This window comes from Apium graveolens, chromosome 2 (genome assembly GCF_009905375.1).
Source record: "Apium graveolens cultivar Ventura chromosome 2, ASM990537v1, whole genome shotgun sequence".
Taxonomy (NCBI): domain Eukaryota; kingdom Viridiplantae; phylum Streptophyta; class Magnoliopsida; order Apiales; family Apiaceae; genus Apium; species Apium graveolens.
This window is the reverse complement of record NC_133648.1, coordinates 189,729-260,964: the sequence shown is the minus strand read 5'-3', so window position 1 is coordinate 260,964 and position 71,236 is coordinate 189,729. Positions and strand designations below refer to the sequence as shown.

The window sequence follows — 71,236 nt, the reverse complement described above, 5'->3', positions numbered from 1 at the left end:
TCGTATCGACTTAATTGAGGTGTTGGTCGTTGTTGAATCGACGATGAGCCAGGTTCACCACCTGGCTCTCTTCTCTTGTGATCACTTGACATGCTTGCAACAATTATGGCTCCTTAATTAATCATCAATTTTGCTTAATTTCACTTTTATAACTAGTGCGCATGTAAGGTGTATACGCGACGGATCTCTATAGAACCGACGCAAAAAGTGCGACGCAGAAAGTCATTTATGGAGTAGTGTTTGCTAGTAAACAAGCTAGTATAGTGATTAATATTGTTGGGAGATTAAGAAGGAGATTAATTAAGAAATAATTGAAGAGATGAGAGAGATGGTGAAAGATGGAAATTAATCAAAATAATGGGGCTGCTAATTAAGGAGACATGATATGGGACCAATGCTAGTGCTTTGCTACTCCTTTTTCTTCCTCCATTGAAATTATTTTTGTACCTTTAATGGCACTATTTCTATTAAGGATGCTTTCATTAGTTTCTATACATTTATAATTAGGCTACCATCATGAATGCAATCATTATTAAGCATGTAGCAAAATCTAGCACTATGATTTAAAAGTTAATATTCCACAAGTATTTAGTAACTTATAAGTTACGAAATACATACATTTTATCGATGTTGAGATAAGTCAGATGCATTTTGTTACGTTTATTCCTAAAATACCGGAAGATAAAAAAAATAGATTACGCGTGAAACAAAAATATTTTTGGCCCAAAAATATACCATTGATTAGTTTTAGATGAACAATTTGTAAGCATTTTAACAAAAAAATGTGATTAGTGATGACTAATGACTAATACCAGTGTAAGTGTTAATTATTTTGAATTTAAGGTAATTTTTAGTGAAGAAGTGCAAATTTCAAAAGATATTCGAGCTCCTCTTAGTTTGGTTTGTTATAACAGGCTACTTCAGGAAAATGCTAAAATGCGTTAATAAATGGTTGGTGAAGTGATTGTGAGTAGTGATGACTAATGACCAAAGACCGTTCAAGTGTTAATTATTTTGAGTTTTTCCTCGTGAAGTAAATTTTAGTGAAGAAGTGCAAATTTTAAAAGATATTCGAGCTCCTCTATGCTTGGTTTGGTATGCTAAAACGCGTTAATAAAATGTTGGTACAGTAGTGATTAAGCTCTTATCCCCTCACCGGAGATAAAGATTTCAACTTGTGATGCGTGCTCTGTAATCGATTAACAAAAAGAAAAATGATAAAGCCCATGCCCAAGCAATTTGATATCCAGCTATTGCGATTAACATTCTGTTATGGGCCTTATGGCACCACTTTTGAATCTCAGAAGCTCATTCTTAGCTTTACTGGGCCAGCCTATATTTATCCGGGCTCAGCCCTCAAATTTTTAATTGGGCTGGGCCTTATAGATACAAAGAATGCAGAGACCATAAAAATTACACATAAACTATTGCATGTCCAGTGTCCACTAATAGATAACTTATGTGGACCATTAAGATTCGCTCCATTTCGAAACAAAATTGTTAGAATGAAACAAATTATCCTCTTGATCACATATTCGAATCCCGTATAAGGAGAATTTATGATTATGCCCCCTGAGCCAGAGCCCGTAGGGTTTACCAGTGCGCACTCGAAGGGTAGCGGCTGCGGGTTACCTACGATAAAGGAAAAAAAAATTATTAGCATGATTCAGATTATTATTTTATGCTCCCTCCGTCCCTAATTATCGTACAGTTTCAACTTTTGATTCTTAAATTCAATAAAATTTGATTAAATTTTTTATATACTCATGTTATATAATTCAAAATATTTAAAAAAGTTATATCATCGGAATCTAAATAAATTTTGTTCAAAAAGCAACTTTTAGTTTTTTATAATTACAAACGGGTAAATTTTATTCTTTGGTAAAAATTGCTTAATTTGACCACAGAAATATTGAAAGATAATACTCCTCTGTTTTTATTTATATGACGTTTGACTTTTGTGCACACATTTCTAAGTGTTTTGACCGCATAATTTGAATAATAATTTTCAAATTTTTTTTTGTAAATAAAAATATAAAACTAAAACTTTAATTTACAAAAAAAAATTTAAAAAAATATTATTTTATCTATGCTGTCAAAGAACTTAGAATTGTGTGCAAAAAATCACACGACATATAAGAAAACAGAGGGAGTAACTATTTAGGGACAGAGCGAGTATTAATATTCAATTATATGTACCAAATATGATGAAAGCACGTAGTTATGAACAAATTTCAGGTGACAGCAACATTGCATGTTAGCTTTAGCTGTTTGTGTGGATCTAATCTACAACCCCATATAATTGCTAGTATTGTTTAATCATCAACCATTTAAGCTGCATAGGGAAAATCATTGAAGCTGCACATGTTTTGGTATGCGATTGTATTTTCTCTGTTTGCGAGTTGGGGGACATAGCGTTTTTCTATGTCATGGGATTTTTGAGTTAGGGCTCTAAATGGGTTTTCGAGTGAGAAAATGTTTAAATATTACTATAGAATCTTGAAAGGGCATTTTAGTAATAACTTGAGTTTTTAGAATGACAGATTCCTTAACATTAAGTCTCGTTGATCTCTGAACATAATAGACAAATTCATTTCTAGTTTCGATTAATCTTGAAACAGAAGTCGATTAGGGTGTGGAAGAAGACTATTGTACGATTAGTTGTCGCATTTCCTTTTATAGAAATCAAATTGACCGATTTTTTGACCAATGATTAAACATTATTTTTATATTATTTCGAAAAACTAAAAATTATATATTAAAGTAGATTAAATCTACTTTCTAGTGATGTAATTTTTTTATTTTGTTCAATCATAAATTATTAATAAATTTCGATCAAACATAAGTCAATTTGACCGGCACAAATTCAAATGAGACAACTAAAATGTGATGGAGGGAGTAACATATTGAAGTGTAAGGGTGTCTGAAGAGTGCCGAGAGGAGTGGTCAACTTTTGGCACTCTATTGACACCCTCTTAATATGGCTAAAATCCAATTCATGTAAAAAACGGTAAATGTAAATCTTACATTTTAATTATATTTAATTTATTTGTTTATCTAGTGTTGATTTTATTAGAATCAGTACAAGGATCATTTAAGTATCTTGAGAGGGTGTTAGTTATTGTAATTGAAGGGTGTTAATTTTGACATGGATAAGATATAAGTTAAAAAATTAATATTTTAAATTAGTTGGTAATGATTGGCTCTGTTATTGAGACCGGCCGATTTTTCAAAAATCGCCGATAAATCACTCAAAAATCGGTAAAAAATATTTGTCCGATTTGACCGATTTCCGATAAATCGCAAATCGGTATCTCAACCGAATAAGTTCGATTTCCGAAATCTGTAACACTGATTGATCGACACTCCAAGGATGCCTTTGTTGAAGATGCTCCTAGTAGCTACCTACTGGTCTACGTTGAAAAAACAAGTTTTACAGCATGACTTGTACGATTTGGTTTTGAAAATAAATCGTTTTGGGTCCGTGCACCGTGTACGAAAGAAACGCACTCAAGGGACAGATGAATCCATGGGTTGTGTAGGCGTGACAAGGAGAGAAATTGCAATATAACATGTGTTGTTATTTACATTTGATAACAACGTCAAGCTATCAAACTTCGATTATGTAATTATGCATGTGTAAAAATATAGAAAAATAAATGTATGAATTGACATAGAGCATAAATTCGGTGCAGATCATGCCTGTAATGGGTTTCGACTTTGGAATACTCTTTACTCCATTATGGATCCCACCACCAATATTTTGTTAAGTTACGTACGTGAGATTTGGTGTCAATCGCAACATTTTGTTGAAAAATAGTTTTAAACAAATGTTTGATAAAATTCAAAAATTGATCTACTGAAAAGTACTTTTAATATAAAAATTGTTATTAGAGAAAGTAAGTTCTCATGTTTTTCAAAAAAACCGGTTTTCAGCTTTTGCGCAAATTACATGCTGATTTCACAATCAAATTACATCAAAAATATATACATATTAAAAATATTACCAACCAATCATCTGATTTTTTCAACAACATTTTTTTCATCAACACAACAAATTTTAATAGCAACCCTGAACAGAGTCTTAAGACTTGAACAATGATATAAAAAATAGAGGTAATTGTATTTTACACCCCCTAATTGTTTTTCAAAAATAAACGTGTATCACAAATTTGGAAAAAGTAAATTGCACCATGCATTTATTATGCACCCTTTTCATTATTTTATTGAATTGGATATGGATAAAATTGGAACTTGAACAAAATCTTAATCAAAATAAATATTTTTTTTAAATAATATTAAATTTTGAATGTTTCCTTATACCAACTATAAAATAATAAATTTTGAAATTTCAAATCATACCATTATTTTCAGTTTCAATTTTCATTTTTTAGTATTCATTTCAAAATTTTATAACTCTACTAAAATAAATTTAAGCGTGTAATAAAAAATAATTGTGAATTTTTGTAGCAGAATTATAAAACAGGGCTTACTGATTTTAAGGTTAACTTTAGAAAGTTATCTAAAGTTAAGTTAGTTTACAATACAAGATCGAGGTTATTTTTATAAATCAATTATTACAAGAACGTCATTGAACATTAATATAAAAAATTGTAGTCATTTTAGGTAAATTTTCTAAAGTTAGCTTTAGGGAAAAAAATCTTTATAAAATATTGGTATTATTACTATATAATGAAAATCGAAACTAAAATTATTATAGTATTATTTGAAAATTTTAAATTTACTATTTGGTATCAAAAACCATTTTTTTAATATTACTAGTTAAATCCCGTGCGATGCACGGGTTCCCGTTAATATATAATTATTTTTTATCCCATAAATATTTATATAAATATGTAATAATAATAAATTTTTAGAACAAATAATATGATAATATGTGGTCGTAGTTTAGAAGTATACTTATATTATATCTAGTAGTTTAACAATTTAGTAGTTAGCGAAAATATAACACTATTTATTTATTTTTTTAATAATAGGATAGACGTGGTTGTAGTTTAATAAGATAAGTAGACTAAGTGTGTAGTAATTTAATAATTTAGTAGTTTAGCGAATATATAATACTATTTATTTATTTTTGAAATAATCAAAATTAGGGGATAACCGTTGAACCAAATTATACCCCATTTGAATTATTATAGTATAGTATAAATTTGAAAAATATATAATTTGTTTTAAATATTTTTTTCAAATTTCCGATTTTGCCACTACTCAATTCAACGATTCGCTCACAAGTAGTGCATAATGAATTCTCAAATATAAGTTATGAGGTACAATTTACTTTTACCAATTTTTTGTTACACATTTGTTTTTGAACGAAAGTTGAGGGGTGTAAACTGCAATTAACCTCTAAAAGGTATGAATGAAAAAGTAAGTTTAATGGTATCCTAGTAGATGCATTAAAAATATTACTCATGTTTTAGTGATTTAAGATAATATTTTTGTACATCAACTCCGATTATATTACCGAACTTTAATGATTTTAAAAAGTTATGACTAGTAAATTTGGGATGACAAATATTGGTCTAATATCGTACTTCATGGGAATGCAAGTAAAGTAAATCAAAGATAGAAATTTTTATGTCCCATCAAAAGTATGTGGAGTATATTTTAAATAAGTTAAGAATAAAAAATAGAAATCAGTGAGCAAGTCATCAAAGCAAGTATAAAACGTAGAATTGATTTAACGAGAAAGTGGGTAAATCCGACATTATTTAAAAGTTTGGTCGGAAGTCTGAAATACTTAGATTTCACTCGTCATAACATTATGTATACTAGCTCATTACCCCGTGCAATGCACGGGTTAATTTATAATTTATGTTTTACTAAATTTTTTAACTATTTTATGTTCTTTTGAAAAATTTGTTATTGTAATTTTAATATTAAAATATTTTATTACAATCAATTTTTGCTAGTTTATAATTTATGTTTTACTGAATTTTTTAAGTATTTTGTGTTCTTCTAAATAATTTGTTATTGTAATTTTAATATTAAAATATTTTATTACAATCAATTTTAGTTATTATATTTTTATGAACATATCTAATGATTAAGTTTTGGTCCCCGGCTTAATTCTTTTACATCAATTATATATAGTTAGCCGTGCGATACATGGAATGATTTATATATTACTTTCATTCATTTTTTTGAATTTTTTTTCTTTTTTGCAAGAAATTCATCATTTATCTTGCTTTACTCATGAAATTTATATTTTCATAATTTTTAATTTTTTAAATTCTTATTTTATTTTCACTGTATAATTTTATTTTCAGATGGTGAATATTTTGAATTTCAATTTACTTTGTCTATTTTTTTATATTGGAAACTTTTAAAAGAAAATATATGGGTAAATTTTGGTGCGTCCAATTAAATGTGAATTCTTTTATATATTATAAGAAAACTAATTTTTGTGCTATGTTTGCTTCTTTTTAAATTTTTATTTAATGTTGTTTTGTGATTTATTGTATTTGTATCTTTTCTAGTTTTGCAACTCCAGTACATTTAGAATATTCACGTTAAATTATTTATTGTGCTATTGTTTGTTTTTTAATAATCAAGAAAGACTATATTAACACGAGGAATTTACAATATTGATCCTAACGACCATACCATACCATATTAGGATACCACCTAAACTCCCTTACAATAATTATATATTATATATAGGATATAATAGTTAAATTAGTTAATAGATACATGAAGATAAAAACAACGTTTGATATCTTTATTGTGGTGCGAGCAATCACATATCTAATCACAAACAATTATTTACGAAGATGAGAGAGACCATCATATCAAACATTTTTGGTTTTGAAGTTTAGGATTTTTAGTTTTAAGAGTTAAACAATTAAATCTTGCAAACATATATTTTGAACTTGAATCGGCTCATTTGAGTACCTTTAGAGCTTCTCCAACCATAAAGAACTCTTCACTAAAAATTAAGTTGGCATACAAAAAATAAAAAATATAGTTAATCTCTTCAAAAAATCACACCTCAACCATACCCACCCCGTCTGTAATTATAGTCAACCTCCTATGAATGACTATATTTGTCGGTCTAACTTGTAAGAAAATTATACATCAATTATTACCATATTAAAGTGATATATTTTATTTATAACAATCTAAAATATTAATAACATATTATTTTTAAATTATACCCAACCAATATAGTCAATATCATTGAAACAAAATGTCTAACAAGTTCAACAAATTTTACAGAATATCTTACATATCCAGTTTAGCCAACCATTGAAGATGCTCTAACCCTACTTTATTTATTGGTTATATCCTTAATTTAAGGCGACCAATTCAAAATTATCTATAAAAAAAACAAAGCATATCTCTTGGTATAAAGGTAACACAAGAAACAAAGGCGTGATAAGCTATGGTGATAATGGAGCAAGAATAATAATACTCTATACAAATATTAGCAAGATTTATGGCACCTTATCAAATCACAAAGTCAAAAAGGTGGACACCAAGAACAAACAACAATTGATAGGCCACCGTATCAAAACATGCAATCTTTTACTCTCTCCGTCCCTCCCAATTGTTATCGTTCCTGAGAGAGTGTCTGACACGCATTTTAAGATGAATAAAAAGTATAGTTATATAATTTCTTTTAAAAAAATTCTTTTTTAGAATAAAAGCTTAAACCTTCTATTTTCATTCAGAAAAAGAAATTTTTTATAAAAAATTATATAACTATATTTTATATTCATCTTAAAATGCGTGCCGAACACTATTTCAGAAATGATAACAATTGGTCGGGACTGAGGGAGTAAGTCATATTTCACGCACCGAATAACGATCCTACATTATTGACTTAAAATTTGGAGATACTTGGAATATTCTTAGTTCACATTTGCCTTCTAATTAACATCCCTCACGTCCAGTCACCGAGTGTACGTAGCATAAAAACGTAATTATTTCAAAGAGAAAAATGAATTTAAGGAGGAATTCATGTAAAATGTGAGTATCATGAGATCATCCTCGCGTACATGATTTTCTTATTTCAAATATATATTCTACGTTAACATAACGAATACACTTAAGCGGAACATGATAGAATAATAATATCATAATATTTAAAATTCCAAATTTTGATTATTACGATATAATTTTGACTCATTAGTTTCGTTTCAAATTCAGGTTCAATTCCTTACAAGGCTACAAATGTATAATATTTGAAAAAATTATTTATTTTATTCACTTATTTAATTTGATCCTGAGTTTAATTCTCCGTAACAATAAAATTGAATTCAACCTTTTTATTTTACTTTTTGAGTTTCATAACAAGTTCAATTTCTTATAACTATATTATTAAATAAATTTTGTTATATACTCCCCGTCCCGTTGGATAGTTTACGTAAACTGTTTGCACGTATTTCGAGACTTCAATAAAATATAGTTTTATAATGTTTTTTTTGAATAAAAGTTTAAATATGAAACTTTTTTTCAGAATATATTTTTTTTAAAAAATATTATGAAAGTATACTTTAAACGAGTATTGAAAAGCGTGCCGAAAATTAACGTAAACAATCCAGTGGGACTGAGGGAGTATATATTATCCAAATTTTAAATTTAATTTTCTAAGATTATTTATATTTTAATCTTGGATGGTGTTAAGTACGGGTTACTAGCTAGTATATAATTAAATTATGTATTAAAGAAGATACAAAATATTTTTCAAATTTTAAAATAGTAAAAATGAAATTTTAATATTGAACCAAATTTTAATCAATGTGATGGAGAAAAATAGAAAATGAGCAATTATTTCAAAATGCAGAAAATAATATTAAGTTATGTTTAAAGACAATGGTCTCCTTTTTTATTAATAAGCCTAAATGTCTTTCCGGCAAGTAAAATATTTCAAAATTTCTCAAAATAAGCGAAGATCGAAACTAGAAAAAACGATAGACTATTATTACTTGAGTTCATTAAATAGGGGGTTTTAGGTGAATAGTATAACGCATCTTAAGACAATTAAGAAAACACTAAAAAATGCCGGAATAGCTTTTAATTTATTTTTTAATTTATATTTCGTACTACCTCCCTCTCTCTATTCTTTACAGTTTTTTTCATATGCTTGACACGCATTTTAAGGCAACTATAAAGTATATTTCCGTAATTTATTTTTATTTTTTTTTTGTATAAAAGTTTGAACATTATATTTTTATTTAGAAAAAAAACAATAATTATATAACTACATTTAATAAGAGCATTAAAGTGCGTGCCAACAATAGCCCTTACATGTAGTCAGTGTTGTAAAAAGCGCAAATCGGACCTAAGCAGTGAGGTCAACTTCTAGCGCTTAAGCGGTTTTAAAAGCGGACGCTTAATCGGATTATAAATAAATAAATAAATATGTATATATTAAAAGTATTGAATATTTTTTTGAATAAAGAGATAACATTCACGTATTATAATAAATCAATAAAATAATCATTCACAAAGTCATAATCAACTTAAAAAATACAAGTAACATTTAAAAATATCAAATTATACCTTTTTAAAAAATAAGATTTATTTTTTTCTAATTATTTTTAATTCCCTTTTAATTGGTCAAAAACCGCTTAATCGGTCAAAATCCGCTTAATTCCGCTTAGACCCGCTTAAACCCGCTTAAATTTTATTAAACGCTTAAATATCCGATTTTGCACTAATCCAAGCGCTTTGACCTCCGATTCCGCTTAAGCCACCGCTTAAGCGTCCGCTTAATGCGCTTTTTACAACAGCATGTAATAAGTCAACTCAAGTAACTAAAATATAGTGAATTATTTGGACGCAGCAGATTAAAATAGAACAATAATGTGTTGTTATAATGCTATTTATTGAATTTTAATAAGGAGTGGTGATAATGATATACTGGATATAACCAGGGTTTCTAATAATGTGAACTACTTATCATCAGATAACTTATAACCCTGCTTGAGTGAAAAGAATGTGAATTTAATCTCATTAAGTGGAATTTAAGTCAAGATCAAATAGTCAGTTAATCTCAATCAGTGGGCTTTCAAAACGTTTTCTTTTGTCAAATCATAAAAACTTATATTAAAATCATTAAGAGCTTAACCCAAGCTCAAACTTCACTGAACCGAATTTTATTTTTTCATATTTAATTTAAGTTTAAACTAACGTTTAAAAAATAGCTACAAAATTGATCATAATTCATCCTAATATCGTTGTTCCGATTTTTTTGAAATTCTGATTATGTCATAATCACATATATTTCTCTTCTTTAAGGAAAGAGCGATGATTGGAGTTTTGTTAAATATAATATCATTGAATTATGAATTCGTCATGGACCATGAACATTTTCTAACAATAATTTTTTGATATATCTATTTTTATTGGTGCAACTTTTTTTAAATGCATAAGATTTACTGTTATTATTACCCTCGTCCCATTGAATTCACTATATTGGGAGTGCGGTGTGAAAATTAAGAAAAAAAATATAATTTAGTGAGAAAAAGTAAGAAAATTGGGTAAAATGATAAGATCGGTCAATTTTAAATGTATATAATGAGTGTAGTAGAAAAAAAAATAGTGAATATAATTGATTTATATATTATAAAACTTTACTATTTCTGAATCTCACAGAATTAAGAAGGACATACAAAAAAGGAGAGATAAATGAATGGGACATAGATGATAGAAAAGAACCAATCAAAATGTGCCACCTACTTCCTTAAAAAATCGTTGAATTATATAATAAATTAACAAAATAAAATGAGAGGTGCAAAATTAGATTAGTTCTTGAGTAGCATAAAAGCATATTTGAAGGTATATCCTATATTCCAAATAGGATGTTGGGACCCAGAGGATGTCCACTTTGCAACCTTCTATTGGATGGTGACTCATTTGACTGCTACACATACTCACATACATGGCTACATGCACTTGATTCTGATTGGACGGTGACCTCATCAATTACATAAGTCTCTCTTGACTTATCTCTATTTTTTTAAAAATCATAAGTTGTTAATAACTCAATACCATTGTTATAGAAATAGGTCCATTTTTAAAAATATCGTCGATAAATTAGTTAAAAACATTTGACCGATTCGATATATAATTTGATCTTTCAAGAATCGTCTATAAATCACAGATGAGTATCTCGACCAATTATTTCCGATTTCTGAAATCTGTAATTATGTCTAATACATATAACCATCATCACGTTTATTAGATAAATTGCAAGTTAATCTTGGGAAAATGATTCAAAAAATATCCCAAATTTTTCCTCAAATTTCGATGTTTCACCTGATTAAATAATAACATTTCAATAAAAATTATAAAATGTAATCTGCATGTATACGTTCATAAATTAAAATTCGTTTACATCTAGAAGATATTGAAAAAAAAAAGAATGGGCCATCGAGATTCTTAATCTTATTTAAAAGTACAACTTGTTACTTGCAATATCTCAAATAATGAAATTTGCAATATTTTTGTATCAAGATTAGCATATATGTCATAAAGATCTGCTGAAATTATATAATAAAGATTCCATTTTTGAGTGAGTGAGAGCTTATCACACAACTCTTTATACATGCATATAACCTATACATACATAGTAGCACTATTCTTGTAAGTTTTGTCTATATAATGCTAACTAGTGGTCAGCTTTAGATCTCAACTTCAACTCTCTCTCCACCACTTCTTGTGTTTCATTTCTCACTATTCTATACTTTTATACACACAGGTATGTATGTATACTTACACTAATTCACTCTCTATATTCAAGGGTCTTGCACAAATTTCATCACTTTGGACTCTTTAGTCCACTTTATTGTATCTATGTGTATGTAATGATCTCATTTCACTTTCTTATGGGTCCCTGATTCATGGGTCATGATCAAGTTTCAATCTTTTTTGTGGGTATTGCTTATATGTGTTTAAATTTGATGATTGATTAATGGGTCATGATCAAGTTTGACTCTTTTCTTGTGGGTATTGCATAAAGTTCAAATCTTTTTTGTTGGTTTTGCTTATATGTTTGTAAATATGATGATTTATATAAGCTTGATTGATGGGTCATGATCAAGTTTCAATCTTTTTTTGTGGGTATTGCTTATATGTTTCTAAATATGATGATTGATTAATGGGTCATGATCAAGTTTCAATCTTTTTTGTGGGTAATTACATATACATGTGTGTAAATATGATGATTTATATAAGTCTGATTGATGGGCCATGATCAAGATTCAATCTTTTTTGTGGGTATTGCATAAATTTGTGGAAATGTGATGATTGATTTATTTAAGTGATTTTAGTTTCAGGGTTAGTGAAGAATGGATAGTAAGAAATTGGAGAAGCTTGCTTCAATTGATGCTCAATTGAGGCTGTTAGTGCCTGGTAAAGTGTCTGAGGATGATAAGCTTGTTGAATATGATGCTCTTTTGCTGGATCGATTTCTTGATATTCTCCAGGATTTACATGGTGAAGATCTCAAGGAAACGGTACCGATTCTTTTTATTTATCTTCATTTACAATGTTTGTGTTGATTATTTGTGATTGATTGAAAAGTTGATAAATCAATATTGTTGATCATAGTGGTCACTGGTCTGCTGTATTGATCATTAGTCATTATGTTTAGATTATGTCAGTTTGATGAATTGAGTGAAACTATGTTGTGAAAAGAAATCGGATATATACCTAGCATCATAGTTTAGTGGATACCAGGTTGAGGGTTTGATTTCTTAGGAAGATGTGTGGGTGAACCAGGTTAAGGGCCATGTTGAAACACGGTTGGGTTTCATAATAAAGATTGGATTTTTTCGATTGTGTACTTTTATGAAGAATGGATCTGTTAGATTTTGGTGTCAAGATTGTATATTTGTTAAGATTTGATGGAATGCTTACTTTTCTGTACCCTAAAGTTGGTTCATTTCTTTTAGCTAATGTAACGGCTTTGGTGTTTGATCTGTAAAGGTTCAAGAGTGCTATGAGCTTTCTGCTGAGTACGAAGGACAACGTGATCCAAAAAAGTTGGAGGAGTTGGGACAGGTGTTAACAAGTTTGGATCCAGGGGATTCGATTGTGATTGCGAAAGCTTTCTCTCACATGCTTAATTTGGCTAACCTGGCTGAGGAGGTCCAGATTGCTTACCGTAGAAGGATCAAGTTGAAGAAGGGTGATTTTGCTGATGAAAACTCAGCGACAACTGAATCTGACATTGAGGAAACTCTTAAGAGACTTGTCGGGGAACTGAACAAGAGTCCTGAAGAAGTTTTTGATGCTCTTAAGAATCAAACAATTGATCTGGTCTTTACAGCACATCCTACTCAATCAGTCCGAAGATCTTTGCTACAGAAACACGGAAGGTGCGTCCTCATATTATTGTGGTTGTTATCTGTAGTATATTTCAAGGTTATGCTGTTCTTGCTTGAAAGTTTTGTTACTAATATTTGTTTTCTTTTAAAATTTATTTTACCTTGCAGGATAAGGGACTGTTTAGCCCAGTTATACACCAAAGATATTACTCCTGATGACAAGCAGGAGCTTGATGAAGCTTTACAAAGAGAAGTAAGCAACTCTTCTTGGTCATTTTGTTTTTCCTTGCATCAAGTATTCGTTGTTATAGGGGCCTTTAGAGAAAACGACATCCTTGTCATTTTAATATTTACTGTGATCTACTGGCTTTTTGAATCCATGCATAGTATGTTGATGAACTTGATAATTTTTATTTGTTAACTATTCTGGACTTGTTAGACCATGTGTCACTTGATATTTTTATTTAGACTTGCTTTAGGTTTGATGCGCAAACTGCATTACTTCTGTTCACAAAACAGATGGCCCACGTGTATTTGAGTCTGCCAACTTTGCTCAGAATTCGAAACATTTCTGAAAGTTTGAGATAAGAAAAGATTGTCTCGTGCTTACACATATATGTGTGTGCAGATTCAAGCTGCTTTCCGTACAGACGAGATCCGTAGGACACCTCCAACCCCACAAGATGAAATGAGAGCTGGAATGAGCTACTTTCATGAGACTATCTGGAAAGGTGTTCCCAAATTTTTACGACGTGTTGACACAGCTTTGAAAAACATCGGGATAAAGGAACGTGTTCCATATAATGCTCCTCTCATCCAGTTCTCTTCTTGGATGGGTGGAGACCGTGACGGTATTATTCCTTTTCCGATTGACTGTTGCATATGTTTGCTCTAATACTCAAACAGTGTGTTCTATTCTCATTTTGATCCAAGTTGTGAAACGAAATTCATCTTGCCACCTGAACCTACTTGTCCATCTTAAAGTTAGAAGAAAAAAAATCTGACGTAATTTTTTGCTCATCGACATATTGGTCTAGTCAACCGGAAGTCTTAACAAACAGAACAAATATAACGTGTTGTGATGTCCAATACCTTATGCTTTGAATGAATTACAGGTAACCCAAGAGTCACTCCTGAGGTAACAAGAGATGTTTGCTTATTGGCTCGAATGATGGCTGCTAATGTGTACTTCTCACAAATAGAGGATCTCATGTTTGAGGTATAAAACACTAGCATGTAACTAAATATTCATTTTTTTTTGGCAGAGTTTTATGTCTAAAAAACTATAAATTGATTCTAATGTCATATCATCTATCAGATGTCTATGTGGCGCTGTAGTGATGAGCTTCGTGTTCGGGCAGAGGAACTTCATAGATCTTCCAAGAGAGACGCAAAACACTACATAGGTAACCGTGTCATCTGTTTTAGCGATCATTTGTCTTCATAAACTTTAGGTAGTAAAAAGAAAATAGGCGACACCATGTTTGGTTACTGTTGAGTACTGAACTGACCAATTTTTCATCAGCAAGAGGCCATCGTCCAGAATACAAATAGAGAAAATCTGTTCCATTTCGATTTGCTCATCTTAAAATCATTCTTAAAAGCTTTATTCCTATTTCAGAGTTCTGGAAACAGGTTCCTGCCAGTGAACCTTACCGAGTTATCCTTGGCGAAGTTAGGGATAAGTTGTATCATACTCGTGAACGTTCACGTCACTTGTTGTCGCATGAAACGTCTGATATCGCAGAAGAGGCAACTTACACTAATGTTGAGCAGGTATGCACTGTCTTCTAATTTTCATTTTTTAAGCAAGTGTAGTGTGAACTCAAACATATACTCATTTCACAAATAATTGCTAATCTTAGACTAGTTTTCTTAAGCTTAATAGCTATAGCTATATCAGTCTTATCCGTTTTTTTTCCTTTTTGCGGTTCTGCCTCATCTTATTAAATGGCTGTGTGTATCATGTGATATGCTTTACTGTCCAGGTTTCTTTCCAGTAATATGGCTGTCTTTATATTTTGGCGTGATTCTAATTGTGGCTTAATTTTTATGTAGTTCTTGGAACCTCTTGAACTGTGCTACAGATCACTTTGTGCATGTGGAGACCAGCCAATTGCGGACGGAAGCCTCCTTGATTTTTTGAGGCAAGTTTCCACCTTTGGGCTGTCACTAGTGAGGCTTGACATCAGACAAGAATCAGATAGGCACACTGATGTCCTCGATGCCATTACCAATCACTTGGAAATTGGATCCTACCGAGAATGGTCTGAAGAACGCAGACAGGAATGGCTTTTGTCTGAACTGACTGGAAAGCGCCCTCTCTTTGGTGCTGATCTTCCAAAAACCGAAGAAATTGCTGATGTTTTGGATACATTGCATGTTATAGCAGAGCTCCCCTCAGATTGCTTTGGAGCTTACATCATCTCAATGGCCACTGCACCATCTGATGTGCTTGCTGTGGAGCTTCTACAACGAGAATGCCATGTGAAGAAACCACTGAGGGTTGTTCCTCTCTTTGAGAAACTTGCTGATCTAGAGGCTGCTCCTGCCGCTATGGCTCGGCTTTTTTCAGTTGATTGGTACATGAATAGGATAAATGGCAAGCAAGAAGTCATGATTGGGTACTCAGATTCCGGAAAAGATGCTGGGAGATTTTCAGCAGCCTGGCAGTTATATAAGGCTCAAGAGGAGCTTATTAATGTAGCCAAAAAGTATGGTGTGAAGCTAACTATGTTCCATGGTCGAGGGGGGACAGTTGGGAGAGGAGGTGGCCCTACCCATCTTGCTATTCTGTCTCAACCTCCCGACACAGTTCATGGATCACTCCGGGTCACAGTTCAGGGTGAAGTTATTGAACAATCATTTGGGGAGGAGCACTTGTGTTTTAGAACACTACAGCGTTTTACTGCTGCTACTCTTGAGCATGGTATGCGTCCACCAATTTCACCAAAACCTGAGTGGCGTGCACTTATGGATGAAATGGCTGTTGTTGCTACAGAGGAGTACCGTAAAGTAGTTTTCCAGGAACCACGATTTGTCGAGTATTTCCGCCTTGTGAGAACCAATCTAAAACTTGCCTAGACATATTTTTTGTCCCATTCTATATAACTAATGTAATTGACCATCTGTTTGTTTCCTGTGATTGCAGGCCACACCTGAACTAGAGTATGGCCGCATGAATATTGGGAGTCGCCCATCAAAAAGAAAGCCAAGTGGTGGTATTGAATCACTCCGAGCTATTCCCTGGATCTTTGCCTGGACACAGACTAGGTTTCATCTCCCAGTTTGGCTTGGCTTTGGAGGAGCATTCAAATATATAATCCAGAAAGATGTCAAGAATCTCCTTATGTTGCAGGATATGTACAAAAAATGGCCTTTCTTCCGAGTCACTATTGATTTAGTTGAAATGGTGTTTGCGAAAGGAGACCCTGGCATTGCCGCATTAAATGACAAACTTCTTGTTTCTGAAGATTTGTGGTCATTTGGCGAGCAATTGAGATCTAACTATGAGGAAACAAAGAGCTTTCTACTTAAGGTACATTAGTTTTCAGCAGATCCTTTATAGTCCTTATTTATGTCAATTAAATTTTAAGGTTCTGCAATCTGCACATTCTTTAGAATGGTAACCAAGTCATCGTTGTAGATTTAATTTTGAATTCAATAGTTATCACTCCAAATAGGCACAACACACTTATTACTTGTGTAATATTTATATTAGTAAAATTTAGTAGAAACATGCATTTTTATTTCTTGACATATCTAATTACAAGTTATCTTTTTGCAGATTGCTGGGCACAGGGAAATTCTTGAAGGAGATCCCACCTTGAAGCAACGTCTAAGGCTGCGTGATTCCTACATTACAACCTTAAATGTTTGTCAAGCTTACACACTAAAACGGATCCGTGACCCTAACTATAACGTGAAATTTAGGCCTCATATCTCCAAGGAATACATGGAAAACAAAACAGCTTCAGACCTTGTTGACCTAAACCCAACAAGTGAGTATGCCCCTGGTCTGGAGGACACACTCATCTTGACCATGAAGGGTATTGCTGCTGGCATGCAGAATACTGGCTAAACATTTTACCGCGTGATTTGTACCTTGTTCTTGAGAGCTGTTTTTAAGTCGTAATCAAGGCATCCCCTAAAAGTTTAGGGTGATCTCGCTTTTCAAGTGTTCTGTTTTTTTTCCTGCTGTAAGATCACTATGTTGTGCTTAGACTCTTGGGGGATTATTGGCACTAATGGTGGCTTTTGTTATTTTCACAATGACGAAATAAAAGCATTTGTATTTATGTTTTGGTTTCAATATGGATGTTTTGGTTTATAATGATGGCTGTCTATCATTTTCTGTTCAGTAGAATTATCGTAATTAGTAGAATTTATCGCATGCGCGAAAAAAAAATGGTGAGGAACATGTGGCGGTTCATCTTATTTATGGAAGGAAAAAATGGCGAGGATCGCGTGACATGATCAGTCCTCAACAACACATACATGTCGAAGCTACTTATTTACGAAAGAAAAAAAATGGTAAGGAACACGTGGCATGATCAGTACTCAACAATGCATACACGTCGAAGCCACTTATTTACGAAAGAAAAAAATGGCAAGGAACACGTGGCATGATCAGTCCTCGACAACACATACATGTCGAAGCCAGAAGTTGACGTTTGTGTAGCAAGAGAAATCTGAAACCTCCTCTTCTCTCATTCCTACAGATTTATCTTCAAACCCCATTGTAATCTAAGCAGTTTTCTTGAGTTTTCATGGCGAACAATTGTAATCTACCTCGACGTATCATCAAAGGAAGCCCCCTCTTAATCTCCTCTTTTCTTTTTCTCCGTTTATCTTTTCATCATCTTTTTTACTGATTTTTATATTAACCACTTCCACTCTTATTAGGAAACGCAGCGTCTTCTCGGTGAACCAGGTAATTCCGATAAATCAATATTCGATAAACGAATAACCTTGACAAATTAATTTTATTCTAGATATAGTGTATTTTAACTTCGAATTTATTCATTTATAGAGGTTTAACGGTTTTTTCCATAAGTAAAGATATTCATTTATTGAATAATCGAACCTTTTAAGGGACGTCGACAGGGCCGGCCCAGAAGGAGTGCGAAGAGGGCGACCGCCCTGGGTCCATACATTTAAAGGGACCCAAAATTCAGAAAATTTTAATAATATATATACACACACATTTCATATAAAAATCAAATATATTATAAATATGTGCTTGTACTTTTCTAGTTGTAAATTTAAGTATGTGTTATTTTAAAATTTTACAAACTTGAGTTTTTTCATATTTAATTTATAGGTTAGGTTTAAGATTTAATAATATAATTTTATTTGAATTATTAATGTATTATTTGGTTTAGAGTTATTAAGTTTACGAATGATAATTTTCTTGACAAGTTATTTCAATTTTTTCCTTTCGTACTTTCATTATAAAATGCAGTTATCATATTTAACGTGATCTAAATACAAATAAGGGATTATCATATTTGTTGAATTACCTTCATTGAGCATTTGAAAAGATCAAGTTGATCAATTGCTCTAAAACACGTGTAATGCACGGGGTGCTATAGATTATGCGTTTTTAATTATAGTTTTTGTAGTATATTCGTGTTGTTTTTAGGTGAATTGGTGACATTAACATATATATTTATACGAGTACTTTTGGTTATAAATTAAAGAAGAAAATTAGGGCACTTTTTTCAATTTCGCCCCGGGCCCCCTATATGGAATGGAACGGCCCTGGACGTCGAGGATTCGAGACAAAAAGTGTGGGTGAGCGTGTTAATTATCAAAAACAACTGAAATATTTGAAATTGAGTTATGATGTTTTGGTGGTTGCAGCTCCAGGAATAAGTGCATCACCTTCAGAAGAAAATATGAGATGCTTCAATGTCATTATTCTTGGTCCTGAGCAGTCTCCGTATGAAGGTAACACCTTTTCGCAACTGCAACTCTACAATCACATTCTTCCTATAATCACTGCTTGTGATTTGGTTCAAACAATGTTGATGTTGTCGATCGTGTTCATTTATTCGAATTAGCTGTTAAAGAGTATAAGATCTTGTTCGGGTCTTTCTCTACTACCTTAAGGTTTTAGACAGAGTGGTTACTTAACATGGTATCAGAACTCGGTTTAGGGAGGGACTCAGATTCGATACGATTGAGGGGGAGTGTTAAAGAGTATGTTCGGGTATTCATCTACTACCATTTTCTTCCATCAAGTTTAGACTATGATATGAACAGGCGGAGTATTTAAGCTGGAACTGTTTTTACCTGAAGATTACCCAATGGCTCCTCCAAAGGTACCTGCCTTCCATCGACGAAGCTCGCGATTGTCTGTTGCTCTTAGTTCTTAAAGTTTCACTATACTACCATCTCACATTCTCATCTCGCTTGTAATTTGAAGCTTCATGATCTGCAAGACCAATGTACTTATATGTATATCTTGTAACAGGTTCGGTTTCTCACTAAAATATACCATCCTAACATCGACAAGGTTTGCTATACCTTACCCCCTCGGAAACCCTCCGTAAGTTTCAGCCTCGTGTTTTTTGTGTCTCGCTGAACTGGTGTTTGAATGCAGCTTGGAAGAATATGTCTTGATATTCTCAAAGACAAATGGAGTCCTGCTCTTCAGATTCGTACTGTGTTGCTAAGGTAATGACTGCTTGCAAGTAATTGCTTCTTCTTTTGGAACATATGTTGTGTTTAGGGGTGTAATCGAGCCGAATATTGTCAGGCTCGAATTCGATTAAAATAGTTCGAACTCGACCGCGAGCTCGACCGAGCCTTTAATTTCAAGTTCGAAGTTCGGCTCGTAAAAGGTTCGATAGGCTCGAGTTCGGCTCAAAAACTCGAATTAATTCACTAAATATTAACAAAAAATTGAAATATGACCGGTTCGACTCGAGTTCGGCTCGATAAAAATAAATAATATATAAAAAAATATTAAATATATTTACATAAAAATATATTTATAATAATAAAAAAATAGAGGCTCGATAAGACTCGCGAACCTTACAAGCCGAATAATTTGAAGCTCGAGCTCGGCTCGGTTAAAAATTAGAAAAGTTCGAGCTCGGCTCGATTATTTTCGAGCCGAATTAGAATTTTTTAAGAGCCGAGCTCGAGTTGCTCACGAACAGTTTGGCTCGTTTACACCCCTAGTTGTGTTGAAATGCAAATGAAGGGGTAACTGATGGTAGCTTTGAAGTAGAAAAAACCTACTGATTAATAGTTATAATACATATACTATATGCTTTGACGATGTGTTACTCGATTGCTTAGCATTCAAGCTCTACTGAGTGCTCCTAACCCGATGATCCGTAGTCTGAAAACATCGCGAAGCACTGGAAAGCAAACGAGACAGAAGCTGTTGAGACAGGTATGTTACTCACTCACTCGGTTCACAAGCACGCGATATTTTCTGCCGTATAGTTATGTACTTATCGAATGTTAACTGCACAGCAAAGGAGTGGACTCGCCTGTTTGCCTATGGTGCATGAATGTTTCAGAAACTGTTGTATACTCCAGTAACAACACCAGATGCAAGACCTTGCCAATGTTATCATTGATCAGGTGGAGGCCGGAATTATGTGTCTATTGACTCTTCTAAACTAGTTTTGTATATATATGATGCTTTGGTTTTTTAAAGACTTGAACATAGGTTGTATGAAAGTTGGAGGTAGTGAGAAAGCTTGAGGCCCGGCAAGCACATATAATAGAACCAAGTATACCCGGTGTATCTCGATCTCTAAGCATAGAGAAGCCAGTGATCAACTAATCAAGTTCCAGAACTTGATTTACTGGCTTCTCTTCGTAGTAATAATAAAACCAAGTATACCCGGTGTATCTCGGTTTTTAAGCATAGAGAAGCCCGTGATCAACTAATCAAGTTCCAGAACTTGATTTACTGGCTTCTCTGCGTAGTAATAATAAAACCAAGTATACTCGGTGTATCTCGATATCTAAGTATAGAGAAGCCAGTGATCAACTAATCAAGTTCCAGAACTTAATTTACTGGCATCTTCTCTTCGTAGTAACAATAAAACCAGGTATACCTGGTGTCTCTCGATCTCTAAGCATAGAGAAGCCAGTGATCAACTAATCAAGTTCCAGAACTCGATTACTGGCATCTTCTCTTCGTAGTAACAATAAAACCAACTATACCCGGTATATCTAGATCTCTAGGCATGGAGAAGCCAGTGATCAACAAATCAAGTTCCCGAACTCAATTACTGGCATTTTCTCTTCGTAGTAAACTTTGCACCTCTCCTACTTCCTGTGTTTCATTTCACTCATGCCCAGGGTAATTCTGCGTATATATCTCTTTTGATTATTACTCTCATCACCAACTATTTGTTCTAGTGCTTTGACCGCGGGTAGACTAATTTCTAAGTTTACAAATCTCAGTATCAAAAGCCCTTACTTGACAAAACTTACAGTAATGCTTACACTGCTAACAGCCTAACAGTTAGGCTCAGATCTAGTTAGTTGTTACTTGCAGAAAGAGTAGATGGAGTCTCAATCGTACGTATTACCCTAATGTTAACAACTGGGTGGGACGGAGGGAGTAATCTACGTCCCCTGTTTACTAATTGACTACTTTCTTAGTCTGCATTATTGGTTTGCCTTGCCAGGGGCAAACCAACTATTTCTTCACTTGGACTTTGGACCAAGGTACATTGGCAGTATTACCATTACATATAAAGATAAGCCTATCTTCAGACAACATATACTATACTGGTATACTCCAATGTTTAAAAATAGTTGAGCATACAAGTAAAAGCAATCATCAATCATTTAACCACCATGTATAATTGTACATAAAATAAGGCATGTCTATCTTTAGACAATATATAATACAAGCAGGATTAGAATCAATCAACTCAATCATCAGGTAAGTAACATATTATAAAAGAATGACCAAGAAATTAGAAGTTCATTAAAAAAGATAAGATGGTGCTTTACTTTTTATTGATGACTTCACCATGAAAGGCATTGTCCATAAACATCACTCTCAACAGTTTTCCATGTGTAACCTTTCAATAACGCAGTTAACCCCTCAGACATAGAATCCGGCCCCAGGACATCCAAGTCCCTGGACATATATATCCATCAATTATATACACGTAAATATTCTCAACAAAGAACCAGCTGACCACCCTAAATTTCTCCCTCTTTTCATTTCTACTCTCTTTTTAACAAGTTGTACACATTTGTCACAATACCCGATATAGTTAAGAACCAAGGTCTTCATACGCCCAACAACGTGCAGGAATACCACAATGGGGCAGGGGGATAAAAGACACAAAAGCGAGAGGAGAAGGGAGCAACATGGAACCAATGAGATCAATGAGAAAAGAACGAACAAATAATAATTGGGAAAAAAGAAAAAGTGACTACCTAATTTTGGGGTTCCAGGGAAGGGGCTGAGGACTCTCAATGGGGTTATTTTGCTGTATCTTTGATTATGTTACATGAAACTGGCAAAACCATGTGACTATTAAGGTTCTCTTAAATCTTGGGGGTCAAAAGCCCATATATGAAGCTCTAAATAGAGCAAAGGAAGCAGATGTAACATTTTCAGAAACTGTAGTGCCTAACTGAAGATTCCAGCACTTCTGGACTCGGGCAGATCATTTCTTTTACCCGGCATCCATTTTTATAAATCTTTATCGTAGGCACAACCCTCACGTTCTCGGTGTTTGCAATTTCAGGACTCTCTTGCACATCCACCTTCAGTTCAAAACAAAACACAGATGACATTAGCTTTATTACAAGACTATGCAGGTGGTTACAATATTGGCAGATAGTATTAAATGCACTGTGCTCCACTCGAAGTGCAGACTACATTCTAGGCTTGCTACAGTGCATGTATCAACCCCAGTAAACATTAACTTAATGTTGACCAACAATTGGGTAATTCACCTTGAGAAAATTAATGGACGGATATTGGGTGCATAGGCTGTCCAGAGATAGTGATATCTGTTTGCATTGCACGTCTGATGCCATTTTGAAATGAACCACAGATACACCTGCAATGTTCCACTGAGATCTTCAGAACTACGACATCAAAAAATTCGATTGCAGGATGCGACGACAGCAAGGACAGCAATACTTACCAGGAGAAGATATAGCAGCTCTGAACTGCTCCAAACCTGAAACAAACTCCACTTCTCCACCAAACTTCATATTATGAACTTCTTCTCCTCGGGATTTCCTCAGAGCAACTTGAGCATGGAACAAAGACTCAGCAACATTATTGTCATTTGGAAGCTCCTTTCTGAGCACCTCGTAATCTTTCACAGCTTCAGCCCAGCGCTCAAGCTACAGTAAAAGAATACTAGTCCTCAAATCTTAAAGCCAACAAAATCTTACATTGACTACCACACTTGCATTGTATGAAAAGCTAGTCTACCTTACTGTTTGAAGCAGCCCTCCGAAGAAGAGCTTTTGTGTAATTTGGCTGGATATTAAGAGCTTGGTTGCAATCATCATGAGATCGCTCCCATTGTCCAAGTTTATACCAACAAGCAGCTCTGTTGCAGTAAAGAACAGAATTCAATGGATGAAGCCTAAGACCTTCTCCATATGCTGCACAAGCTTCCGTGTACCTTTCAGACTTGAAAAGATCGTTTCCACGAGTACGAGCTCTTGCTACAGCCCTAACATTGTTAAGTAGAACTGATATTTCGCTGCTTCTCGGATCTAATTGTCCTGCTTTCTCAGCAGATGCCACAGCATTCTCAAACCTACATATATCCATCATTAAGTTACTCTACCACTAAACCTAATTTTTTTCTTGCAATGAAAAATGATAGTTGCTGAACTCACCTCCCTGATGACATCTCGATCTGAGCACGAACAAAATGTGGATAGGCTTCAGAAAGCATGCCAAAAAACTTAGTCTGGGAACAAGAAACTGAATACGTTTCAAACTTGGGGATGTTTGAGAGGCTTAATTCCGCATCATTGAGTTGACAAAGCTTTAGAAAAGCTTCAGCTCTACAGGCAAATATCTGCAGTATCGTAAATAAAAAAAAGTTATAGTCGAACTGTTTTCCTAATGAATCATGCATCAGTTACAGCCTGCCCTTTCTTACCTGTGGAGAAGCATCAGCGCCAGAAACAATTGCAGCATCACTTTCTCTCAACACACTTTTCCAATCACCAACTTTTCGGGAATCGGTGCACTTGTTTAGGTGTTTTTCTACTGTTTGCAACTTCTGCAACTCAACTGGATCTGGCTGGAGCCCCTGGAAACATATGTGCCTTCTAGCAAGTTCAACCTGTCCTAAACTGTAATCATTATATAAATCAGAATTCTTCATTCCCTTTGTAGCATATAAAAAGGATAAAAAAAAAACCAACCCAAACGGAAAGGAAAGGAAGTAACAAAGCAGTTCGGATACAAAAATGGAATTCTCAAGTGTATAATGTACCTAAATTTAGTAAAAATCTATATAAGCTAAAAGCACTTTAAATACTACAACTTTGGAAATTAAATTCTATGATTCTGAAATACATTTAGCTTTTGACAAGCTCCATACCGAGGAAAGTTAGCAGATGAACAGCATACACAATCCATAAGTATAGGGCATACCATCTTGGTGTAGTTAAACAAACAAGGAGCATACAGGAACAGGACTAACTATCTCATGATAGTAAAACAACGTTCCATTTGCTAAAATGAAATGAAACTGGAAGGTAATGGAATAAAAGTTTGCATAAATCATAGAAAATTTGCACTGTTTCCTTTTCTTTTCCCCCTCTTGCATTCTCTTTTACCTCTATTTATGGTCCATAAAATTTCATCTGTCCATTCGAAACCATAAAGGAAAAGATCATTGCAAAAATAAATAAAGATCCATGAACTAGCAGATGATCCACTCTAAGAATGCACATTAAGTAATCACAAAAATTCAAATTTAGAAACTATGCAATTAAACTTCATTGTATAAACACAAAGATTGTATATTTTTCACTAAATAATAGATCCAAGAACTAGCAAATATTACCTTCTAAGAATGCACATGTATTAAACACCAACTCACACAAATTTACAAGATAGCAAATAGATTCTATAAACACAAAGGTTGAATCTTTTTTACCAAATTATAAATCCAAAAACTAACAATTCCCTTCTAAGGAACTTCTAAAAACGCACATAAACTAATCACCAACACAAGCAAGTTCAAAAACTATTCAAGTAACCTACATTGTACAAACAACAAAGATCAAATCTTTTTCACTAAACTCACCTAAGATAGAGAGATCCTAACCGATGATGAGCTCTCCAATAGCTAGAATCCAACCTTATAGCCTCCTCACATTCTCTCACAGCCCGTCCTAATCGCTTCAAACCCATCAATGCTGCAGCTCTATTACACCTATAAGCTGCATTACCAGGACAAATCGATATAGCCTTATCATAATAACTCAACGCCTCCGTAAAATTCCCTTGCTTGTAACTCTCATTTCCTAATCTCTTCAACTCCTCTGCATCAACAACACTACCCTTCACATTTCTCGAAACCCCACCTCCTAAACCCCGCGAATTGGCGGTCACACCACCATCCCCGCCAGATTTCACCGCAGCCCCACCGCGAATTATACTTCCATGACCATAATGCCCAGTCCCCGTCCCCAACACATCGGGTCGGGTCACCCGACCCGCCATACCCGTTTTCAAAATCTTACCCGACGGACAAATATTCCCCGCCGGCATCGCATTCGCCGGCGCCGGCGAACTCACCGACCCACCACCGGAATACACAAGCGGGTTCGAATTCGGGTTAGCGGATCCACTCGACCCGGATCTTCTATGACCCGGTTTATTAACCCTCGTCGGAGAACTCTCAACAGACCCAGAAAGCTCACCGGAATGACTTTTTCCGGCGAACTCAGCTTTTTTCGGAACCGGGTTAGAAACAGCCCGACCCGACCCGGATCCGGAAGAGCTTGAACTACTACTGCTAGTAGTTACTTTTGTGCGTAATGGAGTAATGGGTGAGCCCAGATCGAGTTCTCTAAAATCAGGCTTATTAATCTCGGTATCTTCATCTGAAGTGAGTGTCTTTTTGAACCGATCGGTGAGTTTATCAACCCCTGACTGCAACATTCTAGAGAGACAGAGAGAGAGGTGAGAGAGAGAGAGATTTAGGGGTGTTGATTATGAGGGGAGAGAGAGAGAGAGAGGGATCTAGTGAAGCAAGGTATGAATGGGAATTTTAAGTGTAGAAGAGAGAGAGAGAGAGAGAGAGAGAGAGAGAGATGGGAGAGAGGAGAGGAAAGCTTTTAATTTTGGTTTTTGTTTCTTTTATCCTTCTCCCCCTTCCTCACCTGCTTCACGAGAACACCTTTTTTTTATCTTTAATCATCACCCTTTTTCTCTTTTTTTTCAATATATAAATATTAATAATACTAACTTAAAACTATGCAAATTACAAAAAAAAATTAATTTTATTTATTATTCACTATTGTTTGATTTGAAATATTATATTTTTAATTTAAATTGATTTATAATTTGATAGTGTGTTTTTGTTAAAAAAAAAATTATTGATCGGTGGTTATTAATGTTTTTTTTATCGTAGATAACCCGCAGCCGCTACCCTTCGGATGCGCACTGAGTAACCATACGGGCTCACGTAAGTTATTAATGTTTTTAGTCATTATATATTCTAAATTATAATCCTAATATGTTACTTGTGGGATTCAACATTACACTCATTTATATACTGTAAATTATAATTCTAATATGTTAGTGTTGAAATTCGAACTTTTAATAAATTTTACTTTTTGAATTAAACCCGCCTTATATAATAATTTTTAGGATTATATCTAACAGTTTTTATCAAATTGATCTCAAATGTCTAACAGGTTTGAATTGAGTGATCAGACCGACTATCAATAAAATTTTCATCGTTTCGTTTTTAATATACTATTATAGATTAGTTAATGAATAAGATTATTACTTTATTAAATAACATTGTCAATGTTATTTTTGAAAAATTAGGTATTTTTAGTTTGTAAAAGTATAATAAATTAAATGTTTTACTTGAAAAAATATGATAATTTTAGAATATAGAATAATCAAAAACCCAATTTTCGATCTTTTAATCAAAGTAGGATTTTTATGCTATAATTTACCCTTATTTTGGCTATGTTTGGGATTGCGGGTAAAAATTGTTGTGTTGTTAGAAAAAATGTGTTAAAAAAAGTACTGTTGTAAAAATCAGATGACTGTTTGGTGATTTTTTTAATATGTACTCCCTCCGTCCCTCCCAAATGTTTACATTTGGGTTGGGCACGGAGTTTAAGAAAAATGATAAATTAGTGGAGGAAAGTTAAAAAAGTGAGTAAAGTAGTGGGACCGATTAATATTAAATGTATAAAGTGGGTATAGTGGAGAGAAGTAGTGGATGTAGTTATTTTAAAAATTATAAAAACTTTATTATTTTTGGAAAGTTTTGAAATGTAAACAATTAGAAGGTACATCCAAAAAAGAAAAGTGTAAACAAATGGGAGGGACAGAGGGAGTATATGTTTTGATGCAAAAAAATAAAAATAATAATGTTTTTGTTAAGATTTAATGGTGAATTATCATTTGCTTACCACAAGCTGAAAAACGGCTTTTTACAAAGGGGACTTGTTTTCTCTAACAGTAGATTTTAGGCCAAAAGCACTTCCCTTTTCTCGAAAGCAGGTTTTGAATTTTACCAAACAGTTTTTTAACTGTTTTTCAGCCAAAAGCTGTTATTACTGTCAGCAACCGCAATACCAAACACACCCTTTGACGGTAGGGTAACGGTTGTATTTTTATTTTAAGCAGATGTTAGAAGGAAATGTATGTACATATATACTTACACGGGTAACATGTCAAATTTCCGGTGATATTTTTGAAAATGGAAGGTGTTTTAGTTAAAATATAGAAAATTAATGTGTTTTAGTTGAAAAGATAATTAGTTAATTAGTAGTTAAAAAATATAATTATTTACATAAGGATAATTAAGTAATCTCAGAAAATATCAATTGACAGACCGTTAAAATTTTAATATGTTGTCATTTATGATATAGTATAAATATGTATGTATTTAATTAAAGAAACAATTATAAATGTGTTCAAATTAAACGGGTAATAAGATGTGCAATGACCGGTGAAAGGCATAAATTACTATATTAAAATAACAATCGCCCAAAATACCTGCTAGAATTTTAAACTGTCCAAAATATCCACCAAATACTCCATTTTCACTGAACTAATGATACTCCACTGGGAAAGTAATATGATCCTATACTCCTATGTTAGTGGAGTATCATCCAAAATTTTAATAGATATGGTACATGTTTAAATAATAAAATATTGACTAGATATTTAAATTTAACAAAATTTACATAATGCTACAATGATGGTGGAGTATCCGAGGAAGGAGTATCAGAACTGATACTCCAGTGACAGATAAGTATCAAGGCTGATACTCTACTAACAAAGGAGTATCATCCTGATACTCCACAGAAAGTGGCGTATCATCTCGATATTCCACAATCACCGGAATATCCGGTGTTTGTTTTGGACACTTTATTTCATAATGAGTATCTTGAGCAAAAGAACACATAAAAAGAGGTATCTTGATCATTTTTATCTTGTGAGGACCTTATATTTATATATTATAATAGTAAAGGATGGTAGAGACTCTAAATATTTTAAACTATTTCTCTTAAATTTTTATTTTTCTAATTTTTTATTTAACTTTCTATCATTTAAATGCATAGTTACGGGCATTATTACACCTATTAAATTTTATATTACATTTACTTAATTTTATTTATTTGAAAATTTGGTGAACCTTTTTTTAGCATTTTAATTATTTTTCTAATATGAAATATTAATTATTAATTAAAAAAACTAGGTAAAGTGACAAAGTAATATAGTATATTTTGTATCATTTTGTATTATATTTTCAAGATTAGGGATTAAGTTGATATTAAATTTCAAACAATGATTTATCATATTTCTGAACGAAACGTCATAAGTAACGAAAATGTATAAATTTTCCGGTCTACATCAAGTTTACAAGTGATATAAGTTAATCTTACTTTTAAACGTGAAAAGATTATATTTGACCAACTCTATTAAATTTAAACAGCCCTAAAATCAATCCCGCACTTTTCGCAGGTTGAAACAATAAAACTTTGTACATTATTCATCTCATTATGTTTTAGTGAAATAAATAAGTGTTTTGATTAATTAAATATGAAAAAATGAACTAACATAATATCCTAATTATTTAAGAACCTTTCAAAATTCACTTGTTTACCTCAAAATATTGTCTATATATATCTTGTTATATATAAAGTTTGCAGTTTTCGTGATTTTGTGTCTCAAACTTGTCTGATCTCCAATTTCAAGTATGGGATATGAACTAATTAATAATGATCTTTTTGTTATTTAGGAAAGATATTTTGATAAAATTGATAGCAATCTATATTTTTTCGGTTAAATTTGATTTTGGAATAATATGTATTTTATTATATGATATATATATACGAATAATTAATTTTATAAAAAAATATTTTGTAACGCATCTGATTTTTGATCCGTATACTCATATACTATTTTTGAACTTCAACCTCCCAAAATACCCAGATGCGTGCAGAACGCCCAAATTATCCACGGAATACGCATTTTGGGGAATGCGTGTTCAACCTTTCAAAATTTAATAAAAAATACGTATGTTATACATGCGTATTCACTTTTGCTTTTAAGAATAATTCTCGTATTCAACATGCGTATTTACAAAAAAATAAAATGTGAATACGCATGTTGAACACGCGTATCCTTTTTCTAATTTTTTAAAAACTGAATACGCATCCCCACATGTGTGTTCCGTGAGTATTTTGAGCGCACGGTACCGCCAATTAGCATTTTGGGCATTTCTCCCTAAATAATGGGTATTTATGTGAGTATCAATCAAACACTATATTACAAGTTTTACCCGTACTCGATTCCGTATAATACACTAAATAGAAATTATTATCATCTTGCCATTTTCGGCTTAAAAGACACTGATTCGTTTACAAAATTTCTCGCATGGTCCTTTATTGATTACATTAAATTTAAAATCTTTTATTTAAATTTTAATAATAAAATGTTTGGAATTCTCTGAAAAAATTGCTTCAAAAGTTATATTCACGCGTCACCCGTACATTTCACATGTCAATTGCAGCAAACGTCACGATATATCAGTTCACATGTTAAACGGGAAAATATTTTTAACTTTTTTCAGGGTATGTACAAAATTTGTCAACATCACATTACATGTCAAACGTTATAATATATCAGTTCACACATAAAAACGTTTGCGTTATTATAATTTTATGTAAAATATATAATGGAAGATATCGTGATCAAGATCAATGATAAAAAATTACAAAGACCGTCAAATTAAAAATTGAATATTAAATTGTCTAAATTAGTGATTTTTTTAATCAATATATTTAAAAATTATCAAAATATCTCATCTTAAATGTTTATTTGTTCACAAACCAATTTTTAGTACAATTGTAAACAGATTCACGAAACAATGAGAGTTCTGTGTTGCTGGAAGCATGAAATGGAATGGATCCAAATGGATAGTCAAAGTGTCAAAGCAAAAAAATATATGCAGAATTCAGAAACAGTAGGAAATAAAGGTCAAATCCATGGAGTACTTTTAACTATTTTTTTCTTTATATTTTAACCAAAGTAAACATTGACCGGGTCAAAAAATGATTTCGTTTGTTTGGCATTATAAATTTACAACCACTCGAATTAACAAAGTAAAATAAAATGTTACAAGTCTGCCGCTCGTGTCCTAAAAATTGAACTACTCAGCCGCAGGGATTGTCTCAGTTGGTTAAATAAGGAACAATTATTCTCTTGGTCACACGTTCGAATCCCACGGGAGGAGAATTTATGATTATCCCTCCTGAGTAAGAGTCTGTCGCTAAATGCAGTTTACCTTGGTTCACGTGTTTTGCAGGCTATTGCGTGAGCCCGTAGGGTTTAACCAGTACGCACCCGAAGGGTAGCTGCGGGTTACCTATGATAAAAAATAAAATTAAAATTGACCGACTCGTTCGAGTATATGGGTAAGCACTTGAAAATTGAAAGTGAACCGATTCAATTTTAATTGAGTACTCAGTCAATTACTTAGATACTTAAAACGATTATTTAAAACTTCGATCGATTTGTCAGATTTTAAAAATGTAATAAATACAACTAATTTTCGAATTTTATAATCTTGTTCACAAATGCTTGTGAAATTTATTTTTTAATATTATTAAATGAAGATATTAAATTTTCAATATCCTTGAGAAAATAAGAAATTCACACCTGAAAAATTAGGCACCTATGAATTAAAAGACTTTTAACATTTAGTATACCGAATATTCTTGTCAAAAAATAAAATTCCCTAGGTGTTGGGAGAGTGTTTCTAAATTACACAAGTACCCTCGAAAAGATGATAAATTTACGAACTAGCAACGAAATTTTTTCGCTAGAGAAACGTTGTTTGTCGACCTCAAGACATTATGCGGAGGGGACCGAACAAAAGATAAGGCGTGTGTTCTGTAGCTGTAGAGAGACTAGAGAGATTGAGAGAGAGAGAGAATGGGAAGAGAGATGAGGGGCAAATCCGTAAATATGTAAATCTAAAGGTGAAGACAAGTGCAAGCTGGCCATGTGATGGACATTTGAAATGCCAGCTGGCGAATCGAGAAGTGTTAAGGTGGCCTCCAGCTAATCATATATCGGAAAGTTCCGTACGTGTAGAGCCGGCAAATTCGTACACGATACGAAAATAACGGGTTTGGTTTGACATTTTTGTTACACGAACACGAAAGTACAAATATGAATTTAGTGCCGATTTTGGTTATACATCTGGGTACACGACACAAAATGAAAGTAAACAAAATAAATAAATATTTAAATAAATTTATTAAAATTATATAAATACATATATCTTACAATAATATTTTGCATATAATATTTACAAAAATTATATACAAAATATATTCAAATTTAAATTTCACAAGACTTGAGCATTTACGACTTTGACTTAAAACTAGACTAGTAAAAATTTAATATTTAAATATATATTTAATTTATATTTATTTTTTTATTATTTTTAAATTACAGGAAAAATGACACGAAACGTACACGAAATGAAAGTACACGAACTCGAAACGAAAAGAAACGAATTCTTAACGATTCGGGTTGGGTTATGCATTCATGACACGAAACATGAAAGTACACGACACGAAAGTACACGAAACGAACGAATTGTCAGCTCTATGTAAGTGGTGCAACTTATTGTGATCATTTTCAAATAACGTGACTTATTCGTATATATGTATGCCTTATACATTTAGTAAATGTTTTTTTATCGTAGGGAACCTGCAAACGCTATCCTTCGCTTGCGCACTAGGTAAACCACAAGGACTCACGCAATAGCCTGCAAACCACGTGAATCATGGTAAATCGCAATTTGAACGACAACTTCTTGCACATGAGACATAATCATAAATTATTCTCTCGTGAGATTCAAACTTGTGATCGAGACGTGATATTTATCATGTTTTAATTTATACATATATATGTATGCCTTATAACATTTTAATTTATACGTATATATGTATGCCTTATAAACCACACGGGCTCACGCAATGTCTACAAACCACGTGAACCAAGGTAAATCGCAATTTAAACGGCAGCTTCTGGCACAAGAGGCATAATCATAAATTATTCTCACGTGGGATTCGAACCTCTGATCAAGAGAATATTTATCTCATGTTTAACCAACTGAGTCAACACTTGCAGACGAGTATTTAGTAAATGTTTTAGAAATTATGTTGTGGACTTTAACATTATCCTCTTTGTAAAAATTTGTTACTCCCCCATTCTACGATAGTAATTTTTTCTTCAAATTCGAATTCGAAATCAATAATTTTTAACACTCACATTTATATTTACAAATCAATAATTTTAAGTGTTCAAAAAAATCCTAATTCGAAAATAAACAAAAAAGTAGCTATCTTACTCTGTTGGCAATGGCGTGGAATGATGACCAACCCTCTCAGCCTCTAATTCTGCCAGCTAAGCAATCACTGTTGTCAAGGCTATGATCCGCTACTGCGTGGTGCACAATACCCCTAAATTTTAACTTATTTAAAGGATGACACGTGGCACAATTATTACAGAGGTACATAACGTTGGGGTCCACCAGCACTTTAAACTTTACTAGCTGATAAAAGGAGTTGGCACACTGGCATACAGGTGGCCATGTGCTTACCATATCTATAAATCTGGGCTTTAATTTGGCCCACTTTTATGGGTCCGGGTCGGCCTTTACAATTGTGAGAGTCTCAAATTTGGCCCATCCAGAAAATTACTATATATAGTATAATCTAGATGTAGGAGTAATATAGTACTCCCATAGAATACACATTACTATCAGCAAAGTTTTATTTGGTTAAAAATTACTTTCGTTATGTATTTTGCCTCATTATTCATTCGAACTATCCGAATTCGACTAGTAAAATATTTAATTTGAATTTCATAAGTATAAAGTTATACATTTAACATATCAGACCAAAATATTGTTCTGAATACTCTAAACTTTGCCGCACCTTAACAAATACATGACAAAAAATTTACGCATTAGTCTTTTCAAGCGATTGTTGCTAACATTGTTATGGGCCATTATTAGTCTACTATTTCCATAGATATGCAAAATTTCAAGAATGATGAATTAAGTGCAAATAAATTAAGCATTGAACTAATGATATTGACGCAGATGGTCTATTTTAACTTAGTAAATAGAAGACTAATTCAGGTCTCAATCGCAGACAATATCCACAGTTCATGAACATTGGCAAAAACATACTCCCTCCGTATCACAATACGTTTCTCATTTTGACTTTTGTCATTGTTCGCGTTAAGCGATTGACTATTAATTTACGGTTAATTTATAAATCAAACATAATCATAAGTGATCTTGTTGTATTCGTGTTTACCAGTATTTTAATACAATGAAATTTTTATATTTAATACTAATACGAAATTGAAGATATTAACAATTAAAAAATATGGATTGACAAACGTGTCCGATACAAATGGAAAAGTATTTAGTCCGATACAAATGGAAAAGTATTTAGAGATAGAGGGAGTAGTTTTTTTGGACCGCACACAATGTCCGCAATGTCCTAGATCGGAGGTCTCCGGTCCAGGTACTACTATTCTATCATTAAGTTATTCATAGTACTAATATCCTCACAAAGATTGATAAGAAAAAGAGCTGAAAAAGAAAGGCTAAAAGGCCAGGTCCTTTGCAAATGTAACGTAAACCTCGAATGCCAAAAGTACGTAAACTTTTCGGTCCGGCCTAAATTAGGTAACCGGTGTGGTTACAAAATTAGTGCCCAATGACTCACTTTCACGGGTAAAGTCGGTGCACTAATCGCCCTTAATTAATTTCCCACCTTCTCAACTACAACCAGCTTCCAATTTGGCATACACACCCTCGCTCCCGAGTTTTTTAAAGGGAATGAAGTAAGTGATAAGAAGGTAAAGTATTTTAATCACAGTTTTGAAGTGAAAGTTTGTTAAATTTACATTCATTATCACTTGCTTTCGCTTTTTTAAAAACACGGGAGCATAAAAATGAATGCAAGTGAAACTACTTTACTCACCCACCACTTACTTTCATTCCTAACTAAAGTTCAAGATGCGCGGATCATATAAATGTTCCGGTTAGTGTTAAATATCAAAGCGCTTGCTCAAGTTAAAATTATAGTATATCACGATAATTATTAATCTCATTGGAGTATTATTTAAATCACTTTAGCCCCTTGCAATTCTCAACTGGTTTACGTTCAACGGCACATTTCTGTGGGCGAAGCTTTGCAAGGACAGATATGAATAACAAAATAAATGGTCAGGCAAGTTAAAAAATAGAGATAGTACACAAATCAACTTAATTAGCGGAATATGATTTTGTTCCACCTTCCCGAGTTAAACCGAGTATCAATTTTTAGAACACGGGTTACAATAGTTGACATGATCAGATAGTTATATGTGATTTAATTACGGTTAATCATCATACACAAACTATTAAGTTATCGGTACTCCTAAATTCAAGGTGTTAGAAATTAAATTTACTGCGATTATATTATATCTTTACATTCACACTCACTCAAAATCATGAGTTTAAAAAGTAAATTATTCTTTGTGAAATGTTAGAATCCCCAAAAAGTCCCCAAAACGGCCCCAAAACTTTCTATAAATACTGACGTGGAAGGTACATACTAGGTAACTTTCCTAATAATGAGATGAGATCCCCCGTGCGGTCATATACGTTCATTAATTAAAATTAGATAAATGTCATGCCACGTCATGATATCATTTAAGACAAGTTTTGCAAAACGGAATTTGGGATACCTAAGAGTACCCTTATTCATTTTTACACACAAATATTGTCGGACAATTTGCTCTGTTACTTGAATAAAAAAGCCAATATAATAGGAACTTAGATTTGAAATGAACACAGAGAATTGAAATACTTAAATAAAACAATATCTACAAAAGATATGGCCGGTCAGGAGTTTTGGAATTTATTTTGGAATTATCTAGTTAAATATTAAATTAGTACTGCTAATTATTGTATTAATAAAATTATTTTAATATTTTAATATAAACATTTCCCACTAAGACAGGGTGGTATAAAATCCCAACTGTCTGTAAAGAAGGGTGCATTGGATGCTCTGAGATGAGGAAGAAGTATAATTTACTCCCTCCGTCCTAAAATATTTTTCCCATTTTGACTTTTTATATTGTTTATGGTAAGGGATTGATTACTAATTATGTCTAATCTATAAGATCAAACATAGTCATGAGTGATTTTGTTGAATTCGTATTTATAAATATTTTAATACAATAACGTTTTTATATTTAATAATAATATAAAATTAAAAATATTAACAATCAAAAGTGTGCATTGACAAACGTGTTTAACATAAACAGGAACGTTCCGGGAGGAAGAGAGTAGTGGTGGTTTCTGTCCTTTTTTCTGTTCCCATCAGATTTCTCATTCAATATTAACATAATAAAATAATAACTTTCCCTTAAATATACATATTTGTGTACCTCTTTGTAGGTTTTAAATATGCCTGCATTTCGTCCATTTGCTTATGTTGTTTACTCCATGAACCATATGCATTGTTGGTCGTAAAACTCGGAAATCAGTTCTGCTCAGTTTTATCTTTAAAATTTAAGTAATCGGTCGATTTTTCAGTTATTCGTTTTTAAAATTTCAGTTATCGATCGATCATGTATTTGTTTAAATTTGAAAGGGTTGATTTCCGATTTTTGAGTACTCGATCGAGTCGCCCAATTATTAAAAAACCGATATCGAGGAAGGTATAGTTTTAAAGATATACTCTCTCTGCTCTACTAAATTTTTTACATACTTTTTTTCCATAGTTATATAATTTATTTTTAGAATTTATTTTTTATGTATAAATTTAGGAATTCATACTTTACGGGGCCTTAAAATGCGTGACAATCTCTCGTCTCCTAATATAAACAATCTAGTGAGACGGACTGACGGAGGGAGTATTTCACAAGTCGAGAGTTCGAGTTTCGGCGAAAACCAGGGAACGGAGTGAATAATACAAAGAAGCTAATGAAGTTGTGCTTGTGTAGCGCGGTTCGTTTGTAATGATCGAATCTGTTGTATGTAGTACCAAAATATAATGATTGAAAAGGCTGGTATGATTTTTGTTACAAAAAGGATATGAAAAGATGAAAAGGAAATGAAAAAGGAGTCCATGTGCCAAGTTATACAGAGGTTGTTTATCCTTTACAGCAATCCTATTCTACACTTGACATGAGAAATGACCTGTTCTGGGCCATGCCTGACCCGGATCAAAAGTTTTTCCAGCCCAAAACATAATGTACTATCCGTACTCCTAGATTTTACATGTTTTAGCATAATGGTTCAGAGCAAGAATACAAGGAAAAGACAAAACTGCTCCGCTGAATCCATGGTTGTAAAAATCGGTAATTGGTACTAATCGGTTTAGGTACCGATTACGGATTAATCGGCAAATCAGGGATCAATCGGAACAAAAATCGGATATATTAAATATTTTAATAATATTTAATACATTTACCTTTTTTATTATGAAATATATAATTCAAAAATAATTTATAAATATTAATCGGATTTCAAAAAATAGATCGGCCAAATATTTTGAAGGATTAATCGGGGATTTTTAGAACAACCTGAATCACATAAATAGTTCTTGGAAAAAAATCAATATAAGGATAATTTGATCTTTTCACATTTTTAATTCTGAAAACAAGAAACAAGCTTTGGAAATTAAAAATAATTAAAAGACACTTACTCTAAAGTTTTCTTAAAAAAACACAATTTTTTTCAACTTTTTTTTAAATCATCAGAATACTCTTGGAAATTAAAAATGTATCGAAAATAGTTAATTTATTAAATTACTGAATGTCTAATGAGCCATTTACACAATCATTTATTCGAGTTACATTTACTTTTCTTAATATGCGATTTATTGAAAGTTGACATGTATCTAAAACGGAGTGAGTATTAGAGAATTAGGTTTTTAAATAGATTCCCTCTATTTCAAAAAATGGTGTTATATAATTTCTGAAAGTAATAAATGCATACTTTTGATTATAAATTATTAACTTACATTTTAACAAATTTAAATGTTAAGTCTTATAAAAAAACAAATGCATTTTAAACTATACTTTTCCAATTTTATATTTAATAGTAACTAGTATATCGCAAAGTTGTTTTTATCATTATATATTGTAAATTCTAATTTTAATATCTTACGGTCACGATTCGAACCTTATATATTTTAAAGAATACAATTTTTTTTATAATTTTAATATGTTGCTGGCGGAATTCGAACCTTACACCTCTTAAATAATATTAATTTTTAAGAATAAATCTAACAGTTCTTGTCGATTTAATAAAACGACTTTGGATTGCGTGATCAATGACCAAAAGCCACCAACAACCAAACTTTTAATATTTCGTTTTTAATATTATAGTATATATTATTATTACTAGTTTAAAACCCGTGGGATACACGGATCTCACAATTTTTTTTAATATTATATATCTTTTTAAAAAATATATTGAATTCAATTCTTAATTTTGTTCATTTAGAACTTTAAATGATATGATTTCATGATAATTATATTAGTAGACATATATGTTCAAAAAAATTTAGAATATTTAAACTTATTTAAAGTGATAGCATTGGTAGGGGGAAATATCATTATAACGAAATTATTATTTTATTGAGGGTAAAAATCTTAAAAAATATTATTTTAGCATGGTGATTATTTAATCGGTTAACTATAACTCTATAAAAAATATTTGAAAAAGGCAATATTACTGATTGAATAATATAGTTTTATTGATAATTTTATGTGTATTTTTTTAAAAAATAATATTTATATCTTAATTAAAATTTGATTTTTTAGTTCACATTAATAGGATACGAATTTTACTTAGTGTAATATAAATATGATTTATTTGGTTTAAATTATTTTATTTTAGCCCGATGCCCAATACACCGATCAAATCAAACTAATTATTTTTAGTTTAGTTTTAATTTTTTTTAAGCCTGTATCAATAACATAATTTTATTTTAGACTGAATAATTAGTATATATGATTTTATTTTTGTTGGTCGAATTGTATTTTTATTTTAGTTTTGTGTTATTTTGAATCAATTGTATAATGTATTTTTTATCCTGGATAAATAACATATATTATTTTATTTATTCAAGTTCATTAGTATAATTTTATTAGGAGGATTGAAAGTATTGTTATTTTATTTTAGCTCGAGTTACATGATATATCAACTAAATCTTAACAATTATATTTAGTTTGCTTAAATTTAATTTAGCCCGAAGTAACAAATTAGAATAATACTGAACTAGATATAAATTAAAATATAAATTGGTAGAAGAAGTTGAATTTAATATAAATTATAATGATATAGAGTTCAATATAAAATATAATTGAAATTGGTAAAAAATAGAGGAAATTGACTTTAATATCAATTAAAATTAGAATTGATCGACCTAATAATTAGAATTAAAATAATTAAATAAGGGTAATTAAATAATTTCAACAAGTATCGACTGACCGATTACCAAAATTTTATTGTTTCGTCTATTATATTATAATATTGATAAGTTAAAATTTAATTAATTTAACTAAAAAATTTCATAAAACGGTACTTTTAATGAAATGAAGGTAGTAACTATGATTAAATCATGAAATACAAGCCTAAGGCCTGAATCATGCAAAAAAATAGTTTACCAGTCTTGAAAATAATTTGTAAAAATTGAAGCCTCGTATCATGGTGTTTGGGCCTTGTACTGCTTCTTCAGTTTTTCTTGGATAGGCTTCTTGGGCCGAGCCCAACATCCAGGTAATCAGCCTGACTCTACTGGGATACAACAGCTTTTGATGGACTACAATTTCAAATCTCTGCCAATGCAAACCCCGATCGTGCGATATAAAATCTGAACCAACCCGATATAATCGGTCCAATGGAAATTTAACCCAACTAACTCACGTGTTTGGATAATTCGGTTTGGTCAGCCCAATTAAGGATTGGGTTGTGTTGGTTTGGTTTCAACGGATTTGCTAACCCATGAGCAGCCCTAGTATCATCGGATGGGGTATTTGGTAGTTGGTTCATTTTGTTTCTCCCGCCACTCATATGACCTTAAAACTCGAACTTGACAGTGCAGATTCTACATGTAAAACCAGGTCATTCATCCAGCTAATTGTGGTCCATGTGAGAAAGTAAGAGCATGTCGTAATTTTTCGGAGGCAAAAATTAGTTCTCCTAAACGAACTCATAGTTTCATATATTTGGAAATTAAAAAAAAAATCATATATATGGAGTTCAAGTACATAAGTTTGTTTAGGTACTGGTACACCTATTTAAGATTTATGCAAACATATATACAGCACACTTTTACAAATTATGTACAAATTTTATGACACTAGGGAAGGGGGATCATATGCTGCTTGCTAGACATTTTTTTTTGACAAATATGGCTTATAGCCTTATAAATGAGTATCTGTTCTCAAAAATTCTCAGGGTGAGCGAGAATCGAAAACAGGACGACAGAGAATAAACTCATAACCACTTGCTAGACATTTGATATCATTAAGAAACATAATTCTCTTCTCCTACGTTTGGCTCCCAAACAATGTTTGGTACACAGTACATTTGTTTTCCAAGCACTATCTACTACTTCACGGGAACAGCTGACGAAACATGTTAGTCGTACCTATAGTTTGCTCCCGATCCTTAAAATTGCAGCACCTGTATCATTATAATAATTTTTTCGTAAGGGACAATATTTATATATCTCAACACATCTCTACTCCAATTTAATATCAAAGCGCATGATAAATATTTAGAGAATCAACCACATCCCTGAAAATGGATGCAGATTAGCAATTGACATGATAAGATAGGCTCCTAAAACATGTCAAGCTAAAAGGCTCCTAAAACCATGTCAAGTTAAACGGTCAATAACAAATTAGAGTACTTTTGCTATGATTCAATAAACATGCCAAACATGACAAGTTTTCTTTTGCTTACTGATATAAAAATCGAAGATACAGTACTTCCGGTTCCGGATGTCCGAGTTCCCATCTTTAGGATGATATACCAGTTGAAGTAAATGGAATAGCAAGAGACTTCAACAGCTAGCGAGTTTGACCCATATATTTGTGATATATATATGTTTTTTGGCAATCCAGATAACTTGAACTTGGGTGAACTTTGTGTTGATCAGATATAGTAAATGAAGTCTGTGCACGATTTATATTGACATGGCATAGTCTGCATTTACTACTTTGTACTTCACCTTACTAATATGTTTAATATTCAGCAGATATTACTTATCCCAACTTGAGAATTATTGAGCCGTGAATCTTTTGTTGAGACCATGAAAAAAGCGGTGCTTTTTCCTTCTCGAATGCCTTCGGGAAGACCTTGACATGACATACGGGATAAAATGCACCTGCAGGAATACACATTCATTTAGGTCACTGACGGTGAATGTGTATTTCGTGTCTAGTAATGTTCAATAAAATGTGTTCAGGGAAATTTATTCACCATCAGGGTCTTCGTTCAACAGAAACATATTAAGCCTGATTTATTAACATACATTGATAGTACTATACTTAATTTTTAAAGCCTAAAGCTATATTACCTGAGAGTTATTTCGTATACCATAATCTTGAAGACCAGCATCGTCATCAAGTAGTTTCTCATTATGATATGAAAGGCAAAAATTGCCCCACACATGCTTCCTGAGAACAGAAAAATAATTGAGCACTTAATTTTGATCAGTCTGAAAATCCACACAAAAAGTATAGGAGCCATTCTGAATACAATTAGTTCTAAAAGTATATTAAGATGCAACCATATGGTCAGTTCCTTAATAAACATTTGTTCCTCTTCGTCAAGGTTTATAATCTTTGCCCTTTGGTAGATATAAAATCTAGTTTTCTTTAGATTGTTTATAGATAGATCTCTCTATGGCATGTCATAGAGCAAGGGTCAAACCCTGTATATTCTTTTATTCTTAATATATATATATGCAGCTTAGCAACAGAAAATTAAAATTACCATTGTTTGCTGGTTGATCCAGTTTATAAACAAAGAAGTCTTTGAAATATAAAACAAGTTTTATATATAGTAACATGAATTTAATCTTTTTACTACTGTCTCGAAATAAAAGACTTGTTTAATACCTCTTTATAAATCAACCAGCAAACAAACGGTAACCTAAATTTTCTAGAATTTGATCCCAAGGGCCCTGCAAAAATAAAAAAAAATGCAGCAGCACAAAAAAAATTTAACCTCCACAAATAGGACAGTCATGAGCTAAATGCATCTTCGTAAGTGGTAACACACTGCCTAAAATTTTGGTTGTTAACTTATGGTGATCATTGATTACCTTCCTAAAAGGCGAAATCTAAGTTAAAACATAGAATGTAATTGTACAAAAAAAAACTGCTACAAAAGTTCAGCTCCCAAATTATGTTTACTCATGCATATTTCACATGAATTTAACACGTTAAATCTTTGTACAAACAAATTGTTTTATACCCTAAATTCTTAAGGGTAAACCCCAGGAAAATTGGCACTTCACATCTACGACACTCAAACAAAGATTTAACATGCTGTGTTCTGCAAAATGTAGTGACTTTAGGTATTATATATGATCCAGACTCAATATGCAAGGCCCTTCAATTCAAGAAAAAAGCATAGTGTACAAACCAAGAAATATGGCGATGACCCATCTTGGATTGTTCGGATTCATTAACTTTCTTTTTAATACCCAACTTCAAATCCTTCACTGTAGCTGTATTCATCACAGGAACCTCTACAAAACACAACACAATCATCATTATAAAAGAATGCACACCACATGTTTGAGAAAATGCCTAGCTGAAATAAAAAAACCAAAGCTGAATGCAAAATTACCAAAGGAAGTAGCGTCCATTTTAAGAACAGAGATGCGCATAGCACTGCCGAGTTCCAAACTAATAAGGGTATCTACGTCGGAGAGAGAGGGGTTTCTTGGGACGTCAGAGAGAATGGGATCATCGAGTAGTGCTGCGAGAGTTGAATTGAGTTTAGCCCTCTTCACATTGCTGCTGTTGTACGGGTTTTCATCCTCTTTTGATGATGATACTGATATATCCATTCCAGGACTCGACGCTGGAGATATACTTCTGCACAAGTTTGATAATCTGTTAGCCTCCCTGTGTTTTGTTTGCTTTGTTCGCAAACAAGTACTCTGACTTTTGTAAATACAAAATTTTAATTTATTTTCAAAGTTTTGTCAAGAAAAGTTAACCGAAAAAAGTATTTTAAAATAATGACAGTTCGATAAGATGACTATTTTCCGGTCAGGGTCAGGTCCCATAATGCAAAACAGTGAAAAACATATAATATCGTTTATAATTAATTGCATTAAAAGGGCTAGTAAGTAACTAGATTATCTTCGATAGGGGTTGCCAAGACCGTTGTAAATTCTTATCAAATCATAATATATATTAAAAAAAATATTTCAATTCCATGTCAATTTCATATAGTAATCAGTGTTCTAAAAATTTCCGATAAATCCCCGATTCAACCGATTAATCCCCTACAAAGTATCCGACTTATTAGACTTTTAAAATCCGATTAATTCTTAGGATTTTTTCTTTATTGGAGTATATATAATTATTTATTAAAATTAAAATACTATATTAATTTAAATATGAATAAGTATAGAAATTATGATATAATAAATATATATTTGTTATAAAATAACTATATAATGATAATAATATATTAAATATAATTTTATATTATAATACATCTGATTTTTACTCCGATTATTCTTTTCGATTAATCCCCGATTTTCAATTAATCCTAAATCGGTAGCTCGACTGATCTTCCCCTAGTAATACAATATAACCAGAACCAGTTAACATATAAGAACAGTAACAAAGATAACTAAAAATAAGGTGAATAAAATCAGAGGCAACAATAGATTAAACATTTTACCTGAATTTACTATCATTAAATTTCGACTTCATCTATTATTATCGAGTTTCATCAATATTCCCCATTCATTTCCCTTTTTAGGCAATTTAGCAAATAAACAAAAAGTAATTTTGAACTCGAATTTCCCAGCAAACTTAGCATTTGTAGTAACACATTAGTAAATTTAACAAATCTATACAGTAATCAACTACAATTCAGTGATCTAAATCATATATGTAACACACTAAAATATGCATATACATACAATTACATAGTCATATAGAATCACGTCAAATTCACCAATTAGTATGCAAAAACATGTATATAAGAAGCTCCAGCACACACACATATATACATATACAGGAGAGAGAGAGAGAGAGAGAGAGAGAGAGGGAGAGGGGGGGAGAGAGAGAGAGGGGGTAGAGAGAGAAACTTACTTTGATGATACGAGAGAGAGAGAGAGAGAGAGAGAGATGGGAGAGAGGATGCGAATTGAATGAAGCCTCGGACCAAGGTATTTGGGCCCTGTAATACTACTTCAGATTTTCCTGGATCTCTATTGTATTTGCAATTAGCAATCCAACAAAGCCCAACAGCGAATGTGGTTAACTAGGCTTCTTGGGCCCAACTAAAATAATCTTAAAGAATAAAAGTTTGATAAAATATACTTCAATTTACTTAAAAACTAAATTTGTGTTTATTCCAAATCAAGAATGAAATTTTAAGTCAAGTGATGTATGATCTTTATGATCATATTTTCTCTATATTTTTAGTCTATTTGGCATGTAATTGGATTGTTATTTAATTAGTTTTCATGTTTTATTGTAGGGAAAAAAAGGAATTTTTATTATAGATGGATTGTTGCTGAAGTTAAAAAATATGAAATAAATTCTAGCAAATTTCGGATTTTTGGAACAGTTTGATATAATCGGGGTTCATGTTAGGAATATATAGTGTACTTGATGATAAGTTAAACAAAATACCTTAATAGATTTAATTTAGTGATTTTGTAACTTTCAACGGATGATCACTTTAAACATCCGTTGAAAGGGTAGCTTATGTATTAATAAGTTTAGTAGCACATTTTTGCGTATTGTAATGCCTTAGAGAACTAGATGTTGTAGAATGTTTTAAGTCATGTAACTATAATGAAGATAGTCTCAACGAATGTTCCATAAGGCTTCAACGGATGTTCCATAAGGCTTCAACGGATGATCAACTAAAGCTTCAACGGATGATCAACCAGACTCTCAACGGATAATCCAACAAAGTCTCAACGGATGATCTCACAGAGTTTCAACGGATGATCTAACCGAGTTTCAACAGATGAACAAATTCAAAAGAGCAGTTGATATTGACTTGACAGTCACATGCGTTGATTGTATGCAAATGGAATGTGGCAGCCTATTTACAGATTTAGAGAACAAAGAAACATTTTCATTTACATGCTAAACTGAAGATATTCAAAGATGCTGGATTGAGAAATGAAGGAGCATGAAATTAGACTAGAAACATTTTTGTCTTATTTGTTTGTCTCTTTATCATGTAACTTGGTGATATATATAAACCAAGGGTAGCAAGTAGAACGATTATCGAAGTTAGAAAGCAATTAATATAGAAACATAAAAAGCTACATCTGTAAAGAATTTTTTATGTTCTTTGTAAGTTCAACTTGTAAGCAGCTGTGTGCAAATCTTGCATCACAGAGTTCTCATATTAATATATATCTCTGGTGGATAAATTCAACCCACCAGAAAGTTTTTAAATACTTGTACTTGATTACTTTGTGTTTTATTTCTTCAATACTTTCATTCCACATTTTAGCTAAATCAAACACTGTTATATATTCATAGTAGAACAGTTCTTAAAATTGAAAAAAGGTAGCCGAAATTACATTCAACCCCCCTTCTGTAATTCTTTGTTAGATTGTTTGAGAATAACCATTCGTATCAGAGCAAGCTCTTGAAGTACAAAGAGTTTAAAGATCACAACAACTAACAAGATGAACATAAAAGATGTTGGAGTGAAGATTTCATTTCTAGACAAAGACAATTATCACCACTGGAAGGTGAAAATGCACCTGCATCTTATTTCTCAAGATGAAGGATATGTGGACTGCATTGAGAAAGGTCATCATGTCCCTATGAGAGCTGCTACAGGAAATGAGCCATCCATCCCAAAGGCTAGAGCAGAATGGTCTGATCCAGATATTGAGCAAGTTAATAAGGATAAGAAGGCCATGAACATTTTATTTAATGGTGTTGATGGTGACATGTTTGACAACATCATAAACTATAAAACTGCTAAGGATGTCTAGGATACAATTCAAGTTATATGTGATGGAACTGAGCAAGTAAGGGAAAATAAGATGCAACTCTTGATTCATCAATATGAGCATTTTTATAGTAAAGAAAGTGAGTCACTTCCTGACATTTTTAGTAGGTTTCAAAAGCTACTAAATGCTCTAAAGCTGCTGGAAGAATCTATCAGACGAAAGATTCAAACATCAATTTCCTTAGATCTCTACCAAAGGATTGGAAGCATATGACAGTCTCACTAAAAAACTCTCAAGATTACAAGGAATTTACCTTGGACAGTCTGTATGGGATCCTAAAGACCTATGAGTTTGAAATAGAGCAAGATGAGAAGCCGGAGAAAGGAAGGAAGAAGGGAGGGTCCACTGCATTAGTTCCTGAACAAGAGAAAGAGAAGGAGATAAAGGTTGAAGCTGTGGAATCTGCACCAAACCCTAGAGTTTGTGAAGACAAAGGAAAATGGCTATGTAATATCCCGTAATTTTTAAAATTAGATTAATAATAAAATAATAGTTATCAAAGGATTATAATTATATAAGGACTATGATTTAAAATTTAATTAGACTAATGGGCCTAAAATTTGGATCAGACTCTAATATGGATAGCTTGTAGGTTAAGATATAGGATTTTGTATCGTTATAAATACATCTTATTCGTCTTCCTCGGTTTTATTATCAAAATTCGTAGGGCTTTGTACACAAAAATCAGCAGTCTTGTAAAATTCATAAAAAATTTATCGTAAGTCAGAATTCAGTGATCTTGGACTTTTCGGAAAGTTCTTTTCGTTCTCTACAACTTTTGTGTTTCGTGTTTTTCAATAAAACATCGTTTAGATGGTCAAAAAGGCTAAAAACAGATCTGGTCAGAATTTGAGGTAAGTTTTCGATCGATCTTACTAGTGTTTTCAAAATTGTATGTTATGCGTTTATATGGGCTAAGTGATGATATATTTGAAAGTATTATGTGTTATAGTATACATATTATTGTACCTATGTGGTGTCGAGACAATAATTTGGGATCTTTGATTTGTGCCATGGTTTGTGAAAATATCGAATAAGAACTTAAGACCGCAGTCACCGGATTGTAGTGCCAGTTTTCTGAAAATTTAGGACCGTTATTACCGGGTTGTAGTGGTCGTGGCATGGATTATTGGTTTTGAATTATTGTTATTTATATGTTATGTGTATTGTGTGTAACGAATAAGAATAAGAACATGTATCGAAAGTGTTTATTTCGTATGTCGTATATCGTATCGTATTTTGTTATATGTGTTCATGTTACTTGGCCAACTAGTTGGATCGATTGGTCTCTTGCTGGGTTGTATAGCTCATTCTTCAAATTTCAGGTTTCGTCGATTTCGAGTTGGATAGCATTGGAGTTCGAGGACTTAGGTTTGGAGTATATTGACTTTTGGACTTCCGTTAACTGCGCTTTTATAGTAGTCACCTCTGTAATAGAATTTTTGATTACTAATTGGATTTTGTATTAGTTTTGCTTTATAGTTAATGGTCCAGAAGTGCAGGCTGTTACAGGCTAGTAGCTGAACATGAAGACCATCTTAGTCAAGATGATATGGATGACATAGATGAGCATCTAGCTTTTCTATCCAGAAGGTTTGCAAAGCTCAAATTCAAGAAGAATTTTGGAGCAACCAAGCCAAACCAAAACATGGTTGACAAGTCAAAATTCAAATGTTTCAACTGTGGCTTGAGTGGCCATTTTGCAAATGAATGCAGAAATCCTGATTCTGACAGAAAGAAGTTTGAGCCTGTGGATTATAAAAAGAAGTACTTTGGTTTGCTCAAACAAAAGGAAAGGGCCTTTCTAACTCAAGAAAATGACTGGGTTGCTGATGGATTGGATGAAGATGAGGATACAAGCTATGTCAATCTAGCCCTGAAGGCCAAATCAGGTGAAGTAAAAGTTAGTTCTTCATGTAATCAGGCAATCACCACTAATCTAGCACATTTATCTAAAGCTGAGTGTAATGATGCTATAAATGACATGTCTACTGAATTATATCATCTGCGTGTAACACTCAAATCTCTCACTAAAGAAAACACTAAGATTAAAGAAAACAGTCCGTTTTTAAGTGAAAGAAACAATGTGCTAGAAACTCAATTTGTTGAGTTTGAGAAACCGAAGATAGAGTGCAAGACTGCTAAAGATGAACTAACGGAATCCTTAAAGAAAGAGGAAATTTTAAGAAATCAACTTGAACGAGAACAGGAAGTAATCAAGGCATGAAAATCATCCAAAGATGTTCATGCTCAAATTACTAAAGTTCAAGGCATAGAATCTTTTTGTGATGAAGCCTGGAAAAAGAGCAAAAAGGAACTGAATTCCAACTTGGAAGAAGGACTTTCAAAGGATGTGGATTCGACGGATGATGAATGTTATTCATCGAATGATCAAAAGAATTATCCGTCGAAAGACAAGGAACCACATCCGTTGAATGAAAGAAAACCAATTAGCAAATCCCATCTAGCTAAGTTAAATGAGAAATATGGATCAGTTTCCACGAACTTTGTTCCAGGAGAAACAAGTCAAGTGAAAAAGAACATGAGAGTCAATGTAGGCCATCTGTCAATCAAGCAATTGAATGACATATTGGAGAAAATTGAGGTTAAAGCAGAATCTAAAAGGAAAAACAATAGAAATGGGAAAGTAGGAATTCGCAAACATAACAACTACACACCTGATAAATATGCTCCTAGAAAAACTTGTGTGAAGTGTGGTATTATTAATCATTTGTCAGTTAATTGCAAACTTGTTATGCCTGCACCCATGTTTGCACCTCCTTCTTTTCCTAACATGTCTACCATGCCTGTGAATGTTATGCATGCATCTAACTTGAATGCACAATTTGCTTATATGACATTTGTACAAAATCCTTACTATGCTGCATTTCGTATGCCTCAAATGCCATTTAGCATGCCTTACTGGAATAACATGTTTGCACAAAATATGCCCTTCCATGTAAATCAGCCCGTGCATGATAATTCTGCAATGATGAATGGTTTCAAAGGTTCTACTCAAATGACTATGGATTAATCTCACATACCTAAGTCAAATGAGGACAAGCTTAAGAAACCTAAGAAAAAGGCTAACAAAACAGGACCCAAAGAAACTTGGGTACCAAAATTAACTTGATTTGATTTTGTTGTGTGCAGGGAAATGAAAAGAATTTTTGGTATTTGGATAATGGGTGCTCAAGGCACATGACTAGAGATTCTACCCTACTCACTGAGTTCAAGGAGAGAGCTAACCCAAGTATCACTTTTGGAGATGACAACAAGGGTTATAATGTGGGATATGGCTTAATTTCTAAAGATAATATCATCATTGAGGAAGTTGCCCTAGTGGATGGACTCAAGAACAATCTATTGATTATCAGCCAGCTTTGTGACAAGGGCAACTCAGTAACATTCAATTTTGAAGCCTGTGTTATGACCAACAAGAAAAGCAACAAAGTGGTCCTCGCTGGAGTGAGAAAATGAAATGTGTATCTAGCTGACTTCAACTCATCAAATGCAGAATCTATTACTTTTCTATTCAGCAAGGCAAGTCAAGATGAAAGTTGGCTATGGCACAAGAAGATGTCCCATCTCAACTTCAAGACTATGAATGAACTAGTCAGGAAATATTTGGTAAAAGGTATTCCTCGAGTGGAATTCTCCAAGGATGGATTGTGTGATGCCTGTCAGAAAGGAAAACAGATCAAGGCATCATTCAGAAAGAAATTTGACTCAACAATTGAAGAACCTTTACAATTACTACACATGGACTTATTTGGACCAGTCAATGTATTGTCCATCTCAAAGAAAAGATACCGCCTAGTAATTGTGTATGAAATCTCAAAGTTCTATTGGACATATTTTCTAAAATCCAAAGATGAAGCTAGTGAAATCATCATCAATCACATAAGGCAAGTTAACAATCATCCTAATTTTAAAGTTAGAAGAATCAGAAGTGACAATGGAACCGAGTTCAAGAATTCTGTGATGAGATTGTTTTGTGAAGAGAATGGGATCATGCATGAGTTTTCAGCAGCAAGAACCCCACAACAAAATGGAGTGGTTGAAAGGAAAAATAGATATCTTATTGAAGCTGCAAGAACAATGTTAGAAGAATCAAAGTTATCAACATATTTTTGGGCAGAAGCTGTAAATACTGCATGTTACACTCAGAATATTTCTTTGGTTAATCAAGCAAAATGCATGACACCCTACCAATTGTTCAAGAACAGGAAGCCAACATTGAAATTTCTTCATGTCTTTGGTCGTAAATATTATATCTTAAGGAATCAAACTGATCAACATGAAAAGTTTGATGTCAAAGCAGATGAAGGTATTTTTGTTGGATATGCAGTTGGAAAAGCATACATAGTCTACAATCTCATAACCAACATTGTTATGGAATCTATACATGATGTGTTTGATGATAAAAAGATTGAAGGACTATAAGATGGAGATTTCCATGAAAGCTTCAAATTTGATAATGTTGAGATGATCTGTGATGACAGTGATGATGAAAGTGATCAAGAAACAATATCTAAGGACAATATAGAAAAATCTACAACTAATGAAGCTCATAATTCAATATCCGTCGAAAGACCAAGTGCATCATCCGTTGAAAGACAATCTGCATCATATGTCGAAAGGCAAAGATCAACATTCGTTGAGCCATCAATAGGAATTGAAAGCCAATACAGATCATAGTTACAAAGAACCCCAACTTCGAGTCTTTTGGGGGTCTGTGGTGGGCTTATCGTAACCCAAGTTGGCTGCACTCGGGACAATATGCTTCGGCTTATTTCAAACTCGTAATCGGGACTTGACTCGGTTTGTCACATATGGTATCAGAGCCGACTCTCGAAAGCTTGATGCGTCAAGTTTCCGGAGGTGGGAAACGAAGGCTGGTGGTATTATCCCATAATGGCAAGAGGTCCGGAGGTGGGGACACAAAGCCAGTCGGTATTATCCCACAATGGCTAGAAAGGTACGATCTTGGTCCTATGGGTTGTCTGTTCGGGCTTGACGAGGACGTCAGAGTTTAAGTAGGGGAGTTTATAACACCCTAGTCCCACATCGAGGAGATTTGGGACTTTTGTTCAGTTTATAAGGCAAAGTACAACTACTATGTGACAACACAGGTCAAATCCCGAGCCTTTTTTGAAAACCGAGTCAAGTGACTACCCGGGTCAAATCCCGAGCCTTTTTCGAAAACCGAGTCAAGTCTCGATTATGAGTCCGAAATAAGCCAAAGTATATTATCCCGAGTGCAGCCAACTTGAGTTACGACAAGCCCACCACAGACCCTTAAAAGATCATGATTTATTGGTGCACATAGTAGTTGTACTTTGCCTTATAAACTGAACAGAAGTCTCAAATCTCCTCGATGTGGGACTGGGGTGTTACAAACTCCCCCACTTAAACTCCTAACGTCCTCGTCAGGCCCGAACAGACAGGCCATAGGACCAAGATCGTACCTCTGTAGCCATTGTGGGATAATACCGACTGGTTTTGTGTCCCCTCCGGACCTCTTGCCATTGTGGGATAATACCACCAGCCTTCGTGTCCCCACCTCCGGCAACTTGACGCATCAAGCTTTCGAGAGTCGGCACTGATATCATATGTGACAACCCGGGTCAAATCTCGAGTCTTTTTCGAAAACCGAGTCAAGTCCCGATTACGAGTCCGAAATAAGCTGAAGCATACTGTCCCGAGTGCGGCCAACTTGGGTTACGACAAGCCCACCACAGACCCCCAAAAGATCATAATTTGTTAGTGCACATAGTAGTTGTACTTTGCCTTATAAACTGAACATAAGTCCCAAATATCCTCGATGTGGGTCTGGGGTGTTACAACAGAGCAGCATTGGTATGGTTCCTTTTGAGGCACTATATGGGCGTAAGTGTAGAACACCTATTTGTTGGAATGAAGTAGGAGAAAAGCTTTTAAAAGGTCCTGATCTAGTCCAAGTCACTATAGATAAGATATCAGTTGCTCGAGAAAGACTTGAACAAGCTCGATCTAGGCAAAAGAGTTATGCTGATAAGGGTAGGCGAGAATATGAATTTAAAGCAGGAGACAAGGTCTTCCTTAAGGTATCTCCTCAGAGAGGCATTCAACGATTTGGTCAGAAGGGTAAGCTAAGTCCGAGGTATATAGAGATTCTTGAGAGGGTTGGAGCTGTGGCATATAAAGTTGCTTTACCGCCACAATTGTCACGGGTGCACAATGTGTTCCATGCATCAGTTATGAGGAAGTATGTATATCATCCTAATCATGTTGTTCAGTATCCCTTATACGCATTTCGTGAAGATTTGTCTTGTGAAGAAGAAGATGGAGCTATATTGGCAAGGGAGGAGAGAGTATTGCGCAGGAACACGATCCCTTTTGTTAAAGTTTTATGGAAAAATCATGATGTTCAAGAAGCTACTGGGGAAACTGAGGATTCAGTTCGTGCAAGATATCCATACCTCTTTGAATCACGTACATCACTAAAATTTCGAGGACAAAATTATTTCAAGGGGGGAGAATATAATACCCCATATTTTATTTGGTGCATTAAGTAGTAGATATTTTATTTATAAAGTTTAGAATTTTAAGTTATGGATATTATTTTACTTAGATAATTGTTTATCTAAAATTTGAATTTATAAGATATCTGTTAGTTTTTAAAATTTGAAAGTTTCTATGTAACACTTAGTCAACCCATGTTTACATGATAAGAGCTGGATAAAAAGTTATTTTACCTAAACGTAGAGAAAATGTGGAGAAACTAGTGGGCATTAGTTACAAGTCATTGATTCACTTGTTATATAAATAGATTTACACTCTAGTGTCATGTACACAACTTATGTCATATAACTCCACAAATAAAAATGATATATATTAGCTTTAGAACAACATACACTTATACATAGCTTACAGCGGGTTGAAAATCAAGAGTGAATACCAAGAGGTTGTGGTCTAGCATAGTAGGATAATCTATCATCTTGTGTGGGGGAGATTAATCGGTCACTTTGTCTCTGGGATTCTTATCAAAGGTGTTGTGTTTGGCATCTTAGCTGTGCATGTTATTCAATATCCAGTCCATACATTTAGTCCTGACTATATATAAAGGTGTGCAACTACTCTTTATTTTTATTTATATTTAGACATGTATAAATAGTTAACTTTCATATTTATTATTATATTTGTTTTAGCATGTACCAAATTAATTAGTTGTTATCATCCTCATGTTTATAATTTATGTGTAGTTTTAGTGCATTTTAGTTAGTTTTGAATATTTTATCAGTACATAATATAATTATGGTGGGAATGTGTATTGATCACATGTGTTGCTAATAAACTGATAACATGATCTATTTGTATAAATTTGGCCATTAGTTCCTTATTATTAACTGGTATATTTGATTTGATGGATGTGTATATTGTTACTAAGTTATCATTTATTTACGTGTAATATAGATTTTGAATGTAAAAATAAAAATAAAATTTTAAGTTTCTATTTTAAATGTACAAAGTAAGTCATAATTTAATTATTTGAATCAATACTTATGATTTCATCAAATTTGTAACAATATGATTATGAACTTCTTTTTATATATTATTTATTCATATTAAGTAGGTGGGTATTAATAGTATAAATTTTGGTAAATTCATGATATCATGATTAATTGAGTATCATTCTAGTATATGATTAGTTATAATTTTATTTTATCTCTTAAGTTATAAGGAAATTGTGTAAAAATAAATTGGTGTTAAATAATTATATTAACTGATGATATATGAGGTATTAGTTTAATTATAATTATGCATGTGTTAAAGTACATGAGAATCTCATTTATTAATTAAGATTTATTGAATTTTATTATTAAATAATTAGTTTAGTCATATAATTATTATTGTTGTCGTTATCATTATTATTATTATTATTATTATTATTATTATTATTATTATGTAGCATTTTTCTTAAAAGGTAATAAGTGCATTTTAGTGTTATGTTAAAATTCTTATACTTTATTGTCACTGTTACAAAATTTACAAATATATGAAATTGTTTTTATAAACTATATAGTTATTACTTTACATGTTTAATTAAGTATTATTAATATGTAGTCACAACAATGAGCATGCATATATAATTATATTTTTATCTTGTTTAACATTTAGAAAGATAGTAAGCATCTATTTATATTTTTTTTATTATTATAGATTGATTTGGAGGTTGAATTGGAGTTGTGTCAGCATTATTAAATATTCTAAATTGATTCCATGTACGAATATTTATTCCATTTCTTTTTAATTAAATTCTATACATTTTCCATTATACTCCTCAGTTATATTTCTATGAACTGTGACTTTTTGCTACACCTTGTATACCCCTCAATCATATATTTTTCTTGAGATTATAGTTGACTCTTTATTTATTTATTGGATCCATCTCATTTTGATTACTTAGCAAACAACTTTGTAACCTAATTGTTTGGGCTCCTAAACTTATCTGTGTGGGTAAATCACAGACGAGACACATGGAGTTTTGCAGTCTTTGGTGCTCTCAGCACTAACTCGTATCGGTGCTGTATGTATACGAGCATGTCTCTAGGGCATGAGGCATGATTAAGATCATGATCATTTGGTTTGTTTGGGGAAATATTTTATAAATTTCATTTTATCCTTCTTGTGAATAACCGGAGAATGAACTGTTTGCACTGTGCTTTGCTTGGTGTTTACTAGCGAGCAAAGGTTTTTATAAGATGTCCTTATTAGTACCCACCTTACTTGTTCTCGGCCATTTATTTGATTTATCTGATTAGTTTGCTTCGTTGACTGTCATATTTCCCTTCTTGACTAATTATTTACTAGCCTATGACCCGTGCGATGCACGGATTGCTTTTAACACTTGAATGATTTTTAATAATATAATTATATCTTTAAATTATTATATTTTGATATATATTTTCAATAGTTGAAAAATAAATTGAAGAACGTAATAAGTTATAATAATAAATGTTTTGTGATAATTTGAGACTTGACTGAAAATAAATAATATAATATAATATTTTGTTCACGGATCTCGAGCCCTGAACCTGTAGAAATTGTTAAAATAAAGAATATAAAAATTTAAATATAATAAGTTGTTGACGGAGTTCGAACCCTGAATCCATGAGAGCATTTTAATATTAATATAATAATATTTTATTATTGCATCCAACAGTTCTCATTAATCTGACTTTAGATCTGACGGTTGTTATTTGTCGTACCAAACAACTGTACCGAACAACCGACTACCAAATAGAGGGTGTTCTGCTTATAATAGTATAGTATAGATATGAAAGGTACCTATTTGTTTTATATTTTAAATATATATTCGTACTGGGCATTTGGCTCACCCGTACTTATTTCTTTCCACAGGTAGTCAGGGGTAAAGCGGGGGTGTGATGAGTGCTGCCCAGATTTTAGCTTGTTTATCTAATTGAAAATAAAGTCAAGGACATGTTTTATTCCATATTATTTCGGATCTTGTTAAAGAACTTTATTTTGAAGATTTTGAACTTTTATTAGTTTAAAAATTATATTTAGCTTGTTTTTCTACCATTAATAAATAAGACTTAGCTTGTGTATCATCTACTTGTTTAAGTGGGCTGTTACAATAGGATCATCAAGGAGTGTTGCGAGAGTTGAATTGAGTTTTGCCCTCTTCACATTGCTGTTGTTGTAAGGATTTTCATCCTCATTTGATGATGATGTTGATATATCCATTCCCAGGGCCGGACGCTGGAGATGTGCTTGAATCAGACAACCGTAAATTACACATTTTACATGTACTACATAGTGTATTTTAATGTCAAAGTTTTAATATTTTAAATAAATTCTTTACAAATGTACCGTTCATTCACATTAAAAAATTCCTTGTATCGCGAAGCAAGCCCTCACCTGAATCTATCATCATTAAATTTTGATTCATCTATTATTTTCGAGTTTCATCAATATTCACCGTTCATTTCCCTTCCTAGGCAATCAGCAAATAAGCTAAAAAAATAATAATTTTAAACTCTATTTACGAAAAATATTTATCATTCGTAGTAACAGATTAATACATACTATAATAAATCTATACAGTCATCCACTATGATTCATTAATTTAAATCATTCATATAACACACTAAAATTGCATATTGCATACACGTCGAATCACATCAAAATTCACCAATCAGCATACCAATACATTTATATGAAGCTCCAGCACATAAATATATATGTTATGCCCAAAAATTGGTATAAACAATATTCAGATTGAGATTGGTAAAATAGGCAAAATCGAAGGAGAAACGCCTAAATCTAGGAAAAGATAAGATTGACTTTCCATAAAAAAGAAGGCGCACCCTAAGAACGCGCCCCATTGATTGAATAGCTGATTGACGGTTGTGGTTATCATGCCTTAAAGGCGCGCCTTCCAACAGGTGGAGGAGGCGCGCCCAGTTTTCGAGAAGGAGGAGAGAATGTTCTTAATTGAAACCTGTAGTGTAGTGAGCCTTAGGGCGCGCCTTGAGCAAGAAAGGCTCTTTGGACGGGTTGTTTGGACATGATTGCTTTGGTAGACTTGCTCGTTGGCTTGGACAGAATTGGAGCGAGTCCTAAAGATGAACAGTTTAGGGCGCGCTCTGCGATATAGAATGATATAAGAAGAGACTACAGGATGGTGACACAGGGCGGCGCCAACAGGCAGAGATGTAAGGGCGCGCCCTCAACTTCTACTTGACATATAAATGCAACTTTTATGTGCTGCTTGGATGGATTCTCTGGAAGACTCAAGGAAGATGGAGAATGTTGTTACTAACCTATTTGATGTAGGTACTCTATTGAAGAACTCTTTCCTGTAGCATATCTACAGGAAAGGCGGTGTCCGTGGTCAGAGACCTCCAGGGGTATGCCTGGACTGAAGGCCTCCTCCTGTAGTCAATGGGTGTCCTCATTGGGGATGTGGGGTGAAATCTGGTGTGTGCTTTGGGAGCTCTGTCTCTGTAGTCAACGGGTGTCCTCGTTGGGAGACTTTGGAGTATCCTGCACTTTGCACCCAAAAGCTTGGGATCACTTGTCCTGAAATCTTGTAGGGGCTCCTTATCGGGGGACAAGGATGTGTCTAACATTTGGGGTGAACCACGGCTATACCTGCGTCCACGGATTAGATAAACAGCTGGTAGCGGAGGGTTATCCTTGGCCAGGAGATGCCTCATCCGTGAAGTCTCGAAGCCGCGGACGAGCCTTGGGCCTTTGTGGTTGGGCCTCATCGGCGGACATTCCTAAAGCTAGTAGAAGACGGTTTCCAGTGGATTTCCCATTGGGCCTCGGGATAAGAAATCTTAGCCCATTAGGTTTCTTGTTCCCCAAGAACTACGTGGGCTTGATCCCCTATAAATAGGGGTACATAGGCACATTGTAAGGGGTCAGAAGCGAGAGCGCAAATGAGCCACCACTAACCCTAAGCAATCTCAGCCCCCAATAATCACCACTACCAAACACTGTTCATCTTTTCCGACGAATACTGTTCATCGGATCCGCCGGTTACTATTCACGTTTCCGACGAAGAACTGCCATCACAGATCTTGTTTCCGGCTACTAGCCTCAAGTTTTGTTGTTCCCAAATTCCTCCGTCAACAAATTGGCGCTAGAAGGAGGGGCCGAACAAGATCTATATCTGGGAGGAAGGATGTCTCAATATCACGATGGAAGTTTTTACGATAGAAGTTCTGAAGAAGATTCCGATCATGGCTATGAATATGAACCCTACGTTCCGCCAATGACTGACCATCCCACACCGGACGTTGGAGGACAGCCACCTGTGCTGATCAGCAACACCGACTTGTTGGAATAACTGTATCGCATGGGCGATGCTTTGAATGGTTTCGATTCAAGGTTGAGCACCGTAGAACGGCGCAAGGGCAGGAGGGGTCTTCGCCACAACCGAGCGGCTCAGGCACCGGGAAAAGCACCCATGACAGATAGGGATGTCTCGGCCGGCCATGACCATACTGAAAGAGGGCGTGTGCCGATAACCCCGCGATACCTGGACTATTCTAATGACGTGTCCCCAATCATTGAGCTAGTGGAAGGAGATGCTGATGGACGGGAAATTCTGCGGACAGATACCCGGGGAGCCACCCATCTGCACCGCTCTGGACGTAGTCTCGAGGAACGCCGACAGGCGGAGTCGATGCCGGAAAATCAGCAACGAAGCTTCGCAGCTCTGAAAGATTGCTTGGGGATTTGCTTGGGCGATGACGATTTGAGAATGGTGTTACTTGAATGGCAGAAAGAAGCTGATCGCGGAGATGTGACGCCCCATGATACAACGCGTGTGCCCCTGAATTCCCAGGAAAATCGGGAGCGGCACCGCGATCCAACGCGTGTGCCCCTGAATTCCCAGGAAAATCGGGAGCGGCACCGCGATCCAACGCGTGTGCCCCCGAATCCCCAGGAAAATCGGGAGCGGCACCGCGATCATGAGAGAGCTCCTCCCCGCAGATCGCTGGATCGATATGGACGTGGGTATGGAAACGATCGTTGGAGAAGGCCTCAATGGAGAGGAAGAGGTGGAGGTCGAGATAGATATTTAGATGGATACCGTCGTGGCAACTACCGCGGTCAAAATGATTCCCGCTGGAATAACCAAGCAGATGGCTATGATTACGTGGAACATGATATAGAAAACTATGACCGCGGTACAGTCCGGGGCCACGGCCAAGGTGGAGAAGGGAGTCAAGGGAGAAACCAAGAACGAAATCCTGAAATAATCATAATACCCAAAGACGCCCAGAATGCGAACCAGCAGCAAGCTCCTCCCGGGGGGAATTAAGTGGAAACACCTCCATTGCAACCCCAAGGTCCACAACCTCAAACGCAGACCATTCCTGGTGTGGGAACTTTTAATATAGGAGATCTAAAAAGGCTACTTAACCACCTCGAAGGCAGGGTGACGGCTACAGCCGAAATCCCTTCCCCATTCTCGGTAGCAGTAAGAGAGGCACAATTGCCGACCGGGTATCACAACACTACTAGCGATCTCCGTTTCCACGAAAACTCAGATCCGGTGGAATTCCTGGGTCGTTTTAATATAGAGATGGATGTGTACCAAGTTCCGGACTTGGCTCGATGTCGTCTCTTGGCGGCAACCTTTAGAGAAAGTGCCCAACAGTGGTTCCAAAAGCTCGGGCCAGGGGTGATCACCTCGTGGGATCAGATGAAGAATTTGTTCTTAACCAAGTTCCAAGCCGCGGTGAGATACGCGCCCTCTGTCACAACTCTTGCCAATGTTAGGCAAAGGGAAAATGAAAGCTTGACATCGTACTTCAAAAGGTCCAACGCTGAATCTACTAGCGTGAGGGGAGCATCAGACGAAGCCTTAAAAAGCTTCATGATCGCAGGATTAAGGGTTGGTTCAGATTTTTGGAAGCACTTGCAAGGGAAAGATCCGGCCACTCTCGCAGATGTCTTCGCTTTGGCGGAATCCTTTAAAGCCATAGAACAGTCTTTGGCAGATGTACAACCGACTTCACAGTCGAGTCAGAGAAACAAAGGAAGGAAGAGGGATAGGTCCCCAAGCCCGAGATACCGAAGGGATAGTCGAAGCCCAGACCGGGTAAATACAGCAAGTACAAGGAGGGGATGGAGCCCTCCCTCAAACTATGACTATAGGACAAGCCGGTACACACCTTTGGTCGCATCTATCGATCATATTTACGAGGTAAACAGAAATAAAAGGCTATTTAGAAAACCTGAAGCTTTATCATCGTGTCAAAGTAAAGACAAAAAAAAATATTGCGAATACCATGAATCATCTAGACATAACACGCATGAGTGCCGATATTTAAAAGATGAAATCGAAGCGCTTATCAAGGAAGGATACCTCGGAGAATGGGTAGTCAAGGAAGTAAGGAAGCACAAGGATGACAGGACAAGGGAAGAGGAAAGGCGAGCTCCACGCGGGACAAATAATGATACCCTGGAGGAAAATAAATTTATCAGGGATGGCAGTATCCGAACAATCTACGGGGGAGATCCTGGAATGGAATGCAGCAACCGAGCCTTGGAAAAATACGCTAGGGAAGCCCGGTTCAGGCCTCTCACAGATATTCATAGGGTGGAAACTCGGCCACCCAAGGTGTTTAAGGGTGAATCCATGGATATTACTTTCAGAGAAATAGATGCCCGATGGGTACATCATCCCCACAATGATGCGCTGGTTATTTCCATCCAAATCGGAACAAAGAACGTCCATAGAGCCTTCGTGGATAATGGAAGCTCAGCAAACATCCTCTATTACAGCACCTTCAAAAAGATGGGACTTCCTGATCAGGATATGTCGGGGGAAGACTCGTGGGTCTATGGTTTTTCAGGTGCAGGAGTTAGATTCATGGGGTCGATCCGGCTTCCATGTACACTGGGAGAAAGCCCACTTATGGTAACAAAGATGCTTGAATTTAAGGTCCTGAATCAGGAATCGTCCCACAACGTGTTATTGGGACGACCTTTTCTGCGGGAGATGAGAGTCATCACTTCAATTCATCACCTAACTATCAAATTTCCAACGCCAAATGGAGTGGGAAGTATAAAGGGTTCCCAGTATGACTCACGGGAGTGCTACAGGCAGGCAATGAAAGGTTTCAGAAGAGACTCCCACGCCGATGATACTCCGGACAGGGATCAGGAGAAAAGCATTGAGCAACCAACCGAGGAAATCTGAGTCCACTATTTTGTTGAGCAAGAAGAAGAACATTCCTCTGAGTTGCCCCCGACAATGTTACACTTGGAAGACACAATCAGAATTGAGATGTTGGAAGAAGAGGAGGCGATGGATACCATAGTCCAAGCAGATTTCCATGGGGAACGTTTAGAAGGAAGATTCGATGTTTTGCAAAGCCTCGAACAGGGTGATGCCTTTCCCCTTGCAGGAATACCCTTGCCCGCAAAATACACTGAAGAAGTTGATGACTCCACTACGTAAGGCACACCTCCTAAAAGGGATGCACCCCCTCTACAAGACCAGAAGATCTATGATTCCCCTGACTTGGATCCCCGGATACCAATGCAGACGGAAAAGATGGGGCCAACAGAAGATACAATCGAAATCCCTGTTGACGAAAAAGACCCGAGTAAGGTTCTGAGAATAGGGTCCCAATTGGTACCAAAGTTAAAGAAAGGTCTTTCAATTTTTCTGTTGGCAAACCTTGATGTATTTGCATGAAGCCATTCTGATATGGTGGGGATTGATCCAGAAGTAATGTGTCATCGATTGAATATCGACCCCAAGCATAGGGGAGTTCGACAAAAGCGAAGGGCCGTAAGCGGAGAGAGAGAAATAGCCCTAGCAGAGGAAGTAGAGAGGCTCCTAGACGTCGGATTGATTCGAGAATCTTTCTACCCAGAATGGCTGGCAAACCCGGTGTTGGTAAAAAAGCCCAACGGCAAATGGAGAACGTGCGTGGACTTCACCGACCTGAATAAAGCATGCCCGAAAGATAGTTTTCCCCTACCGAGAATTGATCAGTTGGTCGATGCCACGGCAGGACATGCTCTGCTCAGCTTCATGGACGCATACTCCGGGTATAACCAGATCCCTATGTATGAGCCTGACCAGGAGCACACCTCTTTCATTACTGATAGAGGGCTCTACTACTATATCAGAATACCATTCGGTCTGATCAACGCCGGTGCCACTTATCAAAGGTTGGTAAATAAAATGTTCAAGAAACAGATTGGGAAAACTATGGAAGTGTATGTGGATGACATGCTCGTGAAGTCGAAAAGGGCGGAAGATCACATCGCCGACTTAACCGAAATGTTCCATATTCTGAGAAAATATAGGATGAAACTAAACCCACAGAAGTGCGTGTTCGGCGTAGAGTCGGGGAAATTCTTGGGATTCATGGTCAACCACCGGGGGATTGAAGCTAACCCGGCGAAGATAAAAGCTCTGCTAGACATGAAATCTTCCACCAGCGTCAAACAGGTACAGAGTCTGACAGGAAGAATCGCGGCCCTAAATCGATTTGTGTCAAAGTCGTCGGATAGGTGCAAAGAATTCTTCAAAGCAATCAAAGGGAGAGGGAAAGACTTTCTGTGGACCCCGGACTGTGAAGAAGCTTTTCTGAAAATCAAAGAACAACTGGGAAATCCTCCGATGTTGGCCAAGCCAGAAGACGGAGAAACATTGATTTTGTACTTGGCAGTGTCTGAATATTCTGTCAGTGCCGTATTGGTAAAGGAAGAGGTGAGCCACCAGTGGCCTGCATACTATGTAAGCAAAAGGTTGCTGGACGCGGAAACCAGGTATACCAGCATGGAAAAACTAGTGTACGCTCTTATTCTTGCGGCACGAAAGCTAAGACCGTATTTTCAGGCTCACCGAATAGAAGTCCGCACCGCTTATCCGCTCCGGCATATTCTACATAAACCTGAATCATCAGGGAGAATGTTAAAATGGGCCGTGAAGCTAGGGCAATTCGATTTAGAATATTGTCCTCGCGTGGCAATCAAAGGACAAGCGTTGGCTAATTTCGTACTTGAGTTTGATGAAGAAGTTGATGATAGGGCCATAGTGCTGGCAGAACCAACCTCGCAAGAAAGTCATCAGGATGAAAAGAAGCAGGAACTCCCCCACCCTTGGTGGACATTACATGTAGACGGAGCCGTAAACAACAACGGGTCAGGTGCCGGGATAGTCTTGATCACTCCGGAGGGGCACTACTTGATAAGTGCTATCCATTTCAAGTTTTATGCTACCAATAATGATGCTGAGTATGAAGCCTTGATCAACGGTCTGAAATTAGCTCTGGAGGTAGGGGCCGTGAATTTGATAGTTCGGAGTGATTCCGAATTAGTTGTGAACCAGGTCAACGGAGGATTCCAAGCCCGGGGACCGCGGGCAGAGCTATATATGAGATGTGCAAAATGCCTACTAGGAAAATTTTCAAGTGCCAAACTAGAAAGTGTCCCGCGAGAAGAGAATAGTAATGCGGATGCTTTGGCCAAGATGGGTTCACAAATGGACAGCGTTCAACTTGGACAAATCCCTTTGGGAGTCCAGGAAATTCCAAGCATCCCGAAGGTGGAGGTGTTTCAAATGCAAGAACTCCCACAAGAAAGCTGGATGACCCCCATCCATAACTATATTCAAACAGGGGTTGTACCAGAGGATAAACTGCAGGCTCGACGCCTTCGGTACCAAGCTGCAAAGTATGTCGAATATGATGGGGTACTATACAAGAGAGGATTTAACCAGCCACTGTTACGTTGTGTGGATATGGAAGAAGGAAATTATATTCTCAGAGAGGTACACGAAGGGATTTGTGGCGATCACTCGGGGGGTGGTTCCTTGGCATTAAAAGTGCTCAGACAAGGGTACTACTGGCCGACTACGAGGGAAGATGCTTTCAATTTTGTCCGTGCTTGTGATCGTTGCCAGCGGTTTGCCAACTATTCCAAAACCCCGACATCCACCATTACCTCATTGACAAGTCCCTGGCCTTTTGCCATGTGGGGAATTGATCTCATTGGAGAGTTACCCAAAGCAAAGGGGGGTGTGAAATACGCCGTGGTGACTGTGGACTACTTCACCAAATGGGCAGAGGCTATGCCACTAGCCACAATCATGGTAAAGAAGATAAGGGATTTTGTGTTTAATTCCATAGTATGCAGGTTCGGCATTCCCTACAAACTCATCTCAGACAATGGAAAGCAATTTGATAGTAAAGAGTTAAGGAAGCTTTGTGAAGACTTGAAGATAAAAAAAGACTTCGCCGCGGTTTATCATCCGCAAAGTAATGGTCAGACAGAAGCCATAAACAAAATCATAAAACATACCTTGAAGGCAAAGTTAGAAGAGAAAAAAGGGGATTGACCGGAAGAGATGCCTATGGTCCTTTGGTCTTACAACACGACACCTAGGTCGACCACAGGTGAAACCCCTTTTCTGTTGACCTATGGGTATGAGGCCATGGTTCCCGTGGAGGTAGGAGCAGGATCTCTACGGAGAGATGCGTTCGTCGAGGAAGATGCAGAAGTTAACCAGAGGCTCCACTTGGATCTATTAGATGAAGCTCGGGCAAACGCTCAATTGAAACTCGCTGCGTACCAACAGAGGGTCGCAAGGTATTTTAATAAAAAAGTAAAATCCGTACCGTTCAAGGTTGGAGATCTCGTGTTGCGAAAGGTTATGCCTAACACTAAGATAGTTCAGCACGGGGTGCTTGGAGCTAATTGGGAAGTACCGTACAAAGTTAAAGCTATACTCTGGAAAGGGACTTATCGCTTGGAAGATCTGGATGGTAAACTTATTCCTCGAGCATGGAATGCAGAACATTTGCGGAAGTATTATCAGTAGGGTGTGGCTGTGTCCCCCTTATTTTCTTGTTTTGATTCTTATGTAATAGGCTAGTAGCAAACAAATTCCTCCTAGCCTAGGGGGGTAGTACATGTGACTGCGAACCTTGGAACTAGCAGAAGGAAGAAAAATTTTCAAATAATTTCCCCATAAAGCATAGTAGCCATGGGACTGGTGTAATTAACACACTAGAGCGCATTATCAATAAAAGAAAAAAGTTACTTCAAAAATTACTATATTTGCTTGACATGGAAATTCTCATCTGAAAAACATCAATGACGCGCCCTATATAGAGGCGCACCCTATCTGATAGTTCCTGCTTTATAATCAAGACAGACATAGTAAACGAAGATGAAGGAAATAAATGCACATGGCCAGCAAAATAAGACTAAGGCAAAAGCCCCCCAAACTAAGGCGCGCCTTTGGACTAATAAGACAATTAAAATATTACAAAGGTACTAATGGAAAGGAAAAAGTACATATAATCTGAAATATGGCGCGCCCTTATATCTGAACACTACGAAGAAAGAAACACAATGACAAACTTTGAGATCACACAAAAATTAATTACACTAAAAATATGTTAAAGGGCGCGCCATATAGTAACATACTCCATGGAAACATATGATCGCCAAGGGAAAATCAAAGTGTCTTAACAAATTTTTGAGTAAAAATGAAATTAACGACGAGTCATACATACAAGAATAAGAGAGTAGCATAAAACTAAGTCATACAACTTTGCACAGAATCAAAAGAGGGCTGGCTCCTCATAAGTATTTGAAATTTAAAGCTGTAAATAATCAAGGCGCGCCTTGAGACTGGTCTGTTGAAGGAATGGTTTGAAGAGGAACAGTGGGATCAACTTCAGGCGCGTCCTTGGAGGCCTCCTCTTGTGGCGCGCCCTCATTTTCTTCCTCCTCCAGCCCAAGTTCTATCCTCCTTGCCTTGATTTCAGCAGCATGCTCTTTTTTGAATTCCACCATCTCAGCAGCAATCTCCTCCCCAAACTTCTCAAAGGAGTAGTCAGGATCATTGGCCACAAAGCCCACTCTGTAGAAGTGAAAACCATTAACAAATGCCTCATCAGATATTTCCCTCTTCTCATCAGGCCAGCCTAGTTTATGTTGCTCCTCTAAATACTCAATCCTCAAGTTGGCTGCACCCAGCTCAGTGTGGAGAGAAGAAGCCTTTTTGTTGGCAATCTCTAGCTTGAAAGTAAGATTGGCCACCTCATCCTTGAGAAAAGAGATCTCAGAATCCTTAGCTTTAATGTCTTTGGCATGAAGAAAGTCCTTGTATTTGAGAGTGTTCCTCAAAATGTTGTTGTCGCCTTGAAGCCTCTCTAGGCGCGCCCCCTCTTCTAGTAGCTTGTCCACCACTCGAGTAGAATGGATGAACAGTTGGCAAGATGCCTTTATAGAAGCACGAGCAGCATCCCCTAAGTCCATGGCCTGCCACTGCTCCACTTCCCCATCCGAAATATAAAGAGAACCCATGGGGCCGAGAGCATTCAAGGCGACAGAAGATCCAGAGGGCGCGTCCTCTGCTCTATGCCTCTTAGGCGCGCCCTGCTTTTCTGTAAGATCGATGATGGGCCTCTTTTGAGCATGTGTCGTTTGAGGAATGGAGGCAGAAGTTGGAACAGACGCCTGTGCTGCAGGAGCGTCCTTCTTTGCCTTGGGCCTAGGCTTGTCACCAGGGCGTGCCCCAAAAGACTTGGGGATTCTTGGAGGTGCCATTTCTACACAAAATATAAGATATATTAAGCATGACAGTTAAGTATGTGGAATGGAGATAAAAGCAGTTGATAAAGACAACATTGGTAAACATGTGTAAAATGCTACGCCTAGAGTAAAAGGGCGCGCCCTCTGAAGACGTGGAAAGATTGAATAAACGGAAGTTTTTATTCAATACGACAGAAAAGAGTTAACAAAAGAGAAGCAAGACGCGCCAATAGTGAAAGGGCGCGCCTTTTGATTTTCATAGTGAATGAACCTGAAGGATCTTGGCCTTGTAAGGAGCCATCCTCTACTTCTTCTTCTTCTTCAGCTCCTTCTTCACTGTCTGAGTCAATAACACGAGAAACAGGGGCACCCTTCCTGAACTTTACATATTTGCACTTCACTCATACTTGGTCAGAAAGGATTCCTACTCGCGTCAAGTTGGTTCGAGTGACTAAGGTTTTTAAGTTCCACCTGTCAGTAGCCACCCTAAGGAGGGCTTCAGCTCATTTTTTGGGCTCACCTTTAAGGGGTTTTGATGCTGGTCTGTCTGAAAAAGTATAAGGATGAGAAAAGGAAAGAAAGAGCATAGAAATAACGCAAGGAAAGAAACGAAAGGATGCGCCCTTACTTGGTGACTTGTTAAATCTTATCCTTATTCTGGGAACGTCGTACAGGTAGAAGAAGTTTTCCTTCCAACCTTTTTCATGGCTAAGCTTGCCAGAGGAAAAACCCTTCTTATGGTGCTACTTGTCCACCACCAAATAGTAGTACCCATGGTCAGATTTTCTTAGATTAAAAAAATAAGCAACTTCTGCCATTGACGGTTGAGGGAAACCCAGGTCCATATAGAGGATGAACAGAACCAGGATAAACTTGTAGCTGTTGGGAGAAAGTTGGAGTGGAGCCACGTCGTACAGTTATATCACTTCCCTAAGGTAGGGATGTAAGGGCGCGCTTATACCCAAAAATACCAGCTTGGGGCTGGTCACCATTCTGGGAATTTTAAAGTTTCTCCCATGATTAAAGATATGGGGCCACATCATGCTTATAGGGCGCGCCCATATGCCCTCCATGTCATAAAATTCCATAAGCCATCCCAGTTGCTCATCTGAACAAGCTGAGGACAGGCCAACGCAGAAAAGCTTCCCATGCTCCTTCCTAAACGCTTCTTCATAGCTTTAGTGCATGATTCAAATTCATCCCAGTCAAAATCCAATTCACTATCAGAAACTTCCCAGTGGTGAAAAGGGATTGGAGAAGGTTCAGGAGAAGTGGAAAATTGGAAGGAGTCTTCATCAAAGAAATTTTCTTCATCACGAAGAGGGGACGCACTTGCTTCAGGCGCGCCCTCAGGAACGGGAGACGTAGGCGCGCCCTCTGTGTGTTGGGGAGACGGACTTGGGGATACAGTCCTGTAGGATACTTTAGAGGGTCCTGCTCCTACGTTGACGCCCCTCTCAATGCCCCTATATCTATCAGCGTTCAAACTCTTGAACCAATCATCGTCGTCCAGCTCTGTCCTATCTGGGATTGGAGATCTATCCTTGTTAGGAATATATGTGTATTAATTTGATGATATGTTTAACAAAACACTTAAGTAGAAGTTTAGTGTTTGCAGCCTCAACGGATAAGACCACTTTGGCTATCCGTTGATGGTGCAGCTTTACTTAGAAATAAGTCTAGTATTGTAGCACATTTCAGTCTCTGTATTTAAGATATAATTCTTAGAAGTTGAGAGAAAATATAAGTCATGTTGACTACTAGAAGATATGCAAATAGGAAGGCCAATTATAAATATTTCATGCCTTGTAATTTTGTATAAATGAAGTGGTATCAACGGATATCTTAAAGACCTTCAACGGATGAGAAACAAAGCTTCAACGAATGTCTCTAAAGCTTCAACGGATAGAGCTTCAACTGCTAACACATCAACGGATAAAGCCATCAACGGATGAAGGCTTCAACGGATGTTCTGTTAAATAGCAGTTGATAAGTGGTAGTTGTAACAGCAGACAGAGGCACATGGGTTGACAGAGATAACTGAAATGTGGAAGCCTAATTTCAGGAACATCAGAAAAAGCAGCCGTTCTACTCTAGTACAAAGAGGCAATAGTCAACAAAGTACTTGAGTGATATGGAGACGAAACAAGTGGAGAACTTATTTTATTATTGTATTTTTATCTTTGTCTTCACTTGTACACTTGGTGATATATAAACCAAGTAGCAGCTAGTAATTAGATAGGGATTTTTTCCAGTGCTGTTTAGAAAAATCTTGAGAGAAAAATTATCTAGTTTGTACTAGGACGCAGCTGTGATCAACATCTAGAATCACAGATTTTCTAAAATACCATCTCTGGTGGAATAACAATCCACCAGAAAAGTTTTTAAGGTATGTTGTGTTCTTTACATTAGTGCTTGAATATATATCTGTCTGTATTAGCTTAAAGCAATTCACACACTTGTTTATCTTGAACACAAAGCCTTTAAAACTGCTCAAAACTTGAAAAAGTTTTGAGATTTACATTCAACCCCCCTTTGGTAAATCTCATTGTTAGTCCACTAGGAATAACAATTGGTATCAGAGCAAGCTCTTGACACACAAAGAGTTTAAAGATCTTGGAAACTAACAAAGATGAGTAAGAAGGATATTGGAGTAAAAATCCTAGTTCTTGACAAAGACAGTTATCACCATTGGAAGGTGAAAATGCACCTTCATCTACTCTCCCAAGATGAAGGTTATGTAAACTGCATTGAGAATGGTCCTCACATTCCCCACAAAGTAGCCACAGTTACTACGGCCACAATTGTTGTTGGTCAATCCATTCCAAAACCTAGAGCAGAATGGACAATGGAAGACACAGAAGAAGTCCACAAGGATAAGAAGGCTATGAACATTTTGTTTAATGGTCTTGACAAGGATATGTTTGATAATGTGATAAATTGCACAACTGTCAAAGAGGTTTGGGACACAGTTCAGCTACTGTGTGAAGGTACAGAACAAGTAAAAGAAAACAAAATGCAGCTTCTCATTCAACAGTATGAGTATTTTCATTTTGAAGAAAATGAATCTTTAAATGACACATTCAATAGATTCCAAAAGCTGTTGAATGGACTGAAGCTGTATGGTAGAGTGTACCAGGTGAAGGATTCAAATCTTAAATTTTTAAGATCCTTGCCAAAGGAATGGAAACCCATGACTGTCTCCTTGAGAAACTCTCAAGATTATAAGGACTTCACTCTTGAAAGATTATATGGAATCTTGAAGACTTATGAACTAGAGCTGGAACAGGATGAGGTATTGGAGAAGGGAAGAAAGAAAGGAGATTCAGTTGCCTTGGTAGCTGAAAATGAGAAAGAATGCAGACAAGAAACTGTGAGATCTACATCAAACTCCAAAGATGGCACAAGCAAATCAGAATCAAGCAAGGGTAAGAAGCAAGTTGCTGAGAATGAAGACAACTCCAGCCAAGATGACTCTGATGGTATTGATGAGCATCTTGCATTTCTGTCCAGGAGATTTGCAAAAATGAAATTTAGGAAAAAGACTGGGCAGCTGATGGAGAAGAAGAGGATGAAGATGTGGAATATGTCAACTTGGCTCTCATGGCTGATTCTGAGGAAAATGAAGTTAGTTCATCAAGCAACCAGGTAATCACTACTGATTTAACACAGCTTACTAAAGAAGAGTGCAATGATGCTTTTAATGACATGTCTACTGAATTGTATCATTTGCGTGTGTCTCTTAAATCTCTTGCTAAAGAAAATAGTAGGATTAAAGAGAACAATCTGTTTTTAAGTAATAGAAATGCTGTGTTAGAAGATAAGTTGATTGACCTAGAGAAAACTAAGCTACATTGTATATCTGTTGAAAATGAACTAGCTGAATCTGTTAAGAAAGTAGAAATACTTTCCAATCAATTAGAGAGAGAGAAAGAGGTGATTAAAGCCTGGAAGACATCTAGGGATGTTGGTGCTCAAATTTCCAAGGTCCAAGGAATTGAATCATTCTGTGAGACTGCCTGGGATAAAAACAAAAAGAAACTGGAATTAATTGATGGGCTGTCAACGGATGTGGAATCAACGGATGATGAAAGTTATCCGTTGAAGGAAGAAAAGGAGCATCCGTTGAAGGTTCCTCAATTAAAACAGGCAGATGTTTCTAAAAGTGAAAATCTAAAGAAACTCAACAAAAAGTTTGGTTCAACTTCCAAGAACTTTGTCAAAGGAGAAGCAAGCACATCCAAAGATTTCAGTAAGGTGAATATAGGACACATGACCTTAGAACAGTTAAAGAATAGGCTCAAAGTGGTTGAGGATAAAAAGGAAACTAAAAGGAAATCTAATAGAAATGGGAAGGTAGGGGTTAACAAACATAACAATTACACACCTGATAAGTATGCTCCTAGAAAAAGCTGTGTGCATTGTAGTAGTGTTAATCATCTATCTGCTAATTGCAAATCTATTAAGAAAACTCCCATACCTGTACCCTCTTCCATGCCTAATATGTCTGCATCACCTCTGCATGCTATGCCTGTTATGTCTCAACAGAATCCTTATGCACATTTTACAAACATGCCATATTTTAACAATCCTTATCTTGCTGCATTTAGTATGCCTCAAATGCCATACAATATGCCAATATGGAATAACATGCTTGCACAATCCATGCCTTATCAAATTCCAAATGTGCTAAATGATTCTGTGACTAACCCTACACCTCAACCAACTACATCTAAGATCAAGGTTGACTCAAAGTTACCTAAGTCTAAAGATGCAGGAGGAATGAAGTCTAGGAGAAAGGCTAACAAGAATGGACC

At 35.1% G+C, this 71,236-nt stretch overlaps 8 protein-coding genes across 13 annotated transcripts in view; 5 read left to right on the top strand and 3 right to left on the bottom strand.

The window, feature by feature from the left end:
* Positions 1-382, bottom strand: part of LOC141705157 (protein G1-like7) — a 2,322-nt gene extending 1,940 nt beyond the window's left edge. The window contains exon 1 of the mRNA XM_074508227.1: positions 1-382. This exon is cut by the window's left edge and continues 487 nt beyond it. Coding sequence (XP_074364328.1) covers positions 1-92 — 92 coding nt within the window. The 5' untranslated portion in view covers positions 93-382.
* Positions 383-11,586: 11,204 nt separating this feature from the next.
* On the top strand, positions 11,587-17,596 carry LOC141706537 (phosphoenolpyruvate carboxylase 2). Of its 4 annotated transcripts, none has more exons than XM_074509268.1 (11): positions 11,587-11,728; positions 12,300-12,485; positions 12,958-13,349; positions 13,467-13,551; positions 13,927-14,149; positions 14,414-14,517; positions 14,617-14,704; positions 14,920-15,074; positions 15,357-16,355; positions 16,450-16,836; positions 17,086-17,596. In XM_074509268.1, the coding sequence occupies exons 2-11, from the start codon at positions 12,318-12,320 to the stop codon at positions 17,377-17,379; spliced, it is 2,895 nt and encodes a 964-aa protein (XP_074365369.1). In that variant the 5' UTR covers positions 11,587-11,728; positions 12,300-12,317; the 3' UTR covers positions 17,380-17,596. The 4 variants fall into 4 exon arrangements, with proteins under 4 accessions (XP_074365369.1, XP_074365372.1, XP_074365370.1 ...); XM_074509271.1 differs by having other exon boundaries at positions 11,634-11,728; positions 12,306-12,485; XM_074509269.1 differs by lacking the exon at positions 11,587-11,728 and adding an exon at positions 11,738-11,827.
* A 146-nt stretch (positions 17,597-17,742) lies between these two features.
* Positions 17,743-21,687, top strand: LOC141706538 (ubiquitin-conjugating enzyme E2 36-like). The gene is made up of 6 exons (XM_074509273.1): positions 17,743-18,231; positions 19,164-19,624; positions 19,777-19,818; positions 19,906-19,979; positions 20,610-20,706; positions 20,790-21,687. Exons 2-6 carry the CDS (start codon positions 19,610-19,612, stop codon positions 20,856-20,858), a joined length of 297 nt encoding a protein of 98 aa, XP_074365374.1. The 5' UTR covers positions 17,743-18,231; positions 19,164-19,609; the 3' UTR covers positions 20,859-21,687.
* A 530-nt stretch (positions 21,688-22,217) lies between these two features.
* On the bottom strand, positions 22,218-26,670 carry LOC141706535 (TPR repeat-containing thioredoxin TTL1-like). Its single transcript, XM_074509267.1, has 7 exons — positions 25,586-26,670; positions 24,428-24,623; positions 24,159-24,343; positions 23,743-24,076; positions 23,447-23,651; positions 23,253-23,359; positions 22,218-23,060 (listed from the first exon to the last, which is right to left on the bottom strand). The coding sequence occupies exons 1-7, from the start codon at positions 26,443-26,445 to the stop codon at positions 22,908-22,910; spliced, it is 2,040 nt and encodes a 679-aa protein (XP_074365368.1). The 5' UTR covers positions 26,446-26,670; the 3' UTR covers positions 22,218-22,907.
* A 13,612-nt stretch (positions 26,671-40,282) lies between these two features.
* Positions 40,283-44,547, bottom strand: LOC141706534 (U11/U12 small nuclear ribonucleoprotein 25 kDa protein). Of its 3 annotated transcripts, none has more exons than XR_012568856.1 (6): positions 44,425-44,547; positions 42,938-43,188; positions 42,731-42,836; positions 41,658-41,757; positions 41,042-41,465; positions 40,283-40,759 (listed from the first exon to the last, which is right to left on the bottom strand). XR_012568856.1 is itself a non-coding variant. In XM_074509266.1 (5 exons), the coding sequence occupies exons 2-5, from the start codon at positions 43,158-43,160 to the stop codon at positions 41,361-41,363; spliced, it is 534 nt and encodes a 177-aa protein (XP_074365367.1). In that variant the 5' UTR covers positions 43,161-43,188; positions 44,425-44,547; the 3' UTR covers positions 40,766-41,360. The 3 variants fall into 3 exon arrangements, 1 of the variants encoding a protein (XP_074365367.1); XR_012568855.1 differs by having other exon boundaries at positions 40,286-40,759; positions 41,310-41,465; XM_074509266.1 differs by lacking the exon at positions 40,283-40,759 and having other exon boundaries at positions 40,766-41,465.
* A 7,639-nt stretch (positions 44,548-52,186) lies between these two features.
* Positions 52,187-58,188, top strand: LOC141706492 (uncharacterized). The gene is made up of 2 exons (XM_074509233.1): positions 52,187-52,799; positions 57,986-58,188. The coding sequence occupies exons 1-2, from the start codon at positions 52,187-52,189 to the stop codon at positions 58,186-58,188; spliced, it is 816 nt and encodes a 271-aa protein (XP_074365334.1).
* A 9-nt stretch (positions 58,189-58,197) lies between these two features.
* LOC141706491 (uncharacterized) lies at positions 58,198-61,056 on the top strand. Its single transcript, XM_074509232.1, has 2 exons — positions 58,198-58,669; positions 59,249-61,056. Exons 1-2 carry the CDS (start codon positions 58,198-58,200, stop codon positions 61,054-61,056), a joined length of 2,280 nt encoding a protein of 759 aa, XP_074365333.1.
* A 3,165-nt stretch (positions 61,057-64,221) lies between these two features.
* LOC141706490 (uncharacterized) lies at positions 64,222-64,695 on the top strand. Its single transcript, XM_074509231.1, has one exon. It carries the CDS (start codon positions 64,222-64,224, stop codon positions 64,693-64,695), a length of 474 nt encoding a protein of 157 aa, XP_074365332.1.
* The last annotated feature ends 6,541 nt before the right edge of the window (positions 64,696-71,236 follow it).

What these genes read in the sequence shown, in the direction of transcription:
- LOC141706491 (XM_074509232.1), top strand. Translation starts at nt 58,198, where the DNA reads ATGGGCGATGCTTTGAATGGTTTCGATTCAAGGTTGAGCACCGTAGAA. An exon ending in GACGCCCCATGATACAACGC is followed by an intron (nt 58,670 to 59,248) that starts GTGTGCCCCTGA and finishes CTTTTAATATAG; the next exon opens with GAGATCTAAAAAGGCTACTT.
- LOC141706537 (XM_074509268.1), top strand. Translation starts at nt 12,318, where the DNA reads ATGGATAGTAAGAAATTGGAGAAGCTTGCTTCAATTGATGCTCAATTG. An exon ending in GATGGGTGGAGACCGTGACG is followed by an intron (nt 14,150 to 14,413) that starts GTATTATTCCTT and finishes AATGAATTACAG; the next exon opens with GTAACCCAAGAGTCACTCCT. An exon ending in AGACGCAAAACACTACATAG is followed by an intron (nt 14,705 to 14,919) that starts GTAACCGTGTCA and finishes TTCCTATTTCAG; the next exon opens with AGTTCTGGAAACAGGTTCCT.
- LOC141706535 (XM_074509267.1), bottom strand. Translation starts at nt 26,445, where the DNA reads ATGTTGCAGTCAGGGGTTGATAAACTCACCGATCGGTTCAAAAAGACA. An exon ending in ATCGAGATGTCATCAGGGAG is followed by an intron (nt 24,077 to 24,158) that starts GTGAGTTCAGCA and finishes GGATATATGTAG; the next exon opens with GTTTGAGAATGCTGTGGCAT. An exon ending in CGTCCATTAATTTTCTCAAG is followed by an intron (nt 23,061 to 23,252) that starts GTGAATTACCCA and finishes TTTGAACTGAAG; the next exon opens with GTGGATGTGCAAGAGAGTCC.
- LOC141706492 (XM_074509233.1), top strand. Translation starts at nt 52,187, where the DNA reads ATGGTTCCTTTTGAGGCACTATATGGGCGTAAGTGTAGAACACCTATT. An exon ending in TCCATACCTCTTTGAATCAC is followed by an intron (nt 52,800 to 57,985) that starts GTACATCACTAA and finishes AATTGGCGCTAG; the next exon opens with AAGGAGGGGCCGAACAAGAT.
- LOC141706490 (XM_074509231.1), top strand. Translation starts at nt 64,222, where the DNA reads ATGCCTATGGTCCTTTGGTCTTACAACACGACACCTAGGTCGACCACA.
- LOC141706534 (XM_074509266.1), bottom strand. Translation starts at nt 43,160, where the DNA reads ATGGATATATCAGTATCATCATCAAAAGAGGATGAAAACCCGTACAAC. An exon ending in GGTCATCGCCATATTTCTTG is followed by an intron (nt 41,758 to 42,730) that starts GTTTGTACACTA and finishes TTCTGTTCTCAG; the next exon opens with GAAGCATGTGTGGGGCAATT. An exon ending in GTATACGAAATAACTCTCAG is followed by an intron (nt 41,466 to 41,657) that starts GTAATATAGCTT and finishes GTATTCCTGCAG; the next exon opens with GTGCATTTTATCCCGTATGT.
- LOC141706538 (XM_074509273.1), top strand. An exon ending in ACCATCCTAACATCGACAAG is followed by an intron (nt 19,819 to 19,905) that starts GTTTGCTATACC and finishes GTTTGAATGCAG; the next exon opens with CTTGGAAGAATATGTCTTGA. An exon ending in ATTCGTACTGTGTTGCTAAG is followed by an intron (nt 19,980 to 20,609) that starts GTAATGACTGCT and finishes TCGATTGCTTAG; the next exon opens with CATTCAAGCTCTACTGAGTG.